Source organism: Rattus rattus, chromosome 1 (assembly GCF_011064425.1).
Source record: "Rattus rattus isolate New Zealand chromosome 1, Rrattus_CSIRO_v1, whole genome shotgun sequence".
Taxonomy (NCBI): Eukaryota; Metazoa; Chordata; class Mammalia; order Rodentia; family Muridae; genus Rattus; species Rattus rattus.
The window spans coordinates 157,894,411-157,955,816 of NC_046154.1; the positions used below are offsets into that span (position 1 = coordinate 157,894,411).

General features: G+C 38.7%; 1 protein-coding gene across 1 annotated transcript; it reads left to right on the forward strand.

Moving 5' to 3' along the window:
* The first annotated feature begins 26,950 nt into the window (after window positions 1-26,950).
* Window positions 26,951-48,811, forward strand: LOC116889882 (vomeronasal type-2 receptor 116-like). Its single transcript, XM_032890706.1, has 6 exons — window positions 26,951-27,162; window positions 40,113-40,404; window positions 40,762-41,562; window positions 42,217-42,444; window positions 43,850-43,973; window positions 47,883-48,811. Exons 1-6 carry the CDS (start codon window positions 26,951-26,953, stop codon window positions 48,809-48,811), a joined length of 2,586 nt encoding a protein of 861 aa, XP_032746597.1.
* The last annotated feature ends 12,595 nt before the right edge of the window (window positions 48,812-61,406 follow it).

Genomic DNA, 61,406 nt, shown 5'->3' on the forward strand with positions numbered 1-61,406 from the left:
TATGGAAACATATTGAAATTAAACAATAGACTACTGAATGATATTAATAAGAAGAAACAAAAACTTAACAACCCCTAAAATTGCATGGAAACAAACCACAATATATATTAATACATGCCATCAAGTGAGCAAAAAACCCACAATACATAAAATAAAATCAATGGGACAGTAGAGGTAGTCCTAAAATAGTTTATAAGATTAAGCACCTGCACCATCACCTTTGAGATATCTCAAATTAATAACTTAATAATGGAGCTGAAGGCCTTAGAAAAACAAGATGACAATTAAAAGTGACGAATTATAAGGCATAATCAAAGCCACTTCATTAATAAAATCGATGACATAAAGGCTCAACAATAACAAAAATTTAATACAAAGAAATTATGAGAAGGATTCAGAGAAAGGACTGAAAGAGCTTGAAGGGGCTTGAGATCCCATATGAACAACAATGCCAACCAGGGACTAAGCCACTACCCAAAGACTATACATGGACTGACCCTGAGCTCCAACTGCATAGGTAGCAATGAATAGCCTGGTGAGGGCACCAGCGGAAGGGGAAGCCCTTAGTCCTGCCAAGACTGAACCCTCAGTGAACGAGATTGTTGAGGGGAGGGCGGTAATTGGGGGGATGATGGGGAGGGGAACACCCATATAGAAGGTGAGGGGGAGGGTTAGGGGGATGTTGATCTGGAAACCAGGAAAGGGAATAACAATTGAAATGTAAATAAGAAATATCCAATTTAATAAAGATGGAGGAAAAAAATAAGACGTTACATCTTAAAAAAAAAAGAAATAGTGAAATGAAGACTTTGGTCTTTGAAATTATTAATGAGATTGAAAAATTGAATTGCTTAGTTTTTTTTTTTTTTTTTTTTTTTTTTTTTTTGAAGCAGCATATCTCTGTGTAGCTCAGCTGTCATGGAACTCAGTCTGTAGACTAGCCTGATCTCTAACTGAGAGAGGTCTCCTGGGATTAAAGGTGTGTATATGCGCGCGTGTGTGTGTGTGTGTGTGTGTGTGTGTGTGTGTGTGTGTGTGTGTATGTTTGATCATCATAACCCAGCTGAATGGCTTTGGGTTTGTTTGTTTGTTTACTTGACACAACCTAGAGTCATCTGGAAAGAGAAAACTTCAACTGAAAAAGTTCCTTCAAAAGGCTGATATATAGGCAACTTAATGTGTCATGTTTATTATTAATGATTCAGATGTGGGAGGCTCCAGTCCATTGTGAGTAGTGCCATTTGTGTGCAGCTTGTCTTGGAAGGTTTAACAGACCTAAATCTGAAAGTAAGCTAGAAAGCAACATTTCCCCAGGACATCTTCAGTTTTTGCTTCCAGGTTCTGCTTTGGGTGCCTGTCTTTCCTTCCTTTATGATGTACTATAAAGGATGTACTTGAAACAAACTCCTCTGAATTTTGCTTTTTTGTTGTTGTCACAGTTCAGCTCCAGCAGGTCAGGGGTTTGAGGAGGAAATGTGGAGTCATCAATATGAAGACTCTTATGGATAAAATAAGCTCTAATTTTTTTACTTAATTATTTTCTTTTATACCTTACATACTTCTCAGAAAAGTAGTCTTTACTCAGAAAGAAACGAACTCATGAGGAAGATAGGGGCACTCAAGCTGCAGGTTCCCTGTGGTTCAACACTGCCCGTATCTGAAGGGACTTGGTCAAACAGCTCCCTGCACCCAAATCCCATGGGTGGGAGAGCTAAACCTTCAGAGGGGCAGACACGCCTGGGAAGCCAGAAGAGACCACACTCTGCCCACATTTCTGACTCTAGAGGAAAACACCTAGTACCATCTGAGACCCCTGTGCCCAGGGACCCAAGAAAAGGCGGGGCAGGTCCTTCTGGTTGCTGCCCTCATGAAGAGCTGAAACGCAGCCCCTGAGGAGCAACATCAGGCCTGGGACCAGATATAAGACCAACTTTTGTGCTCCAAGTGACCTGCCCGGTGGACTCAGGGATCGGACACTTCCAGTTTCTAGCTGGAGGCCAGACCTCACTGATCCCAGCCTATAGATCCCTGCTCCCAAACCCCATGGGAGAGAGAGCTCATCGCTCAGGCAGGTGGGCACTCCTGAGACTGCAGGGCAGGAAGACCGCCAGTACTGCCCACACTTGCCCACATCCCTGGCCCAAGGGGAAACTGTATAGGGCCTCTGGGAACAGGAAGACAGGGGCACTCAAGCTGCAGGTCCCCTATGGTCCAGATACTGTATGGATCTGAAGGGGTCCAGTCAAACAGTTCCCTGCATACTAATTCCATGAGAGGGAAAGCTTAATATTAAGAGGGGCAGATGTACCTGGAAAGCCAGAAGAGACTACACTCTGCTCATATTTCTGACTCTAGAGGAAAGTGCCTAATGCCATCTGGGACCCCTGTGCACAGGGACCCAAGAAAAGGCAGGGCAGGCCATCCTGGTTGCTGCCCTCATGAATACCTGAAATGCTGCTCCCGAGGAGCAACTTCAGGCCCGGGACAAGAGGTAAGAACAACTTTTCTGCTCTAAGTGACCTGCCTGGGGGTCTCAGGACAGACGCCACACAGGAACAGCTGAAGACCAGTAGACAGGAAAGACTACACGCCTGAAAGCAGAATACTCTGTTCCCATAACTGGCTGAAAGAAAACTGGTCTACAGCACTCCTGACACACAGGCCTGTAGGATGGTCTAGCCACTGTTAGAAATAGCAGAACAAGGTAACACCAGAGACAACCTGATGGTGAGATGCAAGCACAGGAACTCAAGTAACAGAAACCAAGACTACATGGAATTATCGGGGCCCAATTCTTCCACCAAAGCAAACACTGAATAGCCAAACACACCAGAAAAGCAAGATCTAGAATTTAAATCACATTTGATCATGATGCTGGAGGACTTCAAGAAAGACATGAAGAACTCCCTTAGAGAAATGCAGGAAAACACAAATAAACAAGCAGAAGCCTATAGAGAGGAAATGCAAAATCCCTGAAAGAATTACAGGAAAACACAATCAAATAGGTGAAGGAATTAAACATGGAAATAGAAGCAATAAAGAAAGCACAAAGGGAGACAACCCTGGATATAGAAAACCAAAGGAAGAGACAAGGAGTCATAGATAAAAGCATCACCAACAGAATGCAGGAGATAGAGGAGAGAATCTCAGGAGCAGAAGATTACATAGAAATTATTGACACAACTGTTAAAGATAATGTAAAACAGAAACAATACTGGCCCAAAACATACAGGAAATCCAGGACACAACGTGAAGATCAAACCTAAGGATAATAGGTATAGAAGAGTGTGAAGACACCCAGCTCAAAGGGCCAGTAAATATCTTCAACAAAATCATAGAAGAAAACTTCCCTAACCTAAAGAAAGAGGTGCCCATAAACATACAAGAAGCATATAGAACTCCAAATAGATTGGACCAGAAAAGAAACTCCTCCCATAGCATAATAGTGAGAACACCAAATGCACAAAACAATAAAATAATATTAAAAGCAGTAAGTGAAAAAGGTCAAGTAACATATAAAGGCAGACCTATCAGAATTACAACAGACATGTCACACAGAGACTATGAAAGCCAGAAAATCCGGGACAGATGTCATACAGACCCTAAGAGAACACAAATGCCAGCCCAGGTTACTGTATCCAGCAAAACTCTCAATTAACATAGGTGGAGAAACCAAGATATTCCATGACAAAACCAAATTTATACAATATCTTTCTATAAATCCAGCCCTACAAAGGATAATAAATGGTAACGCCCAACATAAGAAGGCAGGCTGCACCACAGAAAAATCAAGAAACTAATCGTTTTGGCAATAAAACAAAGAGAAGAAAAGCACACAAACATAATCTCACATCCAAATATGAATATAAAAAAAAGCAACAATCACTATTCTGTAATATCTCTCAATATCAATGGACTCAATTCCCCAATAAAAAGACACATTAACAACCTGGATACTCAATGAGGACCCAGCTTTCTGCTGCCTACAGGAAACACACCTCAGAGACAAAGACAGACACTACCTCAGAGTAAAAGGCTGGAAAACAAATTTCCAAGGAAATGGTCTGAAGAAGAAAGCTGGAGTAGCCATTCCAATATCGAAGAAAATAGATTTTCAACCAAAAGTCATCAAAAAAGATAAGGAAGGACACTTCATATTCATCAAAGGAAAAATCCACCAAGATGAACTCTCAATCCTAAATATCTATGCTCCAAATGCAAGGGCACCTACATACATAAAAGAAACCCTACTAAAGCTCAAAGCCCACATTGCACTTCCCACAATAATAGTAGGAAATTTCAACACCCCACTCTTATCAATGGACAGATCATGGAAACAGAAAGTAAACAGAGACATAGACAGACTAAGAGAAGTCATGAGCCAAATGGACTTAACAGATATTTATAGAACATTCTATCCTAAAGCAAAAGGATATACATTCTTCTCAGCTCCTCATTGTACTTTCTCCAAAATTGACCCTATGATCAGGCAAAAAACAGCCCTCAACAGATACAGAAACTTAGAAATAATCCCATGCATCCTATCAGACTATTACAGGCTAAAGCTGGTCTTCAATAACAATAAAGAAAGAATGCCCACAGATACATGGAAGTTGAACAATGCTCTACTCAGTGATAACCTGGTCAAGGAAGAAATAAAGAAAGAAATTAAAGACTTCTTAGAATTTAATGAAAAGGAAGGTACAACATATCCAAACTTATGGGACACAATGAAAGCTGTGCTAAGAGGAAAACTCATAGCTCTGAGTGTCTGCAGAAAGAAACAGGAGAGAGCATATATGAGCAGCTTGACAGTACACCTAAAAGCTCTAGACAAAAAGAAGCAAATACACCCAGGAGGAGTAGAAGGCAGGAAATAATCAAACTCAGAGCTTAAATCAACCAAGTACAAATAGAAAGGACCATAGAAAGAATCAACAGAACCAAAAGTTGGTTCTTTGAGAAAATCAACAATATAGATAAACCCTTAGGAAGACTAACCAGAGGACACAGATAGTGTGTCCAAATTAACAGAATCAGAAATGAAAAGGGAGACATAACTACAGAATCAGAGGAAATTCAAAAAATCATCACATCCTACTACAAATGCCTATATTCAACAAAACCTGAAAATCTGGAGGAAATGGACAATTTCCTAGATAGATACCAGGTACCAAAGTTAAATCAGGAACAGATAAACCATTTAAACAACCCCATAACTCCTAGTGAAATAGAAGCAGTTATTAAAAGTCTCCCAACCAAAATGAGCCCACGTCCAGATGGGTTCAGTGCAGAATTCAATCAGGCATTGATAGCAATATTATCCAAACTATTTCACAAATTTGAAACAGATGGAGCACTAAGGAATTCCTTCTATGAAGTCACAATTACTCTTATACCAAAACCTCACAAAGACCCAACAAAGAAAGAACTTCAGACCAATTTCCCTTATGAATATCGACACAAAAATACTCAATAAAATTCTTGCACACCGAATCCAAGAGCACATCAAAACAATCATCCATCATGATCAAGTAGGTATCATTCCAGGGATGCAGGGATGGTATAATGTATGGAAAACCATCAACATAATCCACTATATAAACAAACTGAAAGATAAAAACCATATGATCATTTCATTAGATGCTGAGAAAGCATTAGACAAAATTCAACACCCCTTCATGATAAAAGTCCTGGAAAGAATTGGATTCAAAGCCCGTACCTAAACATAGTAAAAGCCATATATAGCTAACCAGTAGCTATATATATAACAGATTGGAAAGGAAGAAGTCAAAATATCACTATTTTCAGATGATATGATGGTATATTTAAGTGATCCCAAAACTTCCATCAGAGAACTACTAAACCTGATAAACACCTTCAGCAAAGTGGCTGGGTGTAAAATCAACTCAAATAAATCAGTAGCCTTCCTCTACACAAAAGAGAAACAAGCCAAGAAAGAAATTAGGGAAACGACACCCTTCATAATAGACCCAAATAATATAAAATACCTCGGTGTGACTTTAACCAAGCAAATAAAAGATACGTATGATAAGAACTTCAAGCCTCTGAATAAAGAAATTGAAGAAGTTCTCAGAAGATGGCAAGATTTCCCATGCTCATGGATTGGCAGGATTAATATAGTAAAAATGGCCATTTTACGAAAAGTCATCTACAGAATCAATGCAGTCCCCATCAAAATACCAATCCAATTCTTCAAAGAGTTAGACAGAACAATTTGCAAATTCATCTGGAATAACCAAAAAACCCCAGGATAGCTAAAACTATCCTCAACAATAAAAGGACTTCTGGGGGAATCACTATCCATGAACTCAAGCAGTATTACAGAGCAATAGTGATAAAAACTGTATGGTATTGGTAGAGAGTCCAGTGGATTAGAATTGAAGACCCAGAAATGAACCCACACACTTATGGTCACTTGATTTTGGACAAAGGAGCCAAAACCATCCAATGCAAAAATGATAGCATTTTCAGCAAATGGTGCTGGTTCAACTGGAGGTCAACATGTAGAAGAATGCAGATCGATCCATGCTTATCACCCTGTACAAAGCTTAAGTCCAAGTGGATCAAGGACATCAACATCAACCAGATACACTCAAACTAATAGAAGAAAAGGTGGGGAAGCATCTCGAACACATAGGCACTGGAGAAAATTTCTTGAACAAAACACCAATCACTTATGCTCTAAGATCAAGGATCGACAAATTGGATCTCATAAAACCACAAAGCTTCTGTAAGCAAAGGACACTGTTGTTAGGACAAAATGGTAAACAACAGATTGGGAAAAGTTCTTTACCAATCTTACAACTGATAGAAGGCTTATATCCAAAATATAAAAAGAACTCAAGAAGTTAGACTGGAGGGAGACAAATAACACTAATAAAAAATGGGCTTCAGTGTTAAGAAAGAATTCACAGCTGAGGAATGCCGAATGGCTGAGAAACACCTAAAGAAATGTTCAACATCTTTAGTAATAAGGGAAATGCAAATCAAAACAACCCTGAGATTTCACCTCACACCAGTGAGAATGGCTAAGATCAAAAACTCAGGTGACAGCAAATGCTGGCGAGGATGTGGAGAAAGAGGAGCACTCCCCCATTGTTGGTGGGATTGCAGACTGGTAAAACCATTCTGGAAATCAGTCTGGAGGTTCCTCAGAAAACTGGACATTGAACTACCGGAGGATCCAGCTATACCTCTCTTGGGCATATACCCAAAAGATGCCCCACATAGAACAAAGACACATGCTCCATTATGTTCATAGCAGCCTTATTTATAATAGCCAGAAGCTGGAAAGAGCCCAGATGCCCTTCAGCAGGAGAATGGATACAGATAATGTGGTACATGTACACAATGGAATATTACTCAGCTATCAAAAACAATGACTTTATGAAATTCATAGGCAAATGGAGGAAACTGGAAAATATCATCCTGAGTGAGGTAACCCCATCACAGAAAAACACACATGGTATGCACTCATTGATAAGTGGCTATTAGCCCAAATGCTTGAATTACCCTATATGCACAGAACACATGAAACTCAAGAAGGATGACCAAAATTGGAATGCTTCACTCCTTCTTTAAAAGGGAACAAGAATACCCTTGGGAGGGAATAGGAAGGCAAAGTTGAGAACAGAGGCAGAAGGAACACCCATTCAGAGCCTGCCCCACGTGTGGCTCAAACTAGATAGGATGGATGAAGTAAAGAAGTGCAGGCTGACAGGAACCGGATGTCTCCTGAGAGATGCAGTCAGAATATTGCAAATATATAGGTGAATGCCATCATTAAATCACTGAACTGAGAACGGGACCCCCGATGAAGGAATCAGAGAAAGGACGGGAAGAGCTTGAAGGGGCTCGAGACCCCATATGAACAGCAATGCCAACCAACCAGAGCTTCCAGGGACTAAGCCAGTACCCAAAGACTATACATGGACTGACCCTGTGCTCCAACTGCATAGGTAGTAATGAATAGCTTGGTGAGGGCACCAGTGGAAGGGGAAGCCCTTGGTCCTGCCAAGACTGAACCCCCAGTGATCCGATTGTTGCGGGTAGGGCGATAATGGGAGGAGGATGGGGAGGCGAACACCCATATAAAAGGGGAGAGGGAGGGTTAGGTGGATCTTTGCTTGGAAACTGGGAAAGGTAATAACAATCAAAATGTAAATAAATACCCAATTTAATAATGATGGAGAAAAAAAGAAATATAAATAAGAAATACTCAATTTCATAAAGATGGAAAAAATTAAAAAATTGTAATCAACCTATAATCAAATATTTTAAAAAACAAATTTCCTCAGAAGCTCACATTCAGTTAAACATCCTTCAACTTATTTCCCCTCCTATAAGTACATCTTTACCCACAAACAACAACATTTCTTTTATTATTGTTTAATAAAGTTTATGCAAGAAAAGTATATTTCAGCCAGTTTTTTTTTTTGCTGGTTGGCAGCAGTTTTCAGTTACAATGTGGCAGACTTGTTCTTGTTTTTGTCTACAAAACCTTGTTCATCTTCCTAGTAGGCCATCTTCCTTCCTTCCTTCCTTTCTTTCTTTCTTTCTTTCTTTCTTTCTTTCTTTCTTTCTTTCTTTCTTTCTTTCTTTCTTTCACAATAGTGTCATTTACTTTCCTTTTACAACATTGTTTTCTCTAAGTGCATACCAAGACCCTGTAATTATATTTGTAAGCTACATAACCAAGAGACTCAGACCAAACCTAGTTATAGAAACACCACTGCTTTCTTTGATCACTGGCTTTTCTCCTACTAGCAAGACTTACAAATGCTGAAAACTTCCTTGTTCTTGTTTACTATCCCAAGTAAGTCTGCATCCAGCTGGAAAAAGGGTATTCTCTAGTCTTTTTAAAAAATGATTTATTATATCTTAACCACTGAACCACCTATCCAGCCCTATGGTATTCTATAGTATTATTATTATTATTATTATTTTTTATTAACTTGAGTATTTCTTATGTACATTTCGAGTGTTATCCCCTTTCCCGGTTTCCGGGCAAACATCCCCTTCCCTCCCCCCTTCCTTATGGGTGTTCCCCTCCCCACCCTCCCCCCATTGCCGCCCTCCCCCCGACAGTCTAGTTCACTGGGGGTTCAGTCTTAGCAGGACCCAGGGCTTCCCCTTCCGCTGGTGCTCTTATTAGGATATTCATTGCTACCTATGAGGTCAGAGTCCAGGGTCAGTCCATGTATAGTCTTTAGGTAGTGGCTTAGTCCCTGGAAGCTCTGGTTGCTTGGCATTGTTGTACATATGGGGTCTCAACCCCTTCAAGCTCTTCCAGTTCTTTCTCTGATTCCTTCAACGGTGGTCCCGTTCTCAGTTCAGTGGTTTGCTGCTGGCATTCGCCTCTGTATTTGCTGTATTCTGGCTGTGTCTCTCAGGAGAGATCTACACTTCTGCACTTCTTTGCTTCATCCATCTTGTTTAATTGGGTGGCTGTATATATATGGGCCACATGTGGGGCAGACTCTGAATGGGTGTCCTTTCAGTCTCTGTTTTAATCTTTGCCTCTCTCTTCCCTGCCAAGGGTATTCTTGTTCCCCTTTTAAAGAAGGAGTGAAGCATTCACATTTTGATCCTCCGTCTTGAGTTTCATTTCTTCTAGGCATCTAGGGTAATTCAAGCATTTGGGCTAATAGCCACTTATCAATGAGTGCATACCATGTATGTCTTTCTGTGATTGGGTTAGCTCACTCAGGATGATATTTTCCAGTTCCAACCATTTGCCTACGAATTTCATAAAGTCGTTGTTTTTTTGATAGCTGAGTAATATTCCATTGTGTAGATGTACCACATTTTCTGTATCCATTCCTCTGTTGAAGGGCATCTGGGTTCTTTCCAGCTTCTGGCTATTATAAATAAGGCTGCGATGAACATAGTGGAGCACGTGTCTTTTTTATATGTTGGGGCATCTTTTGGGTATATGCCCAAGAGAGGTATAGCTGGATCCTCAGGCAGTTCAATGTCCAATTTTCTGAGGAACCTCCAGACTGATTTCCAGAATGGTTGTACCAGTCTGCAACCCCACCAACAATGGAGGAGTGTTCCTCTTTCTCCGCATCCTCGCCAGCATTTGCTGTCACCTGAGTTTTTGATCTTAGCCATTCTCACTGGTGTGAGGTGAAATCTCAGGGTTGTTTTGATTTGCATTTCCTGATGACTAAAGATGTTGAACATTTCTTTAGGTGTTTCTCAGCCATTCGGCATTCTTCAGCTGTGAATTCTTTGTTTAGCTCTGAACCCCATTTTTTAATAGGGTTATTTGTCTCCCTGCGGTCTAACTTTTTGAGTTCTTTGTATATTTTGGATATAAGGCCTCTATCTGTTGTAGGATTGGTAAAGATCTTTTCCCAATCTGTTGGTTGCCGTTTTCTCCTAACCACAGTGTCCTTTGCCTTACAGAAGCTTTGTAGTTTTATGAGATCCCATTTGTCGATTCTTGATCTTAGAGCATAAGCCATTGGTGTTTTGTTCAGGAAATTTTTTCCAGTGCCCATGTGTTCCAGATGTTTCCCTAGTTTTTCTTCTATTAGTTTGAGTGACACTTACATTCTTGTGATAACTTAATGGACTTAAGTTCCATTCAATAGAAAAAAAATTCATGCCTGGTACTATACACTTATGAGACTATCGATGTTTGGTGTGTCAATGGGCCCTAAAGGGGAAATAACTGCTACAACTTTTGTAAATCTGTCTGATTTCAAACTGCATTTTATACACTTACACTCGCAGATAAGTGCAGCTCTTGCCTCCTCATCAAAGAAGCTTCTTCTTACATAAGACAAAAGCCATTACAAGCAGTCAGTCATAACACACACACACACACACACACACACACACACACACACACACACACACTGGGACCAGGCAGATTGTTTTTAAATATACATATACACACACATATATATATATGTGTGTGTGTGTGTGTGTGTGTGTGTGTCTGTATGGTTATTTTAATGAGAATGGCCCCCATAGTCTCATATATTTCAGTCCTTGGCCTCTGGTTGGTGAATGTATTTGGGAAGAATGAGGGTGTGTAGTTTTGGAAGAGATGTGGCCTTAGAGGAAGTGCATCACACCATTCCCAGTTTAGCTCTGCTCCAACTTCATGTTTTGGGATCAAATATGAGCCCTCAGCTACTGCTCCAATACCATCTACTGCTCCAATACCATCCTTAACTGTCTGCTGTCATGGACTATTATGATGGTAGACTATAACCTTCTGAAATGACTGTAAGCATATTTTGCAACTTACTTTTAATAAGGGTTCATCCTCTCATCTAGTTCATCACCCAGCGGAAGAGAAAAGTTATTAGGATAAGGGGGAAGTGAACCTGTTCAGCAGTAGTTCTTTGGAGGTGAGCTTGGTCATTGGCAGCAATTCAGTCCTGCCAATTGGTAGCAAACATCAAATATGATTCAGCAGCTGCAGACTGGTCCTCTAGGCAGGCAGACACCAGGCAGGAACCAGCAGCTACAGTCAAATTCTTTCAGCAAGCAGGCACCAGATAGCTGTAGTACAACCCTGAAGAAACTGCCAGGTTTGCTAACCAGCCCAAGGCAAGGATGATTTCACAGCTAGTTGCCATAGGAACCTCACCAGCAGTTGTTGGGCAATGTCTCTCAATGGCAGCATTACCACAAGTTGAGCTTGTCAATACTATGTAAGGCTAAGTGATACATGAGTGTTATTTGCAAAGAGTAGTGAGACAGACCAAACTGCTCTGTACTCATCTCCCAGAGTCTGGGGCAAGAGTTATATTTATACTCCTTTATCAAGTGTCCTTTCATGTGTTTGCTATATCAAAACATCCTTTCACCTGTGTCTGCTTCAGGAAAACAGCCTTTCACATGTTTGATTTAGCAAGACATCCTTTCACCTGTGTGCCTCAGCAGAACATCATTAGGTGTAACTAATTTTCCAAAGAAACTAGAAGTTTCCACTTCAAACCATGAATCCCAAAATCAAATGCTTTAATTTATAAATTGCCTTGTTACAGTGTTTATCATAACAATAGAAAAGTAGCTGACATAGTATGTAATAATATTAATTAAAGAATTTTTTAAGGTGCACAGGGTCCCAAGTGAAGGCGGGGCAGTCACTTCTGGTTGCTGCCCTCATGGAGAGCTGAAACCCAGCTCTGAGGAGTGACTCCAGGCCTGAGACTAGAGGTAAGACCAACTTTTCTGCTTCAAGTGATCTGCCTGGTGGACTCAGGACAGATGCCCACAGGAACAGCTGAAGACCAGTAGACAAGAAAGACTACATGCCGGAAAGCAGAACACTCTGTTCCCATAACTGGCTGAAAGAAAACAGGAAAACAGGTCTACAGCACTCCTCACATACAGGCCTGTAGGATGGTCTAGCCACTGTCAGAAATAGCAGAACAAGGTAACACCAGAGACAACCTGATGGTGAGAGGCAAGCGCAGGGACCCAAGCAACAGAAACCAGGACTACATGGCATCATCGGAGCCCAATTCTCCCACCAAAGCAAACACTGAATAGCCAAACACCCCAGAAAAGTAAGATCTAGATTTAAAATCATATTTGATCATGATGCTGGAGGACTTCAAGAAAGACATAAAGAACTCCCTTAGAGAAATGCAGGAAAACACAAATAAACAAGCAGAAGCCTATAGAGAGGAAATGCAAAACTTCCTGAAAGAATTACAGGAAAACACAATCAAATAGGTGAAGGAATTAAAAATGGAAATAGAAGCAATAAAGAAAGCACAAAGGGAGACAACCCTGGATATAGAAAACCAAAGGAAGAGACAAGGAGTCATAGATACAAGCATCACCAACAGAATGCAAGAGATAGAGGAGAGAATCTCAGGAGCAGAAGATTACATAGAAATTATTGACACAACTGTTAAAGATAATGTAAAACAGATAAAAAAATACTGGCCCAAAACATACAGGAAATCCAGGACACAACGTGAAGATCAAACCTAAGGATAATAGGTATAGAAGAGTGTGAAGACACCCAGCTCAAAGGGCCAGTAAGTATCTTCAACAAAATCATAGAAGAAAACTTCCCTAACCTAAAGAAAGAGATGCCCATAAACACACAAGAAGCCTATAGAACTCCAAATAGATTGGACCAGAAAAAACTCCTCCCATCATATAATAGTGAAAACACCAAATGCACAAAACAACGAATCAATATTAAAAGCAGTAAGGGAAAAAGGTCAAGTAGACATATAAAGGCAGACCTATCAGAATTACACCAGACTTCTCACTAGAGATAGTATATGAGCTCTCCAATTTCTTTATGAAGACCTTCAGTGATATGAATTTTCCTCTTAGCCATGCTTTCATTGTGTCTCATATATTTTGGTGTGTTGTGCTTTAATTTTCATTCAAATTAGAAAGACTTTTTCTTCCTTTCTTCACTGACCAAGTTGTCATTAAGTAGAGAGATTTTCTGATTCTATAATTATTTGGCTTTTCTTTTACTGAAGTCCAGCCTTAGTCCCTGGTGACCTGATAAAATGCAAGGTTTTATTTCAGTCAATTTTTATCTGTTTAGGCTTATTTTTGTCTGATTATATTCACAGAACTTGAGAAGGTTATGGAAGATACTAAGAAAAAGGCAAAGATTGTTTTGGTCTTTAGATATTTGTTCAATTCACTTCATCCTTAACTTTTCTTAGTTTCACTGTGTTTGTGTTTAGTTTCTGTTTTGATGACCTGTCCATTGGTGAGCACGGGTTGTTAAAATCTTCTATTTTTAAAAAAATTTAATTAATTAAATTTCTTTTTTATAGAATATTTTTTATTTATATTCGAAATTTTATTCCCTTTCCCAGATATAAACCCCCTATCGCATCCCCTCTTCATCTATAATGGTATTCCCTTCCTCATCCACTCCTCCTCTTGCCCCCCTCCCACCATTCCACTACATTGGGGGTCCAAGTTTGGAGGACCAAGGGCTTCTCTTTCCATTTGTGCCCAACAAGGCCATCCTCTGCTACATACAGCTGGAGCCATGGGTCAGTCCATGTATAGTCTTTGGGTAGTGGATTAGTCCCTGGGTGCTCTGGTTGGTTGGCATTGTCGCTCTATGGGTTTTCAAGCCCCTTCAACTCTTTCAATCCTTTCTCTAGTTCCTGTAATGGAGGTCCTGTTCTCAGTTCAATGGTTTGCTGCTAGCATTTGCCTCTGTATTGAACATGCTCTGGCTGTGTCTCTCAGGAGATATCTATATCAGGCTCCCGTCAGCATGCACTTCTTAGCTTTATCAATCTTATCCAGTTTTGGTGGCTGTATATATATATGGGCCACATGTGGGTCAGGCTCTGAATGGTTGTTCCTTCAGTCTCTGCTTCAAACTTTGACTCCATATACCCTCCTATGAATATGTTTGTTTCCCCTCTTAAGAAGGAGTAAGAGTCCTTACTTTGGTCAACCTTCTTGAGCTTCATGTGGTCTATGGATTGTATCTTGGGTAATTTGAGCTTTTGGGCAAATGTCCACTTATTAGTGAGTGCATATTATGTGTTTTTTTGTGGTTGTGTTAAGTCACTCAGGATGATATTTTCTATTTGAATCCATTTGCCTATGAATTTCATGAAGTCATTGTTTTTGATAGCTGAGTAGTACTCCATTGTGTAGATGTACCACATTTTTTGAATCCATTCCCCTGTTGAAGGGCATCTGGGTTCTTTCCAGTTTCTGGTTATTATAAATAAGGCTGCTATGAACATAGTGGAGCATGTGTCGCTGTTGTATGTTGGAGTATCTTTTGGGTATATGCCCAAGAGAAATATAGCTGAGTCCTCAGGTAGTAGAATGTCCAATTTTCTGAGAACCCTCCAGACTGATTTCCAGAGTGGTTGTACCAGTCTGCAATCCTAGCAACAGTGTTCTCCACATCCTCACCAGCATTTCGTGTCACCTGAATTTTCGATCTTGGCCATTCTTACTGGTGTGAGATGAAATCTCAGGGTTGTTTTGACTTGCATTTCCCTTATGACTAAAGACATTGAACATTTCTTTAGGTACTTTTTGGCCATTCGAAAATCCTCAGCTGAGAATGTTTTGTTTAGCTCTGTAGCTCATTTTTTAATAGGGTTATTTGGCTCTCTGGAGTCTAACTTCTTGGGTTCTTTGTATATTTTGGATATCAGCCCTCTATTGGATGTAGGACTGGTAAAGATCTTTTCCCAATTAGTTGGTGCCATTTTGTCCTAATGACAGTGTCTTTGCTTTACAAAAGCCCTGCAGTTTTATGAGGTCCCATTTGTTGATTCTTGATCTTAGAGCATGAGTCATTGGTGTTTTGTTCAGGAAAATTTCCCCTGTGCCCATGTGATCAAAAATCTTCCCCACTTTTTTTAAGATTAGTTTGAGTGTGTCTGGTTTGATGTGGAGGTCCTTGAGCTACTTGGACTTAAGTTTTGTACCGGGTGATAAGAATGGATTGATTTTAAAGGCTGGATGATCCAAAGTCATCTGGGATCAGCAACCCTCTCTGTTGTTATTCTGGAAGCAAGTCTCCTGAGGAAACAGCAGCAGTGTGAAGCTGATTCATGCATCTCAGCATCCTTGAGTGTGACACGTGTCAGGGTTGCATTTTTTGGTTGTTTTTCTGTAAACATAAATCTTTTAGAGGGAATATGTATTTCTATATTAATACAATGTATGAAAGGTGCAATGTACACAAATCAGTTAAAGATGACTTTTTTCCAGCCTTTAAAAAAAGAATGGATTGATTTGCAGTCTTCTATATGCTGACCTCCAGTTGAACAAGCACCATTTGTTGAAAATACTCTTTTTTCCCCATTGTATGGTTTTAGCTTCTTTGTCGAAATTCAAGTGACCATAGGTGTGTGGGTTCATTTCTGGGTCTTCAATTCTATTCCTCTGATCTACCTGCCTGTCTCTGTATCAATACCATACAGAAGTCTTCTACTTTTATTGCATGGGTTTCATATGTGATTTAAGTTTTCCTACTGTTTCTTTTATACATATGCTTTGTTTTTGCTTTGGGGTGTAGATATCCATAATTGAAAAATTGTCTTCAAAGCCCACAATACACAAGATACAATTTACAGTTCATTCAAGAAGAAGGAAGACCAAAATGTGGATGCTTCAGTCCTTCTTAGAAGGGGGAACAAATTATTCACAGGAGGTAGAGGGTGTAGGGGACTTGGGAGAAAGAGTGGAGGGGGAGTAGGAAAAGTGGGACAGGTTTAGGTATGGGAGGAGGTGGGGATGATATACAAAGGATCAGGAATTTGAACAGAGTTGTGTAGCAATAGGGGATGGGGAACTGGTGTCATCCACCAGCAAGTCCCAGATGTCAGCAAAGCAATAGGCTTCCAAACCTCAACAGGGATAAGATTAGGTGAAGTGCCCCACAAAGGGGAAGGAGAACCTGTAGAGGCCATATTTAGAGGTTAGGCAAGGCCCCTGGTTGGGGCATGGGACCAAACACTCATCTCCAAATTCTTAACCCAGAAAGGCTCCTGTCTAAAGGAAATATGGGGACAAAGTGTGGAGCAGAGACTGAATGAAAGGCCATCCAGAAACTGTACCACCTGAGGATCCATCCCATATACAAACACGCAACCAAGACACTATTGCAAATTTCAAGAAGGGCTTGCTGACAGGAGCCTGTTGTAGCTGTCTCCTGAGAGGCTCTGCCAAAGCCTGATAAATACAGATTTGGACGCTAACAGACAACCATTGGACTAAGCACAACAATGGAGAACTTAGACAAAGGATTGAAGGAGCTGAAGATTTTTGCAACCCCATATGGAAGAACAACAATATCAACCTATCAGATCCCCTAGAACTCCCAGGGACTAAACTGCCAACCAAAGAGTATACATGGAGGACCCTTGGCTCCAGATGCATATGTAGCAGAACCTGGCATTGTCTGGCATCAATAGGAGGAGAAGCCCTTGGTTCTGTGTGGACTCCATCTCCCCAGTGCAGGGAAATGCAAGGGCATGGAGGTGACAGTTCATCGGTGGGAGAGGGATCACCTTCATAGAAGCAGGGGAATGGGGGATTAGAGAGAGAGTTCAAGAGGGGAAGCTGGGGAAGGGGATAACTTTTTTTTTCCTTTTTTTTTTTTAATTAACTTGAGTATTTCTTATATACATTTCGAGTGTTATTCCCTTTCCCGGTTTTCGGGCAAACATCCCCCTAATCCCTCCCCCTCCCCTTCGTTATGGGTGTTCCCCTCCCAATCCTCCCCCCATTGCCGACCTCCCCCCAACAATCTAGTTCACTGGGGGTTCAGTCTTAGCAGGACCCAGGGCTTCCCCTTCCACTGGTGCTCTTACTAGAATATTCATTGCTAACTATGAGGTCAGAGTCCAGGGTCAGTCCATGTATAGTCTTTAGGTAGTGGCTTAGTCCCTGGAAGCTCTGGTTGCTTGGCATTGTTGTACATATGGGGTCTCGAGCCCCCTCAAGCTCTTCCAGTTCTTTCTCTGATTCCTTCAACGGGGGGTCCTATTCTCAGTTCAGTGGTTTGCTGCTGGCATTCGCCTCTGTATTTGCTGTATTCTGGCTGTGTCTCTCAGGAGCGATTTACATCCAGCTCCTGTCGGCCTGCACTTCTTTGCTTCATCCATCTTGTCTAATTGGATGGCTGTATATGTATGGGCCACATGTGGGGCAGGCTCTGAATGGGTGTTCCTTCTGTGTCGGTTTCAATCTTTGCCTCTCTATTCCCTGCCAAGGGTATTCTTGTTCCCCTTTTAAAGAAGGAGTGAAGCATTCACATTTTGATCATCCGTCTTGAGTTTCATTTGTTCTAGGCATCAAGGGTAATTCAAGCATTTGGGCTAATAGCCACTTATCAATGAGTGCATACCATGTGTGTTTTTCTGTGATTGGGTTACCTCACTCAGGATGATATTCTCCAGTTCCAACCACTTGCCTACGAATTTCATAAAGTCATTGTTTTTGATAGCTGAGTAATATTCCATTGTGTAGATTTACCACATTTTCTGTATCCATTCCTCTGTTGAAGCACATCTGGGTTCTTTCCAGCTTCTGGCTACTATAAATAAGGCTACGATGAACATAGTGGAGCACGTGTCTTTTTTATATGTTGGGGCATCTTTTGGGTATACGCGTAAGAGAGGTATAGCTGGATCCTCAGGCAGTTCAATATCCAATTTTCTGAGGAACCTCCAGACTGATTTCCAGAATGGTTGTACCAGTCTGCAATCCCACCAACAATGGAGGAGTGTTCCTCTTTCTCCGCATCCTCGCCAGCATCAGCTGTCACCTGAGTTTTTGATCTTAGCCATTCTCACTGGTGTGAGGTGAAATCTCAGGGTTGTTTTGATTTGCATTTCCCTGATGACTAAAGATGTTGAACATTTCTTTAGGTGTTTCTCAGCCATTCGGCATTCCTCAGCTGTGAATTCTTTGTTTAGCTCTGAACCCCATTTTTTAATAGGGTTATTTGTCTCCCTGTGGTCTAACTTCTTGAGTTCTTTGTATATTTTGGATATAAGGCCTCTATCTATTGTAGGATTGGTAAAGATCTTTTCCCAATCTGTTGGTTGCCGTTTGGTCCTAACCACAGTGTCCTTTGCCTTACAAAAGCTTTGCAGTTTTATGAGATCCCATTTGTCGATTCTTGATCTTAGAGCATAAGCCATTGGTGTTTTGTTCAGGAAAATTTTTCCAGTGCCCATGTGTTCCGGATGCTTTCCTAGTTTTTCTTCTATTAGTTTGAGTGTATCTGGTTTGATGTGGAGGTCCTTGATCCACTTGGACTTAAGCTTTGTACAGGGTGATAAGCATGGATCAATCTGCATTCTTCTACATGTTGACCTCCAGTTGAACCAGCACCATTTGCTGAAAATGCTATCTTTTTTCCATTGGATGGTTTTGGCTCCTTTGTCAAAAATCAAATGCCCATAGGTGTGTGGGTTCATTTCTGGGTCTTCAATTCTGTTCCATTGGTCTATCTGTCTGTCTCTGTACCAATACCTTGCAGTTTTTTTTATCACTATTGCTCTGTAATACTGCTTGAGTTCAGGGATAGTGATTCCCCCTGAAGTCCTTTTATTGTTGAGGATAGTTTTAGCTATCCTGGGTTTTTTGTTATTCCAGATGAATTTGCAAATTGTTCTGTCTAACTCTTTGAAGAATTGGATTGGTATTTTGATGGGTATTGCATTGAATCTGTAGATCGCTTTTGGTAAAATGGCCATTTTTACTATATTAATCCTGCCAATCCATGAGCATGGGAGATCTTTCCATCTTCTGAGGTCTTCTTCAATTTCTTTCTTCAGAGTCTTGAAGTTCTTATTGTACAGATCTTTTACTTGCTTGGTTAAAGTCACACCGAGGTATTTTATTATTTGGGACTTTTATGAAGGATGTCTTTTCTCTAATTTCTTCCTCGGCTTGTTTCTCTTTTTTGTAGAGGAAGGCTACTGATTTATTTGAGTTAATTTTATACCCAGCCACTTTGCTGAAGTTGTTTATCAGCTTTAGTAGTTCTCTGGTGGAACTTTTGGGATCACTTAAATATACTATCCTATCATCTGCAAATAGTGATATTTTGACTTCTTCTTTTCTAATCTGTATCCCGTTGATCTCCTTTTGTTGTCTGATTGCTCTGGCTAGAACTTCAAGAACTATATTGAATAAGTAGGGAGAGAGTGGGCAGCCTTGTCTAGACCCTGATATTAGTGGGATTGCTTCAAGTTTCTCTCCATTTAGTTTAATGTTAGCGACTGGTTTGCTCTATATGGCTTTTACTATGTTCAGGTATGGGCCTTGAATTCCTATTATTTCCAGGACTTTTATCATGAAGGGGTGTTGAATTTTGTCAAATGCTTTCTCAGCATCTAATGAAATGATCATGTGGTTTTGTTCTTTCAGTTTGTTTATATAATGGATCACGTTGATGGTTTTCCGTATATTGAACCATCCCTGCATGCCTGGGATGAAGCCTACTTGATCATGGTGGATGATTGTTTTGATATGCTCTTGGATTCGGTTTGCCAGAATTTTATTGAGTATTTTTGCATCGATATTCATAAGGGAAATTGGTCTGAAGTTCTCTTTCTTTGTTGGGTCTTTTTGTGGTTTAGGTAGTGCTCCATCTGTTTCAATTTTGTGGAATAGTTTGGATAGTATTGGTATGAGGTCTTCTATGAAGGTCTGATAGAATTCTGCACTAAACCAGTCTGGACCTGGGCTCTTTTTGGTTGGGAGACCTTTAATGACTGCTTCTATTTCCTTAGGGGTTGTTTAACTGGTTTATCTGTTCCTGATTTAACTTCGGTACCTGGTATCTGTCTAAGAAATTGTCCATTTCCTGCAGATTTTCAAGTTTTCTTGAATATAGGCTTTTATAGTAAGATCTGATGATTTTTTGAATTTCCTCTGAATCTGTAGTTATGTCTCCCTTTTCATTTCTGATTTTGTTAATTTGTACACACTCTCTGTGTCCTCTCGTTAGTCTGGCTAAGGGTTTATCTATCTTGTAGACTTTCTCAAAGAACCAAATTTTGGTTCTGTTGATTCTTTCTATGGTCCTTTTTGTTTTTACTTTGTTGATTTTAGGTCTGAGTTTGATTATTTTCTGCCTTCTACTCCTCCTGGGTGTATTTGCTTCTTTTTGTTCTAGAGCTTTTAGGTGTGCTGTCAAGCTGCTGACATATGCTCTTTCCTGTTTCTTTCTGCAGGCACTCAGAGCTATGAGTTTTCCTCTTAGCACAGCTTTCATTTTGTCCCATAAGTTTGGGTATGTTGTACCTTCATTTTCATTAAATTCTAAGAAGACTTTAATTTCTTTCTTTATTTCTTCCTTGACCAGGTTATTATTGAGTAGAGCAATGTTCACCTTCCATGTATATGTGGACATTCTTCCCTTATTGTTATTGAGGACTAGCTTTAGCCCGTGGTGGTCTGATAGGACGCATGGGATTATTTCTATCTTTCTATATCTGTTGAGTCCTGTTTTTTGATCAATTATATGGTCAATTTTGGAGAATGTACCATGAGGTGCTGACAAGAATGTATATCCTTTTGCTTTAGGATAGAATGTTCTATAAATATCTGTTAAGTCCATTTGGTTCATGACTTCTCTTAGTCTATGTCTCTGTTTAATTTCTGTTTCCATGACCTGTCCATTGATGAGAGTGGGGTGTTGAAATCTCCTACTATTATTGTGTGAGATGTAATGTGTGTTTTGAGCTTTAGTAAGGTTTCTTTTACGTATGTAGGTGTCCTTGTATTTGTAGCATAGATATTTAGGACTGAGAGTTCATTTTGGTGGATTTTTCCTTTGATGAATATGATGTGTCCTTCCTTATCTTTTTTGATCACTTTTATTTGAAAATCGATTTTAATCGATATTAGAATGGCTACTCCAGCTTGCTTCTTCCGACATTTGCTTGGAAAGTTGTTTTCCAGCCTTTCACTCTGAGGTAGTGTCTGTCTTTGTCTCTGAAGTGTGTTTCTTGTAGGCAGCAGAATGCAGGGTCCTCATTGCGTATCCAGTTTGTTAATCTATGTCTTTTTATTGGGGAGTTGAGACCATTGATGTTGAGAGATATTAAGGCATAGTGATTATTGCTTCCTGTTATATTCATATTTGGATGTGAGATTATGTTTGTGTGCTTTTCTTCTCTTTGTTTTGTTGCCAAGACAATTAGCTTCTTGCTTTTTCTAGGGTGTAGCTTGACTCCTTATGTTGGGCTTTACCATTTATTATCCTTTGTAGCACTGGATTTGTAGAAAGATATTGTGTATGTTTGGTTTTGTCATGGAATATCTTGTTTTCTCCGTCTATGTTAATTGAGAGTTTTGCAGGATACAGTAACCTGGGCTGGCATTTGTGTTCTCTTAGGGTCTGTATGACATCTGTCCAGGATCTTCTGACTTCCATAGTCTCTTGGGAGAAGTCTGGTGTGATTCTGATAGGTCTCCCTTTATATGTTACTTGACCTTTTTCCCTTACTGCTTTTAATATTCTTTCTTTATTTTGTGCATTCAGTGTTTTGACTATTATGTTATGGGAGGAGTTTCTTTTCTGGTCCAATCTATTTGGAGTTCTGTAGGCTTCTTGTATGTTTATGGGGATCTCTTTCTTTAGGTTAGGGAAGTTTTCTTCTATGATTTTGTTGAAGATATTTACTGGTCCTTTGAGCTGGGAGTCTTCACTCTCTTCTATACCTATTATCCTTAGGTTTGATCTTCTCATTGAGTCCTGGATTTCCTGTATGTTTTGGACCAGTAGGTTTTTCCATTTTACATTATCTTTGACAGTTGTGTCGATGATTTCTATGGAATCTTCTGCTCCTGAGATTCTCTCTTCTATCTCTTGTATTCTGTTGGTGATACTTGTATCTACGGCTCCTTGTCTCTTCCTTTGGTTTTCTATATCCAGGGTTGTTTCCCTGTGTTCTTTCTTCATTGCTTCTATTTCCATTCTTAATTCCTTCAACTGCTTGATTGTGTTTTCCTGGAATTCTTTCAGGGATTTTTGTGATTCCTCTCTATATGCTTCTACTTGTTTGTTTATGTTTTCCTGCATTTCTCTAAGGGAGTTCTTCATGTCTTTCTTGATGTCCTCCAGCATCATGATCAGATCTAGATCTTGCTTTTCTTGTTTGGATATTCAGTGTTTGCTTTGGTGGGAGAATTTGGCTCCGATGATGTCATGTAGTCTTGGTTTCTGTTGCTTGGGTTCCTGTGCTTGCCTCTCGCCATCAGATTATCTCTGGTGTTACTTTGTTCTGCTATTTCTGACAGTGGCTAGACTGTCCTATAAGCCTGTGTATCAGGAGTGCTGTAGACCTGTTTTCCTGTTTTCTTTCAGCCAGTTATGGGAAAAGAGTGTTCTGCTTTCGGGCATGTATTTTTTCCTGTCTACAGGTTTTCAGTTGTTCCTGTGGGCTTGTGTCCTGAGTTCACCAGGCAGGTCACTTGGAGCAGAAACTTTGGTTTTACCTCTGGTCCCGAGGCTCAAGTTTGCTCATGGGGATTTGCTTATGAGCTCTCCGTGAGGGCAGCAACCAGAAGGGCCTGTGCTGCCTTTTCTGGGAGCCCCCGTGCACCAGGGTCCCAGATGGCATTAGGTGTTTTTCTCTGGAGTCAGAAATGTGGACAGAGTGTAGTCTCTTCTGGTTTCCCAGGCTTGTCTGCCTCTGTGAAGGTTTAGCTTTCCCTCCCATGGGATTTGGGTGCAGAGAACTGTTGATCTGGTCCCTTCAGGTTCCAGTGGTGTCTGGGACACAGGGTACCTGCAGCTCCAGTGCCCCTATCTTCCGGTTCCCAGAGGCCGTATGCAGTTTCCTCTTGGGCCAGGGATGTGGGCAGGGGTGGGCAATATTGGTGGTCACTTCCGCTCTGCAGTCTCAGGAGTGCCCACCTGTCCGGGCAGTGAGCTCTCTCTTCCCCATAGTTTGGGAGCAGTGAGCTGCGGGAGGGGCTAGAGAGGTTGGCTATCCAGCTAAAAACCAGAAGTGTCCAGTCCCAGAGGAATTTTGCTTCTGTGTGTCTTGAGGCCACCAGTCAGGTCGCTTGGAGCAGAAAAATTGGTCTTACCTGCGGTCCCACGGCTCAAATTTGCTCGTGGGTGTTGCTTTTGAGCTCTCCTTGAGGGTGGCAACCAGGAGGACCTTAACCACCTTTTCCAGGAGTCCCCGTGCACCAGGTTCCCAGATGGCATTTGGTGTTTTACTCTGGAATCAGAAATGTGGGCAGAGTGTAGTCTCTTCTGGCTTCCCAGGCATGTCTGCCTCTCTCAACATTAGAATTTCTTTGTTTACTCATGTAACAATTAGAGTTCACCAGCATCAGCCGTTCCCAAAGCACAATGTGTTTACACCAGTAGTGTTTATTTTCTGCTAACCATGCCTAATTCTTCATAGGCATGAATATGAAGATCTGTGGGTCTACAAACCTGAGATTCTTAATTTGAAATAGCAAACAGTCCTGATAGTCTTTAAACTTCCATAACCCATAATGCCTTCATCACCTGCATATCTCTTTTCCTCATATTCCAAGTTCTCCCTTGGAATATAATGAGAGCCAACTGGCTTCTCAACACTCAATATGTTTTCCACCTTATTATTTCAAAGTATTTTTCTAATAGTTCCCCAGCCAATGTCCCATACTTTTGTCACAGGAGTATGGGACACACCTTGAACTAAATTTTGTCTTAGTTTGGTTTACTATTGCTCGATGAGACACAGTGACAAAAACAAGATTGAGTGGGACGTTGTTATATTGCTTATATTTTCATATTATAGTTCTTTCTCGAAGAATTAAGAGGAAGATTCAGACTCAGTAGGAAGGTGGAGGCAGGCACCTATGTAGAGGCCATGGAGGACTGTTACTTATAAACTTTCTTTACAGAGTGTCCTGAGTCTGCATTCTTATATAACCTAGGACTACTAGCCTAATTGTTATACCAATTGTAATTGGTTCAACCCTCTCCATCTAACATTAGTTAAGAAAATGCCCTACAAGCTTTATTGACATCATTGGCCCTAGCTCTTGGAAGAAAATTCTCAATTGACATAAAATTTGGTTGAGCCTTTATCTTGGCTTTCATCAATTAACTATAATTCAAAATAAACAAGAAGATATCATTTTTTTGTTCCTAAGTTACTTTGCGTCATGTTTTATCATTGCAGTATCACTAAGATATAATCTAACTCTTGCCAAACAGAAAAGATCAGAAAAACCACTGAAAATGATGTTTGGAAGAAGTGTAATGAACAGGGAACCTGGTTTTTTTCAGTTGACTGTATTGATTCATTTAGGTGTGGAGTGTTCTGAGATTTACTCCTTCCACTTTGGTATCAAACAGATTTGTCAAAATGAAGATATTCTCTAGGCAACTTTTCTGTTCAAATTTTAGGGGTTATTTAAGCAAGAGCAGTAAATCCTTTGGTCTAGCACTGAAGACGTAGGTGAGCATTAAAGTATTCATTCTGCTGCTGCAGACAACCTAATTAGCTTTTATCAGCAGATATCTAAGTCATTCCTGAGCCATCTCAAGAGCTCACTCAAGAAATCGTGATCTTCTACCATTCAAAGGTGTGTTTATTCATGATAACATATACATTCATACACACACACACACACATGAAATATGCATAATATGGAACAATTGAAAATTTGTGACTGATGTGGTAAGTTTTGACTTAGCACGTATTTCTCTTTAGAAGAGATACATTGTAGTAATCTGCTACTCACATGGTATTGGTGCATTCATAATGAGAATGGAGTTGACTCTAAAATAGAACAGGGATGCTTTTATGGCAGAGTTAGAATGAAAGAAAAAGTGAAGAGAAACCACTGCTGGCAGCAATGTGCCCATGTAAACAAATTCATGTTTTTTGTAAATTTTTTATTATTTATGTTTTTAATTTTATTTTTCTTGGATATTTTTTGTATCACATTACAATGTTATCTCCATTCCTCCTCTCTCCTACCCCTATCCTTGCTTCTGTGAGGATGCTTTACTCCTACCCACCCACTCCCACCTCAATGCTCTGACATTCCCCTACATTGGGGAAATGAGACTTCAGATGATTAAAAGCTTTTCCTCCTATTAATGCTGGACAATGACGTCCTCTGCAATTTATGTGGCTGGAGCCATGGGTCTCTCCATGTGTACTCATTGGTTGGTGGTTTAGACCCTGAAAATCTCTGGTGGGGTCTGGTTGATTGATATTCTTGTTCTTCCTGTGAGATTGCAAACCCCTTCAGCTCCTTCAGTCTTTTTTCTAACTCCTTTATTGGAGTCTCCATGCTCAAAACCATGAATCTTATATTTCCTGTGTTGTCACCTTGCATCTCAAATGCATGAGATATGATAATGTATATAAAATTCCTTGCTCACTATCATAACAAATTCATTGCATAATCAGTGATTGCAGAATATGTAGAATATGTTGTACAATATTCATGGTAAGCAAATTTACATGAAAATAAAATAATGTCTATACTATAGCACAAAGTATTTCTTCAATGTAACATTGACCTATGGGCTAGAAAATAACCCCTGCTTATGATATATTTGTTCAGTAACTTTATACAATCAACGTAGAGATCCTCAGCAGATATTAAGTTGTTTCAAGATATGGAGGTATTTCTATTTATACACTCATATCCGAAAAAAGGTAAAAGTATGGTGCTAAACTGCAAGGAGAATTCTGACGATATATGGATCCAATTTTCAATCATGGATACACAGAAAACAATAGCAAAGAAGATCAAAATTAAGATGGAATGAGTAACATGATTTCTACAATGAAATTAAGATATGGATCTAAAGTGAAAAATTCACCTTGGCAGTTGGTTACCCTGAAATGAGATAAAAATGGTCTGGATTAGAGGATGGGCAAGATTTTGTGTGTAGACATTTATGTATCATAGACAGAGTGATCTTTGAATGATGAAATCCTTAGGAAAGTATAACAGCAATCATATTAAGTTTTATGAAGCCTGTCATTTAATCCATTTAGGTTATTGATGCCTGGCATGGATCTTTCCCTGCCTGTTTATATTTTTCCAGCAATGAGTTCCTCTGAAGTAATATGTGTGTATTATTTTCATGGACTCCCATATGATCATTTTCTTGGTAAACCCTTGTGTCCAGACACACAAGAGAGTCCAACTCTGGGATCTTGCAATCTTGGAGGAAATAACTTTGATTCTGCCTGGAGATGAAAATATGTTATTTTATATAATAACTTGTTTTTTTACTGAGTATGGGCATGAAGGATAATGAGAATTCGAACTCTCCAAGGGTACACACACACACACACACACACACACACACACACACACACTCCAAGGGAGAGAGAAAGAGACAGATGCAAACACACACTCAAGCATATATATGCTACACAATGAGACTTAACACTTTAAGACTTAGATCTCAGCTGAAATATCTATTAACATGCTATTTTCCTGGCTTTTTATTTCCTGGTTTTTACAGATGCCAACTCTTATCTGGGTCATTGCAACCTCTTCCTGCCTAAAAGAAACAAAACACCATTTATACCAAGATGGATCTGTGATAATTGGTGCATTTTTCCCTATTTTTCATTTATACCCACTGAAAGAAACAAGAGATTGGGAAACACCTTTTGACATAGAAAATGATTTAAAGTAAGTGTATTAAATTAACACACTCCTTTGAAATATTCATGTGTTTCAGGTTAAGTATGAATTTTAGCACTATTGTATGTATTTCCCATCTTGAGCCTCTGTATCTTCCCTTCCGAAAAGCTCTCTTTAACTATGTTTTCTTATTGGCTCCTTTTGTTCTCTCAATTGTAAGGGTAAGAGAGAGATTTGGTTTCAGAGTTTTATGTTTTATATTATACAATTAAAATTTGTCAACCTTTTCCCTGTGCTCTCTCTAATTCCTCACTATCTTAGCACATGCAATGACATCTCTGTAGTAGAAGAGTTGTTGGTAGCAGCTTGGCACACAAGTTCATGAAAGAAGAATTTCATGAAGAATTTCAGTCATGAGTCTGTTAGAGCAGGTAATACCTTTGAAGTCTGTGACTTTGGATTTCCCCCTCAGGTTCTAGTTTGATAATTGTTGTTTATTTCAGCCTCCTCTGATTTGGGTGCAGTACGGTAAGAACTAGAATTATATGCAACTTCACTTCTGTTTTGTATCTTTAACATTTTGCAAAGATTGAAAGCAAATGTTTTCTACCACTTTGGGTATCATATATTATTAAAGCAGGTTTGGCCTACTAAATCCATATGCTTCCATTATACATTTATTTGATTTTATGGATTATTCATAAGAACATATTCTATATGTCCACTGTGTGCTTTTCCTTAGATCATCTTAAATTTACAGGGATAAAACGTCTGGATAGACAGTTTTTTTTCCAGTTACCTTGGTGAACTTAGTGAGAAATCCCCATGTGCAATTATTTCAAATGAAATAAAATATATTTTGCTACATGCAGGTATTTCTATCACTGTAGGGAATAGTAAAATTAAATATTAGAAATGGAGAAACATAGCATGTGCCCAACTCCGAAGTCAACATGGGGAAATAAAAATACACAATGAATTTTCAGCTCATGGTCAATTGACAGTAAATTGCTGAAATAGCATAGATTCTGGGGAAAGTGACATTGGAATATTTTGCTAACACCTTAGTATGGTGATAATTATCTGGTAAAGTCAGTGGATAGGGAAAAAGACTCAGAAGTGAAATGTGATTAGGTAATGTGGACATCTTTTCATATTTTGTGAGAAATTTAAATAGAAAACATGATCAGATTAATTCAAATTTCACAACTAGGTGAAATATTTCATGTGAACCTCTACATGTCCTAGTTTTTTTTTTTTTTTTAAGTTTTCAAGTAATAATGCTGCACTTGTTTCTGATTTTCCTCTGCAGTGCAGTATCGCCTCCTTAGGTTACACTGTTTACTATGCTGTCTATACAGACAGTATATCAGTAGCAATATCACTAGCATTAGCAAATGATTGCACTTACAGTAAAATAGACTTAAGGACCAAACTCACCAAATACAAAAAAGAAAAGAATGACTTCTTAGGTGATTTAATAGGTCATGAATTAGGGAATTATTATTTTGAGATGATTTTTGCTATTTTCCATGTATAATAAATGTTTGCCTTATATAACACATTTTAAAAATATCTAGATTTGTATAAGATATGTATATGCATAGATATGCATTAACTAATATCTACTAATCTTCAATCATGTTTCTTATTAAATTTGTATAATATAGGCAGAGAGTGTATAGTCAGTTTGAAATAGGATATACCTGACCATCTTTGTCCATTTTCACACACTCTGGTTCTATGAGCACAAGTACAAACATCATACTTACCATGAACACAGAAGTCATGTGCTTAGGTGTGGCTGGCATTATCTACTATAACACTGATGTTTGAAAATTACCTGTTTGTGATTGACCTTTATTTTCTTATTTTTATGTTAATTCACTTTGTAATATTTTATTGAAAGATAAGCATTTTCATATTAAAAATATATTGGAAGCATAAACATCAGTAAGACAAGTTTTGAAACCTCTAGCCAAATGTGCTACACATGAAGTGAAGTTGGAATAATTTTCTGTAGTAGCATTTATACAGCTCTGATATTTCTCAGCAAAAATTTCACTGGTTATGTTATAAGCTAACATATCATTTGGTTAAATTTCAAACCACATAAAAATCTTAATTATTAAAATGTAATATCTATGGTTTAAGATAATTTACATAAAAATAACAGTCAACAGTCAAATAGCAGTCTAATACAACTATGGCAGCATAGTGAAGCATATTCCTTGCAAATAAACAAAATAATTTCTTTTTCTATTAATTTTAAAATAAATTATTTTATTTAAATTTCCAATGTTAACCCCTTTTCCTATTTCCCCTTCAGCAACCCCTATCCCATTCCCCTTCCTCTGCTTCTATGAGGATGTTCTGTCACCCACTCACAAACTCCCTACCTCCACCTGACCTTGGCATTCCCCAGTACTGACGGGCCTTCACAGGACCAAGGGCCTCACCTCCCACTGATGCCCGACAAGGCCATCTTCTGCTACACATGTGGCTGGAGCCATCGGTCGCTCCATGTGTACCCTTTTGTTGGTGGTATAGTCCCTGGGAGCTCTGGGGTGTCTGGTTGATTGATATTGTTGTTCTTTTATGGGATTGAAAACCTCTTCAGCTACTTCAGTCCTTTCTCTAACTCCTGCGCTAGGGACCCCATTCTCAGTCCAATGTTTGGTTGCAGGCATCTGCCTCTGTGTTTGTCAGTCTTTTGTAGAGCCTCTCAGATGACAGCTTTATTAGGCTCCTGTCAGTATGAATTTCTTGGCATGTCCAAAAGTATCTGGGTTTTGGGGCTGTATATCGTATGGATTCCCAGGTGGGGCAGTCTCTGCATAGCCTTTCCTTCAGTCTCTGCTCCACATTTGTCTCTCTATTTCCTCCTGTGAGTATTTTCTTACACCTTCTAAGAAGGACTGAAACAGCCACATTTTGGTCTTCCTTCTTCTTGAGCTTCATGTGGTCTGTAAATTGCACCTTGGGTATTTTGAGCTTTTGGGTTAATATCCATTTATCAGTGAGTGCATATCATATGTGTTCCTTTGTGATTGATTTACCTCACTTAGGATGTTATTTTCTAGTTCCATCCATTTGCCTATGAATTTCATGAAGTCATTGTTTTTAATAACTGAGTAGTACTCCATTGTGTAAATGTACCACATTTTATGCATCCATTCCTCTGTTGAAGGACATCTGGGTTCTTTCTAGCATCTGGCTATTATGAATAAGGCTGCCATGAGTATGGTGGAACATGTGTTCTTATTTTGGATATATGCCCAGGAGTGGAATAACTGGGTTTTAAGGTATGTCTGATATTCTGAGGAACCTCCACACTGATTTCCAGAGTGGTTGTACCAACTTGCAAGACCATCAACAATGGAGAAGTGTTCCTCTTTTTCCACATCCTTGCTAGCATCTGCTGTCACCTGAATTTTTGATCTTAGCCATTCTGACTGGTGTGAGGTGGAATCTCAGGGTTGTTTTGATTTGCGTTTCCCTGGTGACTAAGGATCTTGAACATTTCTTTAGGTACTTCTCAGCCATAGAATATTCTTCAGTTGAAAGTCATTTGTTCAGCTCTATAGCCCATTTTTAATAGAGTTATTTCATTCTGTAGGGTCAAACTTCTTGAGTTCTTTGTATATACTGGATATTAGCCCTGTTTGGATGTGGGATTAGTAAAGATCATTTCCCCATCTGATGTTTGCAGTTTTTTCCAATTGACAGTGTCCTTTGCCTTACCAAAACTTTGCGCTCTCATGAAGTCCCATTTGTCTACTATTTAGTCCCTGATTTTAGTGTGGTTGCTTCAAGTCTTTTTATATTCAGTTTGATTTTGGGTACTGGTTTGATATATATATTGCTTTTACTATGGTTAGTTATGGGCCTTGAATTCTTGATTTTCCAAGACTTCTACCATGAAGGTTGTTGAATTTTGTCAAATGCTTTCTCAGCATCTAATCATGCTTTTTTCCCTTTGAGATTGTTTATATAGTGGATTAAATTGAGGGAGTTCCATTATTGAACCATCTCTGCATCCCTGGGATCAAGCCTGCTTCATCACGATGTATGATCATTTTGATGTGTTCTTGGATTTGGTTTGGGAGAATTTTACTGAGTATTTTGCATCAATACTCATAAGGGAAATTGGTCTGAAGTTTTCTAAGATATTGGGACATTGTGTGGTTTAGGCATAAATGTAATTGTGGCTTCATAGAAAGAACTGGGTAGTGTTCCTTCTGTTTCTACTTTGTGAAATAGTTTGAAGAGTACTGGTATTAGTTATTCTTTGATGGTCTTACAGAATTCTGTGCTAAATGCATCTGGCCCTGGGCTTTTTTTTTTGTTGGCAGATTTTAATCAATGCTTCTATTTCTTTAGGGGTTATGGGACTATTTAGATGTGTTATCTGATGCAGACTTAACTTTGGTACCTGGTATCTGTCTAAAATAATGTCCATTTCAACCAGACTTTCCAGTTTTGTTGAGTATAGTCTTTTGTAGTAGGATCTGAAAATTTGTTGAATTTCCAGTTTCTGTTGTTATGCATTCCTTTTGATTTCTTATTTTTTGATTTAGATACTGTCTCAAGATTGATCTATTTTATTAATTTTCTCAAAGAACCAGCTCCTGGTTTTGTTGATTCCTTTTTTCTTTTTTAACTTGGTTGATATCAGGCCTGAGTTTGATTATTACCTGCAGTTTATTCCTCTTGGGTATATTTGCTTGTTTTTGTTCTAGAGCTTTCAGGTGTGCTGTCAAATAGTTTATGCTCTCTCCAGTGTTTTTTCTTTTTTTGTTTGAGGGACGCAGAGCTATGAGTTTTCCTCTTAGTACTGCTTTCATTGTGTCCCAAAAGTTTTGGTATATCATTCTTTCATGTACATTAAATTCTAAAAAGTCTGTAATTTATTTCTTTCTTGACCACGTTATCATCGAGTAGAGCATTGTGCAACTTCCATGTGTATGTAGACTTTGTTGTTTTGGTTATTATTAAAGAACAACCTTATTGCATGGTGATCTGATAAGATGCATGGAATTATATCAATCTTCTTGTATCTGTTGAGGCCTGTTTTATGACTGGTTACATGGTCACTTTTGGAGAAGGTACCATGAGGTGCTGAGAATGTATATTCTTTTGTTTTAGGATGAAATGTTCTATAAGTATCTGTTAAATACATTTGGTTCATAATTTCTGTTAGTTTCTCTATGTCTCTATTTAGTTTTGTTTTCTATAATCTGACCATTGCTGAGAATGGGGTGTAGAAGCCTCCCACTGTTATTGTGTGAGGTGCAATGTCTGCTTTGTAAAGTTTCTTTTATGAATGTGGGTTCCCTTTCATTTGGAGCATAGATGTCCAGAACTGATATTTCATCTTGGTAGATATTTGCTCTGATGTGTATGCAGTGTCTTTCCTTATCTCTTTTGATAACCTTTTGTTGAATGTTGATTTCTTTTGGTATTAGAATGTCTGCTTCAGCCTGTTTCTTGAGACCATTTCCTTGGAAAAACTTTTTCCAGCCTTTTCTTCTGAGATAGTTTCTGTGTTTGTCATTGAGGAGATTTACTGTATGCAACAAAATATTGGGTCCTGTTTACATGTGCAATCAGTTTAGTCTATGCCATTTAATGTTGATTGAGTCCATTGATATTTTAAAAAAGTGATTGTTCTTTCCTATTATTTTTGTTGTTCGAGATGGAATTATGTTTGTGCAGCTATCTTCTTTTGGGTTAGTTGAAAGAAGACCATTTTCTTGCTTTTTGTAGGGTGTAGTTTTCCACCTTATGTTGGAATTTTCCATCTAATATCCTTCGTAGGACTGATTTGTGGAAAGATATTGTGCAAATTTGGTTTTGTCATCGAATATCTTGCTTTCTTTCTCTACATTAATTCAGAGTTTTGCTGAGCATAGTAGCCTGGGCTGGCATTTTTGTTCTCTAAGGTTCTGAATGATATCTGTCTAGGATCCTCTGGCTTTCATAGTCTCTGTTCAGAAGTCTGGTCTAATTCCGATAGGTCTTCCTTGATATGTTACTTGCTCTTTTTCCCTTACTGCTTTTAATATTCTTTGTTTTGTGCATTTGATGTCTTGATTATTATATGACAAAACGAGTTTCTTTTCTGCCCTAGTCCATTTGGAGTTCTATAGGTTTCTTGTATGATTATAGGCATATCTTTCTTTAGGGTAGGGAAGTTTTTTACAATTTTGTTGAAGATATATAGTGGCCCTTTAAGTTGGGAATCTTTGCTGTTTTCTATACCTATTATCATTAGTTTTTGTATTCTCACTGTGTCCTGGATTTCCTGGCTGTTTTGGGTTAGTTTGTATTTTCTTTGACTGTTGTGTCAATGTTTTCTATGGTATCTTCTGCTCCTGAGATTCTCTCTTCTATCTCTTGTATTCTGTTGGTGATGCTTGCATATATGACTTCTTAGGTTTTGTATCCCCAGGGTTATCTCTTTTTTTGTGATTTCTTAATTGTTTTTATTTCCATTTTTATATCCTGGATGGTTTTGATCAGTTCCTTCACTTCTTTGGTTGTGTTTTCCTGTAATTCTTTAAGGGAGTTATTTATGTCCTTACTAAGTTCTCTATCATCATCATGAGATGTGATTTTAAATCTGAATCTTGCTTTTCTGGTGTGATGGGGTTTCCAGGACTTGGTTTAGTTTGAGAACTGGATTCTGTGGATAGCAAGTAGCTGTGGTTTCTGTTGCTTTCTTGAGTTGCCTCTCTCCATATGGTTATCTCTAGTGCTCCCTGCCCTTGCTGTCTTTGTAGGGAGTCTGTCACTCCTTTGATCCTGGTTATGTCAGAACTCCTCAGAGTCCAGCTGTCTATGTGATCCTGTGATTTCTGACCTTCTGGTTGTGTAAGCGCTCCTTGCAGCCAAGCTTTCTTAGGGTGCTGCTGGAGTGGTTGGAGAGCTAAAGCCCTGTGTTTGTTTGCTCCAGGCACTGGTGCATGCTGGAAGTAACCATTTCAGACTGTAAGGAACCTGTTCCAATTGTTGGATGGGGTTTTCTGTTTCCTTGGTTCCTGTGGAGATACCAGCTATGCTGGGTGTTGGGAAAGCTTTTTGCACTCTCAACTATGATCTTCAGTTTTTCCAAGCTCCAGTTCTCCTGCTTGTGTCTGATCTCCTGGGAGTTGAGCTTCCTCTGTGATCCTTGGTCCTGTGATCTTGGGTGTTTCAGAGCACTTGGGACTCAGGCTCCCACTGGCATTATTATTACTGAGCATGGATATAATGTTAGAAATGGTGAGAAGAAGGAAGGGAGTTCCAGAATAGGAAAGTTCATTGATAGGAAACCTAAAACAGATGTTTAAAATGTTTATACAAATCCACCATAACTGTAATACTATGTATGAGTTTGTAATATGAAAATGAGGAATTTTTCTTTTATACAAGCTAGTTGTCTTTGAAAAATAGTTATGCATCAGAAAGTATGTGCTGTCTACATATGGTCCAATGACATGCCATGAATTTTTTGTACTCACTTTGTCCTTCATTTACACGATCAGCAGAAGTGTAATTTTGTTATTTAAAATATAAAATGGCTCTTAATTAGTATCTTACACAATCTACAATTTTGTAATAATTTGTATTTTTCTTTGTAATACTTTATTATTCTTTTTTTATCTTTATTAACTTGAGTATCTCTTATGTACATTTCGATTGTTATTCCCCTTCCCGGTTTCCGGGCCAACATCCCCCTAGCCCCTTTACCTCCCCTTTTCTATGGGTGTTCTCATCCCCATCCCCACCCATTACCGCCCTCCTCCCAACAATCACGTTCACTGAGGTTCAGTCTTAGCAGGACCAAGGGCTTCCCCTTCCACTGGTGCTCTTACTAGGCTATTCATTGCTACCTATGAGGTTGGAGCCCAGGGTCAGTCCATGTATAGTCTTTGGGTAGTGGCTCAGTGCCGTGGAAGCTCTGGTTGGTTGGCATTGTTGTTCATATGTCTTGAGCCCCTTCAAGCTCTTCCAGTCCTTCTTTGATTCCTTCAATGGGGGTCCCGTTCTCAGTTCAGTGGTTAGCTGCTGGCATTCGCCTATGTATTTGCTGTATTCTGGTTGTGTCTCTCAGGAGAGATCTACATCCGGTTCCTGTCGGCTTGCACTTCTTTGCTTCATCCATCTTGTCTAATTGGGTGGCTGTATATGTATGGGCCACATGTGGGGTAGGCTCTGAATGTGTGTTCCTTCCACCTCTGTTTTAATCTTTGCCTCCCTATTCCCTGCCAATGGTATTCTTGTCCCCCCCTTTTTTTGGTTCTTTTTTTCAGAGCTGGGGACCAAACCCAAGGTCTTGTGCTTCCTAGGCAAGTGCTCTACCACTGAGCTAAATCCCCAACCCTCTTGTTCCCTTTTTAAAGAAGGAGAGAAGCATTCGCATTTTGATCATCCTTCTTGAGTTTCATATGTTCTGTGCATCTAGGGCAATTCAAGCATTTGGGCTAATAGCCACTTATCAATGAGTGCATACCATGCGTGTTTTTCTGTGATTGGGTTACCTCACTCAGGATATTTTCCAGTTCCATCCATTTGCCTATGAATTTCTTAAAGTCATTGTTTTTGATAGCTGAGTGATATTCCACTGTGTAGATGTACCACATTTTCTGTATCCATTCCTTTGTTGAAGAGCATCTGGGTTCTTTCCAGCTTCTGGCTACTATAAATAAGGCTGCTATGAACATAGTGGAGCACATGTCTTTTTTATCTGTTGGGGCATCTTTTGGGTATATGCCCAAGAGAGGTATAGCTGGGTCCTCAGGTAGTTCAGTGTCCAATTTTCTGAGGAACCTCCAGACTGATTTCCAGAATGGTTGTACCAGTCTGCAATCCCACCAACAATGGAGGAGTGTTCCTCTTTCTCCACATCCTCGCCAGCATCTGCTGTCCCCTGAGTTTTTGATCTTAGCCATTCTCACTGGTGTGAGGTGAAATCTCAGGGTTGTTTTGATTTGAATTTCCCTTATGAGTAAAGATGCTGAACATTTCTTTAGGTGTTTCTCAGCCATTCAGCATTCCTCAGCTTTGAATTCTTTGTTTTGCTCTGAACCCCATTTTTAATGGGGTTATTTGTCTCCCTGCAGTCTAATTTCTTGAGTTCTTTGTATATTTTGGATATAAGGCCTCTATCTGTTGTAGGATTGGTAAAGATCTTTTTTCAATCTCTTGGTTGCCATTTTGTCTTAACCACAGTGTCCTTTGCCTTACAGAAGCTTTGCAGTTTTATGAGGTCTCACTTGTAGATTCTTGATCTTAGAGCATAAGCCTTTGTTGTTTTGTTCAGGATATTTTCTCCAGTTCCCATGTGTTTGAGATGCTTCCCACTTTTTCTTCTATTAGTTTGAGTGTGTCTGGTTTGATGTGGAGGTCCTTGATCCACTTGGACTTAAGCTTTGTACAGAGTGATAAGCATGGATTGATCTGTATTCTTCTACATGTTGACCTCCAGTTGAACCAGCACCATTTGCTGAAAATGCTACCTTACTGCTTTTAATACTATTTTTTTTTGTGCATTTGGTATTTTGACTATTATGTGATGGGAGGAGTTTCTCTTTGAGTCTAATCTATTTGGAGTTCTGTAGGCTTCTTGTATGCTTATGGGCATCTCTTTCTTTAGGTTAGGGAAGTTTTCTTCTATGATTTTGTTGAAGATATTTACTGGACCTTTGAGCTGGGAGTCTTCACTCTCTTCTGTACCTATTATCCTTAGGTTTGATCTTCTCATTGAGTCCTGGATTTCCTGTATGTTTTGGACCAGTAGCCTTTTCCGTTTTACATTATCTTTGACAGTTGTGTCGATGATTTCTATGGAATCTTCTTCTCCTGAGATTCTCTCTTTTATCTCTTGTATTCTTTTGGTGATGCTTGTATCTATAGCTCCTTGTCTCTTCCTTTTGTTTTCTATATCCAGGTTTGTTTTCCTGTGTTCTTTCTTCATTGCTTCTATTTCCATTTTTAATTCCTTCAACTGCTTGATTGTGTTTTCCTGGAATTCTTTCAGGGATTTTTGTGATTCCTCTCTATAGGCTTCTACTTGTTTATTTATGTTTTCCTGCATTTCTCTAAGGGAGTTCTTCATGTCTTTCTTGAAGTCCTCCATTTTCATGATCAAATGTGATTTTAATTCTAGATCTTGCTTTTCTGGTGTGTTTGGATATTCAGTGTTTGCTTTGGTGGGAGAATTTGGCTCCGATGATGCTATGTAGTCTTGGTTTCTGTTGCTTGGGTTCCTGAACTTGCCTCTCACCATCAGATTATCTCTGGTGTTAATTTGTTCTGCTATTTCTGACTATGGCTAGGCTGTCCTATAGGCCTGTGTGTCAGGAGTGCTGTAAGCCTGTTTTCCTGTTTTCTTTCAGCCAGTTATGTGAACAGAATGTTCTGCTTTTTGGCGTGTTTTCCTTTCTTTTTTTTTTTTTTTTTTTTTTTTTTTTTTGGAGCTGGGGATCGAACCCAGGGCCTTGCGCTTCCTAGGCAAGCGCTCTACCACTGAGCTAAATCCCCAACCCGTGTTTTCCTTTCATTGGTCTTCATCTGTTCCTGCATGTCCTGTGTCCTGAGTTCACTAGGCAGGTTGCATGGAACAGAAAAGTTGGTCTTACCTGTGGTCCTGTGGCTCAAGTTTGTTCGTGGGGTTTTGCTTTTGAGCTCTCTGTGAGGGCAGCAACCAGGAGGTCCTGCGCTGCCGTTTCCAGGATCCCTCGTGCACCGGGGTCCCATATGGAGTTTGGTGTTTTCCTCTGGAGTCAGAAATGTGGGCAGAGTGTAGTCTCTTCTGGCTTCCCAAGCATGTCTGCCACTCTGAAGATTTAGCTCTCCCTCCCATGGGATTTGGGTGCAGAGAACTGTTGATCCATTCCCTTCAGGTCCAGGTGGTGTCTGGAGTGTAGGGTACCTGCAGCTCCAGTGCCCCTATCTTCTGCTTCCCAGAGGCCGTATATAGTTTCCTACTGGTCCAGGAATGTGGGCAGCGGTGGGCAGCATTCTTGGTCTCTCCCGCTCTGCAGTCTCAGGAGCGCCCACCTGCCCGGGCAGTGAGCTCTCTCTCCCATGGTGTTTGGGAGCAGTGAGCTATGGGTGGGGATCTGCGGGGTTGGGAATCCCATACTTCATTATTCTTATCACATAACTACATAATTGTCACCAACCTTCCTGTTACAAAATCTCATTTGTCATTCTCCACAGAATCTCATACCTCCCAAATTATCTCTCTCAAATTAATGGCCTCCTGTTTTGTTGTTATTAGTTATATTTTATGCACAATACACTTATATACCTACAGCCTGTCAAGCCCATTTAATGTTGCATGTCTAAATTTGGTTTTGGGACTGAGTAATTGGAATTGGATAAGTAATTTGATGCTCATTTCCCACAAATGACTATTTCTCCTGCTTTCAGAAGTTATTAGTTGCCTATTGTCCAAAGTCTATGGGTGAGTCTCTGAGAGTTCTCACCCTGTCAACAAGGTCTACAGGTATTGTTCTAGATGAGTTGTTTTATTTGCATCTATATCGTTGGGGTATTGTATGTATCTTCTCTCTTACCTATAGGGCATGCTCTTTTAGTCATTTGACTCTGTTTTTAGCCCAATGTTAACAATATTCCCCAAAGTTAATAGCAGTATATGCAGTAGATTTTCAGTTTTCTGAGAATGCCCCTACTTGGCTCCTTCTTCTTTGCCCACTTATGTCATTCTTTAGTTATTTGTTGCAATACAAACTTTCTTTTGTGAGCCAAAAGAGGTACAATTATCTTTGAATATATGCAAGCATATTTAGTAATCATTTATGCATGGTTCAGGTTTAAAGCTAAGCCTACTTTGAAAATTGTAGAGGAATAAAGAAAAGGATCCAGTTTGATCATACTGGACTGTGAAATTCTGTGGCCTTTTTTGCTTTTCAGATAACCTTCAGCGAATCAACCTATTTGCCAAACTATGTTTAGAAATGATAAAAATAATATGGAATTAAATGAATCTATTAAAGTATGTTCATAGGAATTATAATTTTGGATATTGAACTAAAGACCAATTTGAAAAATTAGGAATGGTAGTGACACATAGCTTTTTGAACAATAAATGTTGAAAGTATTATTGTTTGACACCACATATGTATATAGATTTACAATCTCAAGTGTAATTTATATTCTTCACTAGATGTCATTGTTGTAAAAGTGAGGGGATGACATATTATATAAAGTAGTTATGTTATAGGAGAGGAACATGAGTTCAGATTTATAGAGCTGGCATCACACTGGGAATTGCAGTACCCTATTACATTGAAGTATTCTTGCAAGGAGATGGGATGATGAGACATAAAAATTCAGAGCAACTCCCTTGGCATATATAAGGATACGTCACAAAACCTGAAGAAGACTGAAAACAAAGTCAGTCAGAGAGACATTATCATCTGCATTTCATGTACAAGCATTGACATGTGTTCCCAACACCAAGATATGTATATATAAATATTCCAGAGATAGATACCCTGATCCAAAGAATACAAATGCAAATATATAAATACATATATTTGCATATATATGTATATATATTTTTCGAAAAGCCAACTGTTGCAACAGATAGATAAAAATTAATAAGTGGGGTCTTTCATAATAAACTGTCTCAGGAACCTGATGTTTTAATGAAGAAACAATTTTTTTTCTCATTTTTTAAGGCTGAAAGCTCAGAAAAGTAGAATGTTTAGTGAAGGATTCCCACATCATTTGAGGGTAGAATTAAGTTATAGTCCCAGATCTCAGGATCATAGAAAGCAAGCTCTGTTGGGCCTGTAGTTAATAAATATGCCACTTTAGTATCTCATCAACCTCAGATGTCATAGCACACCATTTGAATGGAAACATTTAATTGGTAGTTATAAAAGTATGCATCCTGTCAAAACATAAACTTTCAAACTGTACAAATTTTAGATAAACTTGGTCTGAGTTCCCCTTAGAAATGCTATAACACTTGTATGCAGGGTCAAAGTACAGAACTACCAGCTTGTTTTGGCCATGTTATTTGCCATCAATGAGATCAACTGGAACTCCGACATTTTACCAAACACCTCTGTTGGACTTGAGATTTATACTCTGCCACATTATGAAAGGAATATTCTGAGGAATATATTCTACTGGCTCACTGGCTTGAACACCTTCATTCCTAATTACAGCTGTAGACAACAGAGCAAATTAGCTGCAGCACTTACAGGAGTATCATGGCAAACATCTGAAAATATTGCAAGACTGCTGAATATTTACAAATTTCCACAGGTGAGTGAAAGTTATGTGGGTGATGGGCTGCCAGGAGTCTTTTTTTCAGATTGTAGTTATGTACAAAATAAAAAGGAGAGATTTTGATTGCTTAGTGTAAAAGAACAACCACAGAGTCAGAGAAATACACTCCCATCTTTTTTATTTTGAATTATGGTAAATAGAATGAATTGTACAGCCAAAAATTTAAAATCCTGAGTCTCTTCCTTAATTTTCTAAAAATACTCAGAAACTTAAGTTTGTCATTAGGAAGTGTTGAACAGTTTCATATCTATCACTTTAAACTTTTGTTTATGACATAAGCTGTTTTCTTTCTTTTTAAAAAAAATTACAATTCTTGTACTGTATTTCTTTCAGCTTACTTTTGGACCTTTTAATCATGTTCTGACTGACAGAAGTCAATTTCCTTCTCTGTATCATGTGGCCCCCAATGGAGCATCTCTATTTTGTGCTATTGTCTCTTTGATGCTTTATTTCAACTGGACCTGGGTGGGACTGCTCACCACAGATGACCACAGTGGTGTTCAGTTTATATCAGACTTGACAAAGGAGCTGGACAAGAATAAAATCTGTATGGCTTTTGTGAGGACAGTATCTTTGCTAGGGGAAGAAATATATAGTTTGTCACGTAATTTTTGGGTGAATATTCTGGAGTCATCAGCAAAAGTGGTCATAATTTATACAGACATTACTTTTATATTTTTTGAAACAGAAAATACCTACAGAAAGTTCACACTGGGAAAAGTTTGGGTCACAACTTCAAAATTGCTAGGCCCAAAATATTCAGAATATAATATGTTAAGTTTATCCCACGGGATTCTCACTTTTTCACCTCATTATGGGGAGATTCTTGGTTTCACAAAATTTATGCAGGAAGCTACACCCATCAAGTACCCAGATGACAGTTTTCTTCATTTTGTGTGGAGTTTGAGTTTCAACTGCCCACTTTCTGATTGTAAAATCCTGGAAAACTGTATGCCCAATGCCTCTTTGGAATTGTTGCCAGGGAAAATATTTGACATGGTCATATCTGAAGAGAGTTACAATGTATACAATGCTGTGTATACCATTGCCAACAGTCTCCATGAGATGATTCTCAATCAGTGCCAAATTCAACCACAGGCAAACAAAAATAGGAATACCTATTTCCCCTGGCAGGTAATGTACCTTTCGTTGTATTGTAATATTGGCACCATAACTGATGTTTTTAAAAGTCCTAAACTAGTTAGAGTAGATTTCTAATTTTTCTTTCAGTAATCTATTAAAGGTAACATATACTTGGGTACTTAGATATGAAAGTACTCCCATGTCTATGTGGAAGTTTTCATTTAAGAAAACAATTCTTTCTTTGGTAAAAGCAACTGGGATAGGCTCTTTGTAATATCTCTTTAGGAAAATTCAGCTTTTTATGCTCATTCTCACAAAACATGTTAAATATTCCTGTACAACACTAGACATGTTCTGTTCTCTAATCCATTTCTGATTTCACACCAAACCAAATAAACTCACATTCTACATGAATGCTGTCAAAAAAATTCAGAACATAGGAGACAGCTATATTTAAAGAAATTGAGATTTGTTCACGCTATATTCCTTGATCATTAGTATTGCTTAGATTAGATTGTTCTTTAAAACTGACATTTTAGAAACCAAATTATACTTATTTTAAACTAAGGTGTCCTTTGTTCAACATTATAGAAAAGTGATTTTAAACAGTTTTATATTGTGCATTACAGCCAGGAAATAACTTGTGTGTGTAGTTCTACATTCCTAAGAATGTAACTTTTTCATAGTATTTCACATATCTTTTAGCTTCACCCTTTTCTGAAGAACATTCAAGTGATAAATTCTGCTGGTGACCATGTAGTCCTGGACTGGAAAAGGAAGACAGATCCAGAGTATGATATTACCAACTTATGGAATTTGCCAACAGGTCTTTCAGTCTTTGTGAATGTGGGTAAATATTCTCCAAGTTCTCCCCAGGGTCAACGACTGTCATTATCAGAATATATGATTCAATGGCCCATAGAATTTACAGAGGTGGGTGTGTTCCTTATTTAAAAGATTTTAATGCATGTAAATAATGTGTGATTCTGGATTTAGTGACTCTTTGTTGTTTCTTTAGACCCCATCACACTTAACTAAAAATATAAAGAATTGACTGATTGCTCACTCATTCTGGTGGATGTGATTTCAAATATTTTCAATATCATAATTATTTTGTCAATTAAAGCAGGATATGAATTTATAATTTATGGCATCATTGTAACCAAACAGCTGTTAACATGACATAAATTAGAGTTACCCTGGAAGAGGAATGTCAGTAGGGAAATATTTACAAGAACTGTCCTAAGCTAAACCTGTCAGGAGTGGTACAGATACAGCATTTACATAGGAGCACTTTCATTTTGTTTACATACATTAAAATGAGAGAAGTGACATTTGTTCTTTAGTTTTCCAAGAAAGGAAGCTGCAAATGCCATGGTTAATTAGCAAGCAACTATACAGAAGTCTTATATGGTCTCCATTTCAAGTATTTTCTCAGCTTTCTGACTTGAACTCATGTCCTTAATTTTATCAATGATAAATAGTGAGATGGAAGTGGAAGTTGAAATGAGAATTGCTATTCACACATTGCTGTTGGTGTGTTGTTTTATTACAACAATAAAAACTCTAACACAACTGATGTACATAGTTGGGCTTTACTTAGGTGTTTGACAAACAAATCAGCAAAGTGAGAGCAAGCTCCTTTTTTTCTTACCTGTCATTATAAGAATGTAGGCAGTAAAATTAATGTGATGAAAAGATTTTGTGTTTTCCATCAAAGATTGAGGATGAAATCCAAGATTATAGTGATTCATGATAGCATTGGTTTTAGGAATTCAGGAAGATTTCCTCAAAAATCATGAATATGAGCGTAATGGCTGCTGCTGACAGGACTTGATTTCCATTTCCATTTATATGCCAAAAATGATAGCACTCATTTTGAGCAGGTTTTCAAAACTTAGCTAATGGAATGTAGTAAACACTTCTCAGAAATGCCGTGTCATTTGTTTTTATGGTGGCATTAACTCATGCAATGCTGACAGACAGACACATGGAAGATAAATCTCCTCATTTGTGTAGCCAGGAATTTCAGGGACACAATCAGTCTGGAGTTCCAACATGCCCTCCTTAGACTTTTTTACAGCAATCTAATATACCCCTTCTTGGCTAGACCTTTAAAAATCTTTACAGACCTTAGAGAATTTTATAGTCTTAAGACCTGACTTAAAACAGAATGTACATGTATATCATGCTACATGAAAATATGGAGGAAAACAGCTAATACCTATAGTTTTAAATATCCAATTTATTAATAAATGATCTGTATTATAAAAACATTCTTTACTTGCACACTGATTAATATACATGCATTTTATACCGCCTATTAAACATATTTCAGATCCCTCAGTCTGTCTGCAGTGAGAGCTGCACTCCTGGATTTAGGAAAGTCATCCAGGAGGGCAAGCTTACCTGTTGCTTTGACTGCATTCCTTGCCAAGAGAATGAGATTTCCAATGAGACAGGTAAATGACAAGACTCTCAGAAGATTTTCCCTCCTTTCACACTGTGCTGACAAATTAATCTATTAGAAAAAATTAGACAAGAGGACCAAATAGTCATTCCTTTACTTCAGTTTAGCAATTTAAATCGCTCCAGTGCATTTTCTTATAAAACAATACATATGAATGATGTACATTTTGATCATTGTAGGTATTCTTGTCTCAAGAAATTAATTTCTCACAACACACATCAATGTTTCACTCCAGCATAGAATTTAATTGGCTATGTTCTGAGTTTTGTCTTCATACTCTTGAAAATATATATTAACTTTTATATTTATTTATTCTATTTATTTACTTTACATCTTGCTTAATGCCCCTTTTCTGTTCACCACCTCCCACAATCCTTATTACCATTCCTGGTGTCCTTCTCTGAGTAGTTGGTGCTCCTCTGGGCATCACCCCACCCTGATACATGAAGTCTCTGTGGGTCTAGTCACATCATTTCTGAGTGAAGCCAGATGAGGGAGCCCAACTAGAAGAACATATGTCACACAATAGCTTTTTGGAGACCTCACACACCCACATAAAGACCATGCTGCACTTCCAATGGACCCACATGTAGGACAGGCTGCACATTTGCTAAATATGTATGGTAAGGCCTTTGTCTAGTTCCTGAGTTCTCTTTCACTGGTGGATCTGCCTCTGTAAGGCCCAAAGGTCCAGGTCAGTTGTTTTTGTTTGTTTTTCTGTGGAATTTCTGTACATTTTGTCCCACAATCCTTCCTGCTATTCTTCCATAAGTGTTCCCAGATTGATTCTACTGTTTCAATGTGGGTATCTGCAACTGTCTGAATCAGCTGCTGGGTAGAGTCTCTCAGAGTCAATTTAGAATCCTGTCTACAAGCATAACAGTGTATCATTAATAGTGTCAGGGATTGGTGCTTGCCCATAAGAGGGGTCTCAAGTTGGGCCAGTTGTTGATGGGACATTCACTCAGTCTCTTCTCCATTCCTGTCCCTGCATTTCTTGTAGACAGAATGCAATTTGGATTTAAGGTTTTGTTTTTAGATTGCTGTCTCTATTGTTCCACTGCATTCCTGCCTGGCTACAGGAGGTTTTGTTTTCAGGTTTCAAATCTCTAATTCTGTTAGTTACAGCTAAGATCACCCCTATTCATTTTGGGTACTTCTCTTTTCCCCAGTATATCCCTTGTACTATCCCTTGAGTCTTTGATCTTAGCCATTCTGATGGGTGTAACATGAACCTCATAGTTGTTTTGATTTGCATTTCTTTGATGACTAAGGATTTTGAACCTTTAAGTGCTTCTCAGCCACTTGAGATTCCTCTGTTGAGAATTCTCTATTTAGTTCTGTACCCCATTTTTAATTTTATTAACTTTTTTGCATTCTAACTTTTTGAATTCTTTACAAATTTTCGATATTAGCCCTCTGTAAGAAGGAAGGTTGCTGAGGATCCTTTCCCAACATTTAGGCTGCCATTATGTCCTATTGCCAATGTCTTTTGCTTTACTGAAGCTTTTAATTCATGAAGTCTCCTTTTTTCAATTGTTTTGCCTTCATCAAGCTGCCCCGATTCTTTTTTTTTTTCCCCCCCTTTGGTTCTTTTTTTCTGAGCTGGAGCTGGGGACCGAACCCAGGGCCTTGTGCTTCCTAGGCAAGCGCTCTATCACTGAGCTAAATCTCCAACCTCTTCCTTTTTTCAATTGTTGATTGTAGAATGTGAGTCATTGGTGTTCTGTTCAAGAAATATTCTCCTGTACCAGTGCATTCAAGACTATTTACTATTTTCTTTCCTCTGAGATTTAGTATATCCAATTTTATTTTGAGGTCCCTGATTGACTTGGACTTGAGTTTTGTTTACAGTGATAAATATGGGTCTATGGGCATTCTTCTACATGCAGGCATTCTGTTAGACCAGGACCATTTCTTGAAGATGGTTTCTTTTAACCACTATTTGGTTTTGGCTCTTTTTCTTAAAATCAGATATCAAGTGTTAGAGGTGTTTGGGTTCACCTCTGACTTTGATTTGACTCCTTTGATGGACCAGTAGTTTTCTATTATGAAACCAGTTTTATCACTATTCCTCATAAGTACAGCATGCAGTCAGAAATGTTTCTTCCACAATTTTTTTTAATGTTTGGTATTGTTTTGACTTTTCAAGATTTTATTTGCTTGTTGCGGTAAAAAATAAGAATGGGTGACACAACCACTAGGCATTTTCTCTCCTGGGCTTCCTCTGACCCAGGCAGTCAGCAAGCCTTTCACTCAGTGTCCTTAGTGATTTGTTGCCATACCTGGCATATACATCCCAATTCCCTGGTGTCCCAGTGCATCCAGCCACCACACACTCTCTTGAATTCAATTAAGTCACCACATGAAAGAACAGACCACACAGTAGCCTCTGATCCAATTTATAAGATATAATTTGCCCATCTAAACAACACAATATCCTATACACACCCATCTCTTAAAACTAGCCATACCAATTTGTATCTATGTGCAAGATTTTAACATCTGCCATCATGTTTTCCCAGCTCCTCCTTGCTCCAACTCTCTCTCTAGTGCTTCTCCCTCCCTTCAAAATTCTATTTTCCTGCCTCCCTTTCTTCTTGTCCAATGACAGGCCTCAATTTATCTTGATTGCCTTCACCTGCATAATGACATCAACCTGCATATTTTTTCTTTGTTTTGGTTTTGTTTGTTTGTTTCATATGTAAGTGAAAATTGCTGTTTCAAGATCTCAAAAGAATGTGTTGGTATTTTGATGGGGTTGCTTTGAACCTGTAGATCACTTTTGGTAAGGTGGCCATTTTTACTATGTTAATCCTACCTATCCATGAGCATGGGAGATCTTTTTATCTTCTGATATCTTCTTCAATTTACTTCTTCAGGGTTTTGAAGCTTTTGTCATGCAGATCTTTCCCATGTTTTGTGAGAATTAGAACAAGATAATTTACATTATTTCTGGCTATTTTGAAGGTTGCCTTTTCTCTAATTTGTTTCTTCACCCATTTGTCATTTGCATAAAGGAGGGTTACTGACTTCCTTAAGTTAATTTTGTAACTAGACACATTACTGAATTACAGAAGAAACTTATAAAAAATTGAATGTGTCGTACATCTGAAACCATGATGAATTTAGACAAAAATCAGTAAACAATGTATTTCTTAAAATTAGATTCATACAACCATTTTGAAATTAAAAAATATTTCATGAGAATTGATGTAAAGACTGAATTAATTTTTGCTGGATAATTTTGTATTCTCACGACTGAAAAGTATGTGTTAACCATATTGCAAAAATATAAACAAATCACTTTGGTAATAAGAGAAAAAAACATGGAATAGTGGAAGACAACAAAAATATGTAGTCTTTTGGAAGGTGGTGTTCTGAATGTTTTGATTGTCAATTTGATACAATTTATGTAATGAAACAAAACTACAGTTTAAAAATACCTTCAAGAATTGGCCTGTTTACAAGCTTCATGGTCATATTTGTGGTTAGCAATTCAGGTGGGTGGGCCTAGTACACTATGTGTGGTATAATCTCAGAGGTGAACCTGAGCTACATGATAAAGCATGTTGAATATCGCAGTACAGGAAGGTTATACAAAACATCACCCCCATGGACTCAACTACAGCCTTCACATCCTACATTGAGTTCCTGCCTGGTTTTCTCAGTGATATATTTATAAGTTGTATGGTGAAAAATAGCCTTTTCTCCATAATTTGCTTTTGCTAATGGGGCTTTAGAAATGAGTAGAAACCTTATCCAGTGAGATCACTTATTTACACCGAAACTAACAAGTGCGCATAGTTGTAATAACAGTCAATGACTTGTAACTATAAAATATATCCGGGTAAAGGAAAAACTTGACCATGCATTCATGACCGAATTCTATTACCCCCAGATATGAACCAGTGCATGAAGTGTCCAGAAACTCATTATGCAAATGCAGAAAAGAGACAGTGCCTCAAGAAAACTGTAACATTTCTGTCCTATGATGATCCCTTGGGGATGGGACTCACAATCATATCTATGGGATTCTCTGCACTCACAGCTCTTATTATTGGGGTCTTTGTAAACTACAGAGATACTGCAATTGTAAAGGCCAATAATAGATCTCTCAGTTACATCCTGCTCATCACTCTCACACACTGTTTCCTCTGTCCTTTGTTCTTCATTGGACTTCCAAACACAGTTACATGTATCCTGCAGGAGAATCTACTTAGACTTCTCTTCACCGTAGCTTTATCCTGTGTGTTGGCCAAAAGCATCACTGTTGTCATGGCCTTTCAGATTACTGCTCCAAGAAGAAAGACAAGATGGTTGCTATTTTTAAAGGCCCCAAATTTGATCATTCCCGTTTGCCTGCTGGTACAAGTAATTTTCACTAGTATATGGCTGGGCACATCTCCTCCATTTGTTGAGATGGATGTTCAATCTGAACATGGATATATCATCATTCTATGCAACAAGGGTTCAGGTCTTGCCTTCCATGGCACTCTAGCCTACTTGGGTGTCATGGCTATTGCTAGCTACATCATGGCTTTTTTGTCCAGGAATCTGCCTGACATATTTAATGAGGCTAAATTTCAGGCTTTCAGCATGCTGGTGTTCTGCAGTGTTTGGGTCACCTTCCTCCCTGTCTACCACAGCACCACAGGGAAGACTACAGTGGTTATGGAAATTTTCTCTATCTTAGCTTCCAGCGCAAGCATTCTAAGCCTAATCTTTGCTCCAAAGTGCTATGTTATTTTGTTTAGATCAGAGAAAAACACACTTCATCAAATCAGGAATAAAGGACATCATAGGAGCAAAATTTTATTTAAGATATAGTTCACATGATTTTTCAACTCAATTGAATATGACTTATTATCTACCACTCCAGTCATCAATTATAAGGCTATAATATGGTGTTCCAAAAATGGCTTTGTGGGTTACGTTCGTCTTACCAGATCTTATATTCTGACTGTGATCTTCTGGAATCACACAGTAAAGAAACCAACTTTCTGAATTCAACTATTCTTTGTCCAGGGCTCAAAATAAATAAATGTGTAATAAATCTTTTGAAACCACTATAATTTGAGATATCATTACATGAACTTGCACTGTTTTTACTCACTTAAATTTTTTTTTCTGTTGAGGTCTGTTATATTTTAATATCATGATTCCTTTTTGTAATTTAATTTTTTAAATTTTATTTTTCTTGGATATTTTGTAAATTTACATTTCACATGCAATCCCCTTTTCCTCCTTTCCCATACTCCCTCCTCCCTTTCCCTGCTTTTATGAGGATACTCCCACTCCCACCTTACCACTCCCACCTCAAAGCCCTGGCATTCCCCTACATTGGGGAAAGGAGACTTCACAGGACAAAGGACTTTTTCTCCTATTCATTCTAGACAATGACATCCTCTGCTACATATGAATCTGGAACTCCATGGTCCCTCTATGTGTACTCATTGATTGTTGGTTTAGTACTTAGGAGCTCTGGTGGGGTCTGGAGAGTTGATATTGTTGTTCTTCCAATGGGGTTGTAAACCCCTTCAGTTCCTTCAACTTTTTTCTCTAACTCTTCCGTTGGGGTCCCCATGCTTACTTCAATGGTTAGCTGCAAGCATCCTCATCTGTATTAGTAGGACTCTGGCAGAGCCTCTCAGGAGACATCCATATAAGGATTCTTGGTATCAGCAATAGTGATGGAGTTTGTTGACTGCATAATGGATGGATCCTCAGGTGGGACAATATCTGGATTAGCTTTTTTTCAGTCTCTACTCCATTCTTTGTAACTGTATTTCCTCCCATGAGTATTTTGTTCTCCCTTGTACAAAGGACTGAAGCATCCACATTTTGGTTTCCCTCCTCTTAAGCTTCATATGATCTGTGAATTTTTCGTAGGCACTCCAAACTTCTGGGCTGATATCTATGTATCAGTAAGTGTACAACAAACACGTGTATTCTTCTTACTCAGAATGATATTTTCTAGTTCCATCCATTTGCCTAAGAATTTTATGTAGTCACTATTTTTAATAGCTGAGTAGTACTCCATTGTGTAAATGTACCACATTTTCTGTATCCACTTTTTGGTTGAAGGAAATCTTCATTATTTCTAGCTATTATAAATAAGGCTGCTACAAATATATTGAAGTATGTATTCTTGCTATATGTTGGAGCTTCTTTTGGGTGTATGCCCAAAAGTGGTATATCTGGGTCCTCAGGTAGGACTATGTCCAATTTTCTGAGTAGTTGCCAGACTGATTTCCAGAGTGGTTGCATCAGCTTTCAATCCCACCAACAGTGGAGGAGTGTTCCCATTTCTCTACATCCTCAGGAGCATTTGATGTTACCTGAGTTTTTGATCTTAGCATTCTGAGTGGTGGGAGATAGAATCTCAGGGTTGTTTTGATTTGCATTTCCCTTAATCTGATAAACAACTTTGGCAAAGTGGCTAGATATAAAATTAACTCAAAGAAATCAGTATAAACAGTATGAAAAAGAAGTTAGGGAAATGACACCCTTCCCAATAGTCACAAATATAAAATACCTTAGTGTGACTCTAACCAACCAAGTAAAAGATCAGTTTGATAGGATCTTCAGTCTCTGAAGATAGAAATCAAAGAATATCTCAGAAGATGGGAAGAACTTCCATGTTCATGGATTGGCAGGATTAATAGAATAGAAATGGCCATCTTGTTGAAAGCAATCTATAGATTCAATGCAATCTCCATCAAAATACCAACTCAATTCTTCATAGAGGTAGAAAGACCAATTTGCAAATTCATTTGGAATAGTAAAAAAACCTAGGAAAGTGAAAACTATTCCAACAATAAAAGAACTTCTAGAGGAATCACCATCCCTGACCTGAAGCTATATTACTAAGCAATTGAGATAAAAACTGCATGGTATTGGTACAGAGAAAGGCAGGTAGATCAGTGGAATAGAATTAAAGACCCAGAAATGAACCCACACATCAATGGTCACTTGACCTTTGACAAAGGAGCTAAAACTATGTAATATAAAAATGATAATATTTTCAATAAATGGTGTTGGTTCAACTGGAGTTCAGCATGAACAAGAATGCAAATTGACCCATTCTTATTTCCTTGTACAAAGCTCAAGACCTCCACATAAAACCAGATACACTGAAACTAATAGAAGAGAAAGTGGGGAAGAGCCTCGAACACATGGACACAGGGGAAATTTTCTTGAACAGAACACAAATGGCTTATACTCTAAGATCAAGAATTAACAATTAGGACCTCATAAAATTGCATAGATTCTGTAAGGCAAAGGACACTGTCAATAGGAGCACCAGATTGGGGAAAGATCCTGACCAAATCCTACATTTGATAGAGGGATAATATCTAGTATATAAAAGAACTCAAGAAGTTAGACTCCTGAGTATCAAATAATCCTAATACAAAATGGTGTGCAGAGCTAAACAAAGAATTGTCATCTGAGGAATACTGAATGGCTGAGAAGCAGCTAAGGAAATATTCAATATCCTTAGTCATCATGGAAATTCACATCAAAACAACATGAGATTCCACCTCACACCATTCAGAATAGAATCATGATACTTTATGTCTGAAACCATATGATAATTCTAACTCTTTTCCTCTATTTCTTCCTGATTTAAATTGGTATGTTTGACTAATGGTCTTTTTACTTATAGAACAGATGCAATTCTCCATATCCTGACCATGGGTCTTTATGTTTTTTGGTTTTTTTTGTTTGCTTTTTTTTTGATGGTGTGAACTTCTGATCTTGTCAGTTATGACGAATTTCACATAGTGTGGTTGTAACATTAGGCTTTCTTTCACATTATTATCACTACATTGCACATTTTCAAATCTTGTTTCATTTTTCTTTCTTTTTAAAAATTATCATATTATTTATATCCCATATGTTGCTTCCCTCCTGTTTGTCCCTTCCAGATTTCTTCACCACATCTCTCCTCCCCTTTGTCTCTGAGACAGTGCCCCCTTGGGGGGGCATGCCCCTTCTCTGGATTATCAAGTCTTTACAGGATTCAGAGTGTCATCTCTCTCTGGGGCCAGCTTGACATCCAGTCTTGGAACATATTTGTACCAATGTCCTCAGACCAGCAAAGGTATGCTCTTTTGTTTGTGGCTTAGTCTCTGTGAGCTCTCAGGAAGCAGGGTACTTGACAATTTTGGTCTTTCAGTGCAGTTGCCATCACCTTAATTTCCTTCAGTCCTTCCACTAACTTTTCCATAGGGGATCCTGAACTCAGTCTAGTATTTGGATATCAGTATCTCTGTCTCAATCAGCTGATGGTAGAGCCTCTCAGAAGACAGCCATGCTAGACTCCTGTCCATGGGCTCAATTCTGAAATGGGTCTGTCACTTGTCAGCCTTTTCTTCAGTATCTGCTACATTTTTGTCCCTGAATTTCCTTTTGATAGGAACAATTCCAGGTCAAAAAATGTTGGAGGAGGTTTGATGTTCCCACTTCTCCACTGTGGACCATTTTTAAATACTGGAGGAAGACTTTTCAGGTTCCATCTCTACACTGTTCAGCACTTTGGCTAATTACCCACATTAGATCCCAGGGGCTTCTCACATCCCAGGTCTCTGTAATTCTCTGCAACTTCTCCCAACTCCCTATCATACTCACCCAGCAACTTCACATTTCACCTCCTTCTTGACCTTTCTGCCTTCTCTCCTGTCTCCTCACATTTATAAGCTTGCCCCCTTTGCCCCTCCCTCTCTTCTGACCCTTCATGTTTACTCCTTCCATCTAATGTGATTATTTTTTACCCCTTGTAAAGGTAATTGAATCATCTTAACTTTGAATTTCCTTCTTCTTAATTGTTTTTCAGTCTGTGGGTTATATCATGGGAATTCTGTACTTTTGGCCTAATGTCCACTTATCAGTCAGTACATACTGTGCATGTCTTTTTGGGTGAGTTATCTCACTCTGGAGGATATTTTCTAGTTCCATACATTTTCCTGCAAAATTCATGATGTCCTTATGTTTAATAGTCACCAGTTATTGACTAACAGAAAAGGAATCTAAGAACTTAGTGGACCTCATGTCCTTCTGGTATGGCATAGCATCTTTTGGCTATACGCCTAGGGCCAGTTGGCTGAGTCTTCAGGTAGAACTATTTCTAATCTTCAAAGATATCACTAGATTGACTTCAAGAATAATTGTACCACTTTGCAGTCCCCACAACAATGGAGGAGTGTTCCTCTTTCTCCACATCTTTGGTAGCATTTATTCTCACTTGAGTTTTTGCACTTAGACATTCCTATTGTTGGAAGGTAGAATCTCAGGTTTGTTTTGATTTGTATTTTCCTGATGACTAAGGATGTTGAACATTTCTTTAAGTGCTTCTTGGTGATTCGAGGTTACTTTGTTGAGAATTCTTATTTTAACTCTGTATTACATTTTAAACTGTGTTATTTATCATTTTGGAGTCTAACTTCTTCAGTATTTATACATTTTGTATATTTTTCCTCTATCAAATGCCAGGTTAATAAAGATTTTTTTCTATTCCATAGGTTGCAATTTTGTCATATTGACAGTGTCCTTTCCCTTACAGAGCCTTTTCAGTTTCAAGAGGTCCCATTTATTAAGTGTTGTCTTAGAGCTTCAGTAACTGGTGTTCTGTTCAGGAATATTGCCCTGTGCCAATACAGTTGAGGCTATTTCGCACTTTCTCTTCTCCTAGATATAGGGTATCTGATTAATTTGGACTTGAGCTTTGTACAAGGTGAGAAATATGAATCAAGTTGCCCACTTCTACATGCCAAATTCCAGTTAGACCAGCACATTTTTGCAGATATTTTCTTTTTCAGTCTACAGCTTTGTCAAAGATCAAGTTTTCATAGGTAGGTGGATTTATTCCATGGTCTGTAATTCCATTCCATTGTTTTATCTGTGTGTCTCTTTTCTGATACCACCCACATTAATAAACCTTAAAGTATAAAATTAAAGAAAAATAAGCATTCTACAATGTTTTCTGAAGAACCAGTAACTTTTTCATCACGTTAAATCAAGAGAAGAGAAAAGAAAATAATATCCATCAAATACCCCAAAAAACATATTATGGAAGTCAATTTTTAGAATTTAATTTTAGTTTTTACTTATTCTTTTTACTTCCTGCTCAGTGACCCTCCCACTAACCCCTCCCACATTCCTTTCCTCCTGCCCATTTCCCTTCTCCTCTGAACTGATAGGAGCCCCATAGGTACCTGGCTGTACTGGCACTTCAAGTCTCTGTAAGACTAGGTGCTTCCTCTCTTACTGAGGTCAGACAAGGCAGCCCAGTTAGGAGAACAGATTACACTTACAGGCAACAGCTATCACAATATTCCTCAAATTATTCCACAAAATACGAACAGGAGGAACACTACCTAATTCATTCTCTGAAGCCACATTTACTTTGATATTGTCTTAGTTAAGGTTTTACTGCTCTGAACAATTACTATGACCAAGCCATCTCTGGTAAGGAAAACATTTGATTGGGACTGACTTACAGATTCAGAGGTTCAATCCAGTATCATAAAAGTGGGAGGATAATATCATCCAGTCAGGAATGGTGCAGAAGGAGCTGAGAGTTCTACATCTTCATCTGAAGGCTGCTAGCAGAATACTGACTTCCAGGCATCTAGGATGAGGGTCTTAAAGCCCATACCCACAGTGACACACCTACTCAAACATGGCCATACCTCCTAATAATGCAATTCTCTTGATAGAGTATATACAAACCATCACATTACACTCCCTAGCCCACGTATATTTGTTCAAACATATGAGTCTATGGGAGCCATACCTAAACATAACACAATGCAAAATACATTTAATACAACTTCAAATGTCTTCAGAGTTTATAGAAGTCTCAACAATATTGAAAGTTCAAAGTTCAAAGTCTCTTTTGAGATTCAGTCAATCACTTCACAATAATTCACAGGAACTCTAAACTCTAAACTCTGCATCTCCGGTTAAAGTTATCTTCAGACCTCCAACTCCTTTTGTGTCTTTGTTGACTGCAACAAACTCTTTCTCCTGGACTTATTTCACTCACTGTTAGCAGCTTTCCTCATCAGATAGCCTGCTGTTATGATATCTTGAACATTTTGGTGTCTCCAAGGCAACTTCAATGTTACCTCTTCCTAATTTTCTGAGCTCATTCAAATGGCTGGCATCATTTCTCCACCTCTGTGCTCTGTTGCCCTCTAAGCTCAGGTTGATGCACTCCGCTGCTGCTAATCTTCTTGGTGGTCATCCCATGGTACTGGCATCTCCAATACAGTGGTGTCTTCCGCTGTAACTAGGCTTCACCAACAGCCTTTCAAAGGTTCTTTTAAAGGTACCAAGCCTCAATTTCTTTGCATTGCCCCTTAGTCTTGGGCCATCAGCTACAACTGAAGCTGCACCTTCAGTAATGACATTTTATGGCCTCTCACAGTGCCAAGCCTCAGCTGCTCTTCATTACCCCTTCATGCCTTCAATGGCAATACCACCTGGGTGACTCTTACGCATTACTAAGTACAGATCCAGCAAAGGTACAATTTCTGTCTCTTGAATGCAGTTTCATTGTACTCTCAGAAAACACTTCTCAGATTTTACCTCATTGATGCTAGTCTCTTCTTAATCACACCTAGGTAATCATCATCAATTTTCCGAGTAGTCCCTTTTATTCTGGACTATAAAGACAGAGATAGCACTATAGATAAAGCTGTCAAGTTCTGCTGCTTGCTGGGGCTGGAACATGGTCCTCTTGTTCTGACATTACCACTAGTGTTCTGTTTTCGAATTCATTCACTGCCTAAGCTTTGTTGTCCTGGAACTTGCTTCCTAAACTGATTTTAAACTCAGAGATCTACATGCTTGTCTCCTAAGCACTGGGATTAAAGGGATGGTCCACCAAGCCGGGATTTAAGTTTTTCTTCACGTAGAACTTGCTTTGTTTTAGTCTGACCTTCAACTCAGAGATCTGCTTTGCCTCCTGGGATTAAATGCTTATACTACTATATCTGTACCTAATCTTAACTAGGTGGTATCTTGCCCCAAGGTCATCACTCCCTTAATTCAGTTTAACATTATTGAACTCAGGATTAGCTCCATTTGACTTCTTGGTGCCACTTTAATAATCAAACCATATATTTTATGTTTCCTTTCTCAGCTTTCTATCTTGTTTAAAATGCTCAACCATGAGATTTAACCAGAGAACTAATTTCTGAAATTTCCTCTGTCAATGCAATTAATCTGAGTGTCTTCACCTTAGTCTCAGGCATACTTTTCAGAAAATGGCCAAAAGTAACCACATTCTTCACCAAAATGTCACAAAAATAGTATCTAGGCCAAGTTGCTCTGACACACAGGGCAGTCGACCAGGGTCTAAGGTCCACCTAGGAGAGAATGGGGAACAAGAGACTCAAAGAACAGACAGCAAGTCAAGAAGTCTGATCAAGCTGACAATTTTTAATTTTTCTCAGACTGAAAATATACTAGTAGAAGCAAAATGTGGGGAGGGGTTAGGTAACCACAAAAGAATGGGCCTGACTCAATGACCAGGATATTGGCTGGGTAAATTGGCCAAGCAGGGGGAAAAGTAGGGTGGGTTGCTTAGTGACTTGACCATCAGTGCTTGACCACCAGTGCTCAGTGACCTGACAACCAGATTTATTCTATCTATTGAATTCAAGCAGAACTGCAGGTGAAGGCTTGGTATGGCTGCTTTGATATAACACAAGGCTATTGCTTTTGTTCTAACATAAGGCTTAAATATAATTGATTTTTAACCCGAAGGCTGCTTTTGCCATCTTGAGGCTGCTCCCAACAAGGCTACTTGTTGAAATTCTCCACAGAAATGTCTTGGGCCTGGTCCACACAATTCAGATCATTCTCAGTAACAAAGTCTTCTATATTCCTACTAGGATAGCCCATTAAGCCCCGTTTAATGCATTCCACTGCTTTCCAAATCCAAAGTACTAATATCCACATTCTTCTAAACAAAAGCGTGCTCAGGTCTATGACAGCAATATCCCAATTCCAGTACCAAAGCGTGTATTAAATAGGGTTTTACTTCTGTGAACAGACATCATGACCAAGGCAACTCTTTTACAAACAACATTTAATTGGGGCTGGCTTACAGGTTCAGAGGTTCAATCCAGTATCATAAAGGCAGGCAGTATCATATGCATCCAGGCAGGCATGGTGCAGGAGAAGCTGAGTGTTCTAAATCTTCATCTGAAAGCTTCTAGCAGAATACTGACTTCCAAACAGTTAGGATGAGGGTTTTAAAGTGCCCCGGCCTGCGGGGTTTCAGAGGAGACCTGGGAGGAGGGATGAAAGAATAGGGGACAGGAGGTGCAAAGAAGGAGAGCTGTGTTCTGATCAAGCTCTTAAACTTTATTAAAAACAAAACAAAACAGTGGCTTATAAAGACAAGCAGGCAGGAAGGCCATTTAGGATGATCCATCACTGCCTCCACCCTCCCTATAGCCCTAAACCATGAATTGCAGGTATAAACTGATAAAAACAGCAGACTGGAGACAGAGGCTGTAAAAGTGATCAGAACAGACAACTGGCTAGGTGTCCCAGAGCTGGAGGCTGGCTTAATCTTCCTGAAGATAGGGGTCATATAATGAGCACAGCATTCCTGAGAAAAATTCCTGAGACTATTGTGCTTGACTCCCAGCATTAAAGCCCTCATCCACAGTGACACACCTACTTCAGGAGGGCCATACCCTCTAATAGTGACACTTCATGGGCCAAGCATATGCATATAATCATAACAGATAACTAAATAACACAAGGACTCAACAAACAAAAAATAGAAGTTTAGAACAATTTTTCTTATGAGCATTGATGCAAAAATACTAAATAAAATACTTGAAATGTTAATCCAGGAGCACATCAAAGACACCATCCATTGAGGTCAAGTAAGTTTCATCCTAAGAATGGAGTAATTCAATATAAAAAAAATCCATGAAGTAATCCACCATATTTAGCAATTGATAGAAAAAAAATCACATAAGCTTATTAGATGCTGACAAAGCTTTTAATAACATCCATCACCCTATAATCTTAAAAGTGTGAGAGAAATCAGTGACACAAAGGAAATACCTAAGGATAATAAAAAATGTATACAGCAAGCCAATAGACAACATGAAACTAAACAGAGATAAACATAAAATGATTCTACTCAAATTAGGGACTACACAAAGCTGCCCAGTCTCTCACTATCTAATCAGTATAATACTTAAAATTCTAACCAGAGCATCTAAAGGAGATCACGGAGATCCAAACTGGAAAGGAAGAAGACAAAGCATTGCTATTTGTACAGGATATCATAGTAAACATAAGTCAACCCAAAAATTATGGTAGAAAACTCCACAACTGATAAACAGCTTAAGCAAAATAGCTTGATAGAAAATTAATCCCCCCAAATCAATAGTCTCCCCTCATACAAATGATAAACTAGCTGAGAAATAAATTAGCCAAACAAAACCCTTTACAATACTATGAATAATATAAAATACTTTGTGTAACTCCATCTTAAACAAAAAAGTGAAAGACCTGTATGAAAAGAACTTTGTTTCTTCAAATAAACATTGAAGATATTAGAACATAGTTTGTGAGAATTTTATTGAGTATTTTTGCATAGATGTACATAAGCTCAATTCGAAGTTCTTTTTCTTTGTGGGGTCTTTGTGTGAGTTAGTTATTAGTGTAATTGTGGTTTCATAGAAAGAATTAGGTAGTGTACTTTTTGTTTCTATTTGGCAGAATAGCTTAAGGAGTATTGTTATTAGTGTTCCTTGGAATACCTAAAAGAATTCTCCACTAAAACTTCTGGGCTTGAACTTATTTTGTTTTGGAGGTTTTTATGACTGTTGCTACTTCCTTAGGGCTTATGGGACTCTTTATGTAGTGTACCTGATCTTGATGTAATTTTGGTATATACTGACTGCCTAGAAGATTCATCCCTTTCATCTAGGTTTGTCAAGTACAGGCTTTAGTAGTAAGAAACGATTTTATTTAATTTTCTCATTTTCTGTTGTTATGTCTTCCTTTTCATTTCTAGTTTTGTTAATTTATACTAACTCTGTGCCTTTGAGTTAGTTTTCCTAAAGATTCATCTATCTTGTTAATTTTCTTACAGAATCAGCTCTTGGATACATTGATTCTCTGCTCTGTACTGTTCTCTTGTTTCACATTGGTTGCTTTCAGCTTAGAGTTTGGCTATTTACTGATACCTACTATTCTTGTGTGTGTTTGCTTCTTTTTGTTCTAGGGTTTTCAGGTGGGCAGTTCAGTTGTTAGTATAGAATATCTCCAATTTCTTTATTTTATTTATTTTTTAAATTTTATTTTTCTTGGATATTTTATGTATTTACATGTCAAATGTTATCCCCCCTTCTCCCAAGCCTCCTTCCTCCTCCATCTTCCCCCTGCTTCTATGAGGATTTTCCCACTCCCACCCACACACTCCCACCTCAACGCCCTGGCATTTCCCTACATTGGAGAAACATGCCTTCACAGGACCAAAGTATTTTCATTCTATTGATGAGGAACAATTGAAGAGCCAGAGTTGGAGCAAATCTGGGGCCAATGGGAAAATTCCCACCATAAAACTCCGAGCAAAAGGACCCCTCCTTTCCAGGAAGAAAAAGGCTGGCTTAGTTCCTAGAACAGCTGCAAGCCAAACTGCCACACAAAGCTACCTGACCCCCAACTGAAAGTACTGAGTGGTACAGAGAGTTGCTTGAAAATAGTTCCACTCCATTAAATGCACATATTACCCTGCCCAGTTTCCACTGTGCAAATTCTGTCACAATTGTTTGAATTCTGTTCCAATAGCTTGCAAACTATATAACTCCCTGGTAGAGTCTGCTCAGGGTCATCTACCTTTGAGGTGGGAAGACCTTGACGCGTCAGAATGATTAAACTCCTCTTGCTTTTGCACCAAACACCACCTCTGTGAGCCTTATTCAAGAGGTCCCAGAAGAGGTTCAATTTGGACTTCACACAATGCTATCCTCTGTTTCAAATATAGCTGGAGTCCTGGATCCCTCCATGTGTACTCATTGGTTGGTGGTTTAGTCCCTGGGAGCTCTGGTGGTGTCTGATTGGTGGATACTGTAGTTCTTCCTATGGTGTTGAAAACCTCTTCAGCTCCTTCAGTCTTTTCTCTAACTCCTCCACTGGGGACACCTTGTTCAGTCCAGTGGTTAGCTGCAAGCATTCTCATCTGTATCAGCAGGGCTCTGGCAGAGTCGCTCAGGGAACACCCACATCTGGCTCCTCTCAGCAAGTACTTCTTGGCATTAACAATACTCACTGGGTTTGGTTGTTCCATATGGGATGGATCCACAAGTAGGGGAGCCTTTAGATGACCTTTTCTTCAGTTGCTGCTCTCCTCTTTGTCCCTGTATTTCCTCCAATGGGTATTTTGTTTTACCTTCTAAGAAGGAATGAAGCTTCCACATTTTGATCTTTCTTCTTCTTGAGCTTCATATGTTTTCTTAGGTATTGCAAGTTTTTGGGCTAATATCCACTTATCACTGAGTGCAGACCATATGTGTTCTTTTGTGACTGGGTTACCTCACTCAGGATATTTTCTAGTTCCATCCATTTGCCTATGAATTTCAAATAGGCATTGTTTTTAATAGCTGTGTAGTACTCTATTGTGTAAATGTACCACATTTTCTTTATTCATCCCTCTGTTGAAGGACATCCGGGTTCTTCTGCCTATTATAAATAAGACTGCTATGAACAAAGTGGAGCATGTGTCTTTGTTATATGTTGGAGCATCTTTTGGGTGTATTCCAAGGAGGTGTATATCTGGGTCCTCAGGTTGTACTATGTCCAATTTTCTGAGCAGCTGCCAGACTAATTTCCACAGTGCTTGTACCAGCTTGCAATCCCACCAACAAAAGAGAAGTGTTCCTGTTTCTCCAAATCCTTACCAGCATCCACTGTCACCTTAGCCATTCTGATTGGTGTGAGGTAATATCTTAGGGTTGTTTTGATTTGCATTTCCCTGATGACTCAGTATATTGAACATTTCTTTAGGTGCTTCTCAGCCAATTGGAATTCCTCAGTTGAGTATTCTTTGCTTAGCTCTGTACCACATTTTTTTTTTTGTATTAACTTGAATATTTCTTTTTTTTTTTCTGTGTTTCTTTTTTTTTTTTTTTTTTTAACTTGAATATTTCTTATATAAGCATTTAAGTGTTATTCCCTTTCCTGTTTTCGGGCAAACATCCTCCCCTCCTTCCTTATGGTACCCCTCCCCACCCTCCCCCATTGCCCACCTCCCCCAACAGTCTAGTTCATAGCGTGTTCAGTCTTAACAGGACCAGGGCTTCCTTCCATGGTGCTCTTACTAGGATATTCATTGCTGCCTATGAATTCAAGTCGGGGTCAGTCCATGTATAGTTTTTAGGTA

Bases quoted from the DNA above. Each gene is read 5' to 3' on its own strand.
- LOC116889882 (XM_032890706.1), top strand. From the start codon at position 26,951: ATGCTATTTTCCTGGCTTTTTATTTCCTGGTTTTTACAGATGCCAACT. The intron at 41,563-42,216 runs GTAATGTACCTT...CATATCTTTTAG, and splicing joins ATACCTATTTCCCCTGGCAG to CTTCACCCTTTTCTGAAGAA. The intron at 43,974-47,882 runs GTAAATGACAAG...TATTACCCCCAG, and splicing joins TGAGATTTCCAATGAGACAG to ATATGAACCAGTGCATGAAG.